This window comes from Cyprinus carpio, chromosome A2, assembly GCF_018340385.1.
Source record: "Cyprinus carpio isolate SPL01 chromosome A2, ASM1834038v1, whole genome shotgun sequence".
NCBI lineage: Eukaryota > Metazoa > Chordata > Actinopteri > Cypriniformes > Cyprinidae > Cyprinus > Cyprinus carpio.
In genome coordinates, this window is record NC_056573.1 from 16,584,166 (window position 1) to 16,656,254 (window position 72,089).

The 72,089-nt window shown below is 35.7% G+C and overlaps 3 protein-coding genes across 3 annotated transcripts; 2 read left to right on the forward strand and 1 right to left on the reverse strand.

Annotated features, from left to right (window-relative positions):
- The first annotated feature begins 14,786 nt into the window (after window positions 1–14,786).
- LOC109104202 (kelch-like protein 20) lies at window positions 14,787–22,465 on the forward strand. Its single transcript, XM_042775880.1, is given in 12 exon segments — window positions 14,787–15,153; window positions 15,302–15,508; window positions 16,735–16,893; window positions 17,362–17,456; window positions 18,080–18,195; window positions 18,312–18,495; window positions 18,636–18,783; window positions 19,432–19,534; window positions 19,537–19,563; window positions 20,657–20,865; window positions 20,965–21,071; window positions 21,597–22,465. Coding segments are annotated over 12 exon segments (1,776 nt in total). The 5' UTR covers window positions 14,787–14,817; the 3' UTR covers window positions 21,682–22,465.
- A 1,507-nt stretch (window positions 22,466–23,972) lies between these two features.
- Window positions 23,973–26,098, reverse strand: LOC109104177 (centromere protein L-like). The gene is made up of 5 exons (XM_019117536.2): window positions 26,010–26,098; window positions 25,511–25,670; window positions 25,163–25,414; window positions 24,201–24,752; window positions 23,973–24,110 (listed from the first exon to the last, which is right to left on the reverse strand). The coding sequence occupies exons 1-5, from the start codon at window positions 26,093–26,095 to the stop codon at window positions 24,036–24,038; spliced, it is 1,125 nt and encodes a 374-aa protein (XP_018973081.2). The 5' UTR covers window positions 26,096–26,098; the 3' UTR covers window positions 23,973–24,035.
- A 797-nt stretch (window positions 26,099–26,895) lies between these two features.
- LOC109047477 (aspartate--tRNA ligase, mitochondrial-like) lies at window positions 26,896–45,913 on the forward strand (the record flags this gene model as incomplete). Its single annotated transcript, XM_042767859.1, is given in 15 exon segments — window positions 26,896–27,065; window positions 27,151–27,217; window positions 27,296–27,475; window positions 27,575–27,668; window positions 29,370–29,495; window positions 29,562–29,629; window positions 31,299–31,405; window positions 34,908–34,977; window positions 35,440–35,619; window positions 36,620–36,727; window positions 38,752–38,904; window positions 41,174–41,392; window positions 42,571–42,681; window positions 43,149–43,224; window positions 44,355–45,913. Coding segments are annotated over 15 exon segments (1,926 nt in total), but the record flags the coding sequence as incomplete, so codon positions are not given.
- Between the last annotated feature and the right edge of the window lie 26,176 nt (window positions 45,914–72,089).

Genomic DNA, 72,089 nt, shown 5'->3' on the forward strand with positions numbered 1-72,089 from the left:
CTGGCAACCATCATCTCTGAAATCCAGCAATAAGAGTTTAAATGATCTGTTCTAATACCTCTGATTCATCTTCATTTACAAGCTGTTCACTACATACATATGGCAATATTTTTGTAATTACAGCAGTGGGTTCTGGTTCAAGAAAAGATGGTAATAAAAGTCAGTCCAGGCCACTGACACTTCTTTAGTGATTATCTGCTCTTTTACAGCACTAACCTGTGACCATGACAAACTCTGGAGGGCTTAAGACTAAAGGCAGACATGATTGAGCTAATGATGGCATGGTGGGATGGGGCACAGAGAGGAAATGTGGCACAGGTGTTGCATATGGAAAACAGTCCTTGATGAGTGCTATATGAGATGAACATGCACAAAACGTTCATAAAACCTAGCAAAGATGTAATCTGGTTGAAAAAAAAAATCAGTAACACACAATTAAATTGAAAAAAAAAAAGGTCAAATAGTGAACTGTTGTGTTTGTGTGTGTGTTTGTGTGTGTGTGTGTGTTTTTTTTTTTTTGTGTATGTGTGTTTTAATGTATATGTTTTATTTAAATAATATTTTAAATGATGAAGGTAATATTTGAAAATATTGTATTTATATAGTAAAAACATGTAAATTATATATTTATATTAATTTAGCATTTTACACACACACACAAACACACACACACACACACACACACACACACACACACACACACACACACACACACACACACACAGTATATTCATTTTTATCAGTATGGGCTGCAGTTAATAAAACTGGATGATTTGTCTTACGTGATTATATGATTTCAATATGCATTCAGGTGTAAAACTGGAACATTTGTGACAAATCCACTGAGCCTTATGTTATCAAGACAACCAAGCTTGAGAATTTGCCATCAGAGCAGTCAATATAAAGACTTTACGGTGCAGGATAATGTGTCCAGATAGATAGAACCAAAGCAGAGTCATATGGCTACCACAGACTTGAAGCTCTGCCTTGATTTCCTCTGATTTCCTATTCCTGGCCATCGCAGCTCTTGTAAATCATTCTCAATTCTCTCAAACAAGCCAGTTGGATTAGGTTGGTTTAGATCATAAACATTTGCAGGGCTAGACCACCCAGGGAGTGAGACTCAGGCCTGACCGCTGCCTCACTGCGAGCCACGGCCAGGCCGAAAGCACAACATGCTCAGTGTGGTTTGTGTTTGCGCCACTTCCTGGACACAAAAAGAGAGCGACAGAAAGAGAGCGAGAGAGAGAGAGAGAGAGGGCCCCATCTGCCATGGAAACAAAAACACCCCCCCCCCACCCACCAACTTATTCACGGTCAGCCACCGATAGACTGTGACATAGATAAACACACTGGGCTCCACAGGCTCCATACTCCTCTGTCCTGTGTGTTTCAGAAAGCCCTTTTTCATTCACTGCTTCTGTGGAAAAAAAGAAATCTGCCATTCACAAAGCTTTACAGGATGGCTTCAAAATAATGCATGTGGAAACAGAAAAGGTTTCTTGTTATGACAAGTCAAGGAACAGAAAAACATTTTGTGTTGTTTACTTGAGAGATTAAGGATTACTATGATGTGGTCTCAAGTATGGTGTGCAAGTGCTCAATCGCGCTAAATGGGAACGAGGAAATACCAACGCCGCCACAAGTGAGGCATTGCTCCACTCAAAGTGTTGGGTTAAAAGACCTGAGGAATTAGCCTAGAGTCTGACAGAGTCTGGGCACATGGTTTTCATTAATGCACAATTGGACTCCACTGTAGCAGGTCTCCCAGTGAGTGCTAGTTGACATGGAGGTTGAACTGTGAGAATACACATTCACAGTCCCATTAGCAACTGATAATGGCTCATAAATCACGACCACACAACCGCTCGGTTAGTTCCACGCCAAACTGCAGCACTATCTAGTGGTGAAGGTATTTATGATTGCTCGCAGGACTTTCCTTTTTATTTATTTATTTATTTAATTTATTTATTTTTACTTGCAATTTGCATGCAATCAACTTGTCTACACCCTTCAAAATAAAAGTAATTTTTTGGAAGAACATCCATGGAATCTTTCCATTGCACAGCAGGTTCTTCATTGCCGAAAAGTGTTCTTTAGATATTTTTTGTTCACACTAAGAAACAATGATTATTTTAAGAACTGTTCTCTGAAAGGTTCTTTGGAGAACCAAAAATGGTTCTTCTATGGCGTCGTTGCGAAGCCCCCCTACTCTTTGGAACTTTTATTTTATATGCAAAAATGTGTGCATTATATTATTACTTGTTCATTGTAATTATTGGTGTTTGTGTGAGTATGTGTTTATGTTTCACATAGTAGTTTTTATGACCTTCCAGCTGCAAAAAGGAATAAGTAACGATTTTAAAAGGGATGATCTAATCTTTCATTGTTGGGAGCTTTTTAGTGTTGCCCGAAGATATCAACAGCATCTGTTAAATTCAAGCTGTTTTGATCACATTAGTGCAATATTTACGTATTTTACAATGTCTGATGGTGATAACAAGAGCTGAAAATGAATGGGTAGTGCTGTATATGGCAACTGTTTAATGGAAGTCCCACCTTCGATTCTATTTACGAAGCCTCACACATGACATGCATGGAGAAAAAAATAACAAATAAAATACTGTTGCAACAATTTAAGAATTTGTTCCCATGACTTATTCATTTGTTCCATTGTTTCAGTAAAATCGTGGCATCGGTTTATATAAAATGAGGGAACAAATTAGTACAATGTGAGGGAAAGAATTAATAAATGTGTTCACAAATTTGTGGGAACAAATACTTCCAGCACATATCTTTATCTCTGTAAGTTACTGAAACCACAGACGCGACAAACATGATGTTTCTCACGTTATATTAAGTGACAGAGAGCTTGTTCCATTCACACAGCAAAGGTTCCCAGAAAATAGGGTTGTTAGTCTTGAAAATGTTCAAGTGTGAGTGTAAAATTGTACTCCAGCATTTAAAATGGTTTTTATTTATTTGTTAAATTGTTAAACAGTGTGTCCAGTAGCTTTTTATAGGGGTTATATTGCTCTTAAATTACTTCATTAATGCTGGTATCACATGCTGATAGTCATCATTAACTCACTGGCTTTAAACACAGGATTGGCAGGGTGACACTTCATAAAACCCTTCAGAAAAGGGTTATGTAGACCATTCTCCAGTAAAGTAAAGCTTAGACCATTCTCCGCTCTGACACAGGTCTGTCTCTAGGGTGGCAGAGGTAAAACACATCCCAGTTGTCCCAAGCTTTAGGCCAGTCTGGAAGGTCGCTCCCTTCTGGAGCTGGGGCCCTTTGAGTACCAGGCTCCATGTGCAAGGTGAGTGTCTGTGGCAGGGTTTTGACTGTTTTACATGCTGTCTGGGATTGGCTTGCTTCATATACATGGTTAATGATTGCTGTAACTCCTAATTTTGGCCAGGGTCCAGGCAGAAAGTCATGGGCCAGGCCTGGATAATGAAAGGGAGTAGGGCATAGGGAGAGACGGAGGCAAAATGGTACAATAAAGACATGGATTATGGGTACAACAGATTAGTGTTGTGAATAATAAAAACTGGAATAATGTTGTGAGTTTTACTTTTGTAAAGACTAAATGTGTTGAAATCAAAAAATAGTTCCTATCACGCTCATTGTTCTGTTGTTTGTGGCCATTTATTTGGAAAGAATTAATCAAATGTTTTTGCCGAAAGAATGAGCTATGAATTTAATGTCACATAGGGATATTTACAGTATATAGGCCCCCTGTTTAATATAATATTATCAGATCTATATCATATATTTAACAGAAACAGAGAACATTGATAGAGGTAACATTAACTGTAGTTCTTTTTATTTTTTAATTTCAGAACTTTTAAGAGCTGTATATTCATCAATAAAAAGAATTGCTAATGAGGGGAAAAAATAAATATAATTTCAATTTACATCTTGATTGGATGTTTATTTTTAGCATTTATATTGCATTAGATTGTTTTAATATATTAATACTAATATTATATATGTTAATATATTAATTAAAATGATAAATGAATTGAAATCATTTAAATAAATAAATAAAATCATCCTGTCTTCCCCTTGTAAGCTTGCTGAGGCCCCCTAGTGGGTCCTGGCTCCCTGGTTGAGAATCGTTTGCATGGCTTTCATGTATTTGTATTTACTTATTTAATGTGTTAAAAATGATGAAAAAGAATTAAATTAAAAATATAATTAAAAAAAATATATATATTTAAAATGTACAAAATATATATATATAATTTTACATAATTGTAAATAATAAAGTATTTTTTAAATAATTGTTCTTTATTTTAAATTGTTTAATATTACAATATCATGTCTTCTGTCTTCTTGTTGTCTAAAAACTATTGAAAACATCACACAAATACTCATGAGGCAAAAACTAGAATTTTATACTGAATAATACAGAGTTTTGTCCCACACATTATGTACTTAATTATTAATACACAAAGAAGATCTTTTTATTTTTTCTACATTATTTACTTGATCTAAGAACTATCTTTTACTGCACACATCAGTCCACCCGGTTCCTGTGATCTCTGTGTGTGTCTGCTCTGCCTGTGTCCACCCCAAACCCATCGGTCTGGGAGGTCTGTGACCACACATGCTCCCCATGCTGCTTCAAACATCCCTGCCGTCTCCAGCACCGTGCCCACACTATCTCTCTGCACTTGGGAAGCCTGCCTTCAGGCACCAAACACCGGGACTTTCTTGAGAAAAAGGAGTCTTATATATCTCGCTGTGGCCCATTACAGTTGGGGAATTTTCTGTTAATTATGATCGAGGCACATCTAAGCAGTGTTTAATCATTTTATGGCCAACTTGTCATAGTTGAGGCATCCTGTGATATCTTCTTCCCACAGTGGCTGATGAGGCAGTTGCTGTTCATTGGTGGTTGACTCTTTTATGCATAATTGTGCCCATTTTATCCAGCTGGACTCGGCCCATCTTTTAGACTGAGCTAAAAGAAAGCTTTGAGTAGATTTATAAGGGTTTGATTTATCCTTGGATGACAAGACAGGGAATAGCTTGCAGATTCCACGCCAAACACAACGGACTTAATACTAGTGTGGTTTTGTGATGAATTTTCAATCTGTGGTTTGAGTTTTGTTTGCATCTTTCACCTGTCTGAATAATACTCTAATGTGTCTGTAATTAATTACTCATCATGCTTGGATCTGAACATGAGAAGATGAATGGGGAAGACACTGTGTAATGATGACAGGTATAATGACGTCCCTCAACAACAAATAATTATAGATTTGCCATTCTGTATTTTTGAATGCTTCTGGGCAAAATGCTGGTATTTTGTCCCTTGGCTTTTGAATCTCTCGTCGTAATTAGATCAATGAGTGCCAGACAAGTCCTCTGTGTCTCATTGTGGTTTGATGGAGATTTCTTCTGCGGGCACTGTGAGCCGGTTGTCAGACTCAGACCGCCAGCTGGTTGTCCTGAGAAATTTACTCTGCGGCCTCTGGCCTGATATCTGGCAGCATCTCCTCCATTCTCAGAGAATTCCTCATTCTCCCTGCAGCGGCTGCCAGGCTCAGAACGCTGTCGGAAACGCTGCGGCTTTGGCTGAGCGCTGTGTGAGGTCCACCTTCACTGTGCGAGCAGTCTGCTGGCAGAACAAATATGGGTGGGACTTCTTGCCACACACACACACACACATATCCCACACACACGCAGAGGCTTTCTCAAATCACACTTTAGGATTTAATTTATTAGGCTAATGAGGCCAGGGCTCTGACTGAGCAGTGGCTAAACTGTCTACACTCTGCTGTGAACCAAACGCTTCTCTTCCTACTGTGGAACATGTGTTCAATCCTTTGTTTGGTTATGGATTATATATTTTAGAGGTTACATTTAGACAAAATTTCTTACATTTAAATCAAAATTAACAAAAAAATGTAGTTTCTTAAGTCAAGTTTATTACAGTGCATGCAAAATATATATTTGATCAATTTTAACATTCCCTGCATCAAACACACGACTATGGTTTTGTTATCAGTAAGCACCAAGATCTACAGTTTGAGCTTTTTTTTTTTTTTTTTTAAAAAAAACTTGCTCTTCCTCTGAAATGACTTTTCTGATCACATCACTCAGGCTGTGCAGGATGTGTTAAGGTTAACAAATAATAATGTTAACAAATAGCCAAATAACTAATGTTTATAATTAGCTTTCAGTTCTGGGTTTGTTCTGCTAAGTAACAGCCACTTTTCACAATCCAATCAATTCTAATGTCCCACTGTACATTATTTTCTATTGATAAAACTATTGGTTATTTTCCAATTAGTCAATTAATTCAACAATTATTTCCCCGGAATTATTTCCCCGAATTATTTCCCCGGAAATCTATTGATCATTTTATTTTTTTATAGTTAATCCTTCTAAAGTAGGCCATTAACATTTTCTTCAAACATTTTTCTTTTTTTCAATAAAAACACTACACCGAACGATGCAAGATTCATGAATGAATCACTTATTTGGTTTAATAATAAATTAAGTATATAGCTTTACTAAAAGGTCCAATTAAGTTTGATTCATTCGAACAGTTCACTCATGCACTGGATGTTTTGCAGTGGTTTCTCGCACAGACATAGTAACGGAATATTGTATAAGACAGAGAACAAAAAGAGCTCTGGATGAGTTGGATATTACCCACAATCCATTGTTAGCATTGTAGTCTTCTATGGTTTGTCAATGTGAAGCTCTTTATTGCTCGTACAGCATGAACTACGCGTAAAGACTATTTCTATCCATTTATATTCAAAAGAGTATGAAAAAGTGTATCAAAATATGGACACACTTTTTTAATGGGAGGCTTGTGGCCCAGTAATGATGAAAGGCTAGAAACAAATGCCCCAGTTCTGTTGAGTTTACCCTGAAATGCATCTTATTATGGAAGTAAAATGAGTTACGAATGAGGTTTCACGTCAGCTTTAAGCAAAATAGTGCATTCCAAAGAGCAATGCAGTCCATAAAATTATATTTGAACCCATGTTTAACTTCAGATCTCTTTGTTATACATATACCTCAGCAAATATTAGATTCAGAATCTATTTTTATTAGACTTCATCAGTGTAAATACACAGGGTGATGTTTGAAAAGCATCTCAGGATGATGCGCGTCTTAAAATAATCATACCCAAACTGTAGCAAAGCCACCCAAGCAATGTTTTCATGTTTTCACTGTGGTCGTTCAGGTGCAGTAAGATGTCCCCGGAAGACTATTTGAGATGGAACCATTTAAGTTTCTGTTGAAATAAATGTTTACAGCATTCCAAACGTTTTGTGTGAGACATTATGTGTGGTCCTGTCGGCACCTTGTGAGAGGTGATGTCTTGTAAAGGTGTGTTTCTGTGCGCCTGCTTGTTTTACCTGTGTCTGGTTACGAGTGTGTATTTGGGAGAGAGAGAACTATGTCTGAGTCTATGTGTGTGGGAGGACGTCTGCACATGTGTGAGACCCATAACTTTTTAACCAAAGTTTACACACACACACACACACACACACACACACACACACACACACACACACACACACACACACACACACATACACACACACACACACACACACAATTAAAAAAAAGGGGGACAAAACATCTGTTTTAGCACTTACTGTACAATTGTGCATTCTTGCATTCTTTTATTTTATGTTATGTTTTATTTTAGTAGCTAAGAAAACATTTTCAACATTGTGGCTATTTATTTGTATAAACAGATTGCTTGCATGTATGGAAAAGTAAGAAGGTTCCACTGAGACCGTAAAAGCAGCACCATAAAATGTGTGGAAGCAATTGTGTGAATTAGGAGACTTTTATTATACAAAAAAGAAAAATTGCCAAGTTCCAAAGCATCTTGAACAACTCTGCTTCTGTAGCAATCCTGATGATTTTCTGTTTGCACAGCGCCACTTGGTGGTCAGTTTGCATGAGAAGCAAACCGTTTGTGATTTCAACCAGGTTCAAAGGTCTGCTCGCACAGGGGCCGAGGGTCCTGGGGTGGGGGAAGGGGTCCATGGTTGAAAATTCCTGCTTGCTATGGCTGGTAGCAGCTTCCGCTCACTCTGGGAAATCGGTTGAACTGGAGCCATCCTGTGAATCCCCAAGCAGAAATAAATCATTCTTAACTAGCCCCCTCACACACTATACTGCAGCACAGAATCAGGCATGTGTTTCAGCCCTCTCGGTGTGTGTGAATGTGCACATATGTGCCGGGTCTAGCAGTGTCTGTAAGTGTAGGTGTGTGTACGCAGCTGGATCTGTCTTTTATTCCACTCCCTGGAATAATGCTCCTCTCCTACGCATGGGGTGCTTTATGCTGTCTCTGAATAAAGACTCTGCACAAACGATAGCCTACTCTATGTCTTACAATTTCAACCCCATACTGTCTTTTTCCATCTGTCTTGGTATTAAAAAAAGGTAGTGCATCATATTTATAAATAACACATGCATGACAGTGGTGAGGACACTTTTAGTAGCTTTCATAAGCATGCGGTCATTCGCAAAGTTCCTACCGAGTAGTATTTAAAAGTCATTCAGTCATTGACAAGCTCATCAACACTCTGGACCAGAGAATAATACAAACCCAAAGGATTAAACGTTTCTTGAGCACCAAATCACCAAATTTCTATTAGAATGATTTATGAAGGATCATACGAGACTGAAGACTGGAGTCAATTCTAAACTGAAAATTCAGCTTTGCCATTACAGCAATAAATTACATTATAAAATACAATGAAATAGAAAAAAAAAAAACATACAATTATAAATTATAATATTTTACACTATTAGTATTTTTTTATCTATAATGCAGTCTTTGTAAGCATTAGACTTTAAAAAAATGTGTATATGTGTAAAATAATATAATTTATTAATATAATATATTAATACATTAAATAATATATGTGTGTCAAATTAATACTTTATGTCTGTTATTTGTTAAGTGTAAATGTAATAAGTAATATAACATTCAGTTAATTTGTCATTATTGTTAAATAAACTATGACTAAGTGTTCAGGACCTTGTATTATCCTTAAGGTTCATTTTACAATAATGATTTTGAACATTTTCTGGCATAATAAATAGGTTTTTACCAAGTACATGTAAATGGAAAATATGATCTAAACTGAAATTACTGTAGATACAGGTCATGTGAAATGGAAATAATTTATTATAACAGCAAAAAGAAAACAGAAACTGGGATGAGCATTTATTGTGATCATAGTTTGTTAATAAGTGAAATAGTGACCTTATTACTTTTCATCATTATATTAGTTGATTCATTGTGCTTCAGTTTACTCATTATTTAATAAGATACAGACCCCAAGACTTTTATTTGAATATTTGCTCAGCTGAGAAATGCCAAGTTTTGGGCAGTATAAACACCAGAGCAAGTCTGTAAAATATATTATTTTCTTTAACTGACCACATTTACGATTCACAAATCGTCCCCAAGAGAGAGATAAGAGGTATCATATATGCCTGTTATTGTCCACCTAGGACTGTTTATATTTTTGTACAAGTTCAATATACTTTTTTTGTGGTTTACTAAATGGTTCCTGAAAATCAAATGAATCATGAACAGTTTCCCTTTTCAAGCTGATGCAACAGATAGAGCTTTTGCTGCTTAGGTTCAGACTGAAGGCTGTCATTAGTGGAAATGGTCAACCAATCAATGGCTCAAATGTGGTCAGGAAGGTGGATTTGCTCAGATTGAGTGAAGTGGCCAGGACTTTCCAGACATGACTGTACAACGCACTTTGCAGACCTGACCATATCTTTGGCTTATAAAAAGTAATTTTGCTATATACAGAATTAAACGTTTTTAAAGTTATTTTGTTGTAACAACCTGGTTGTTCATATAAGGCCATACTACACATTATTATGTTTTAAAATATGTGCATATGTGAAATATGTGTCTTTATTTGACAGTGATAAGTGACAGTGATTGCTTTTCCTTGTGTATGTATGTATTTGTATATATAAAATATACATACAAACATACACTACTGTGCAAAAGTATTTTTAAATATTTTTTTTTATTTGAATGTGAGTTTACATTTCCAAACATTTATTTTGCCATTAATTGTAATTATCCAGAGTCTGACAACAGAGATCTGATCTCAGCATCATCCAGTCCATCTGGAATGACATGAGAAAAAAAGAAAAAAGAAAGAAAGAAAAAAGTGCCTAAAGCTTTTCACAGCTTTGCAAGGTTTCTTCAAGTGTTTTTGAGACGTTGCCACAGTTCTTTTAGATTTATTCTGTCTCATTTTTTTCTGTTTCTTCATGCAATCTCAGATGGACTGGATGATGGTGAGATCAGAACTCTGTGTGTGGAGCACTGGCTGTTGACGGACTACTTGCGCATACAAAAATCTCACTGGATTATAATATAATAATAATATGTTTTGATTCATGGCTTCTGTTGATACTAAAAGCAACTCATTTGCCATTCAGCATTTCACTCGTTCAGAACCACAGTACAGTGATTTCTCCATTTAACGCAGTGACTCCTGATAAATGAATGCCCTCTGGTGGGAGCCTCCAGTAGCTCCACTCATATGGTGCCTTGTCTAGAAATGAGAATCACGTCTCTGTTATTATCTTTCTCTGAATATTACTCTTCAGCTCTTGGTCTGTGCTGCTTTGTTAGTCAGCCTTGCAAACTTGGTAAAGAGACCTCAGGTTTTAGATTTTTTTTCAATTTCAATTTCAATTATTACTATTATAATTTTAAACCAGGGTCCAAAAACTGCACACGGTCCTTACAGAACAATTATAAATACAGATTTTAAATAATTTATTTGTATTTATCTTTTAAATTATCTATTCATTTATACTGATTTTAACTGTGACTCTGATGAACAACCTAGCCAGCAGCAGAAGTGTAAAGTTCTCCAGACAGCCTTGTTTGATTGAAATATGTTTTAGCTTATCAAACTATTATTAAAATAAATAATTTATACACACTTATCAAAAAGTTTGGGGTCTGAAAGATATTTTTATGTTTTTGGAAAGAAGTCTCTTATGCTCACCTGGGCTGAATTTACTTTATCAAAATATAATTAAAAACGGTAAAATTATTTCAACTGTTTTCTATTTTAAAATTGATTCCTGTGATGGTAAAGCTGAATTTTCATCAGTCATTACTCCAGTCTTCAATGTCACATGACTCTTCAGAACTCATTCTAATATGCCGATTTAGTGCTCAAGAAATATTTCTTATTATCATCAATGTTGAAAATAGTTGTGCTGCTTAATATTTCTCAGGAACTGTAATGCATTTTTTTTTTTGGATTATGCTGAATAGAAAGTAAAAAAGAACAGCATTTTTTTCAAAATTGAAATAGTTTGTAACATTATAAAAGTCTGTATTACAACTTTAGAAAAATTTAACACATCTTCCCAGAATAAAAGTATTCATTTCTTTAAAAAAAACACCAAACTATTGAATAGTAAATCTCTTATTTCTTTGATATCTCTTTCGCTCCACTTATTATAATGTAGTTAGGGCCAGAGCATAGTGGAACAACCTGGTAAGAATAAGTACTTTGCCTAATTACAACACACCCGTTACGTCCCCTCCAGTCCTCTCCTCAAGAGTGGGCCCTCCAGGTCCAGTACCCCCCCCCCCCCCCCCAACTCAGCTGCCCCACCTCCTCCTCCCTCTCACCCTCATGATCTTTTCTCCTGGTTGCCTGGGTGATGCCTAACAAAGCCATCATTTCACCAATTTCCACAGAAACAGGTGCTGGCACAATGGCCGCTTCCTTCTGCACTGAAAGAGAAGGTTAGTGAGGTTCATGGGAACTCGGGCAGACAATCTCAGGGCTGTCCAAGTGTCGTCCTTAGGCTCTGACATAAAAGAAGGCTAATTTGTTGTCGCTGTTTTCCCAGGAGGGGGGGAAAGGAGGTGGGGGGACGCATTTAGGGAGAAACAGACCCTGTGATATCAATCTCAGAGTAGCCGAGAGCTATTTTTCTGATGTGCTTGACGTCCAATGTTTTGCCTATGTGGAATGACGTTTTATGTGTGTGTTTGTGAGACAAAAAAATCCAGGACAAAAGCACAAGCAATGTCATTGCTCTCAAATGTTTCATTGGCTATTTGATGTTGGTGTTCACCTGGCTTTTCTTGGTCCTTTCTGCCTAGCTCACTCCTCAGAACTAACATACAGGGATTGCCTGCTGGCAACAAAATAAGTTTGGATTTTTGAGGAGTGGGAGGTTCCCTTTTGCATGATCCAAAATGAAGTTTTGTGTCAACATAATGACAATGACAATGACAATGATTGAAATGCTTCTCTTAGTACTATTTTTTTCAGCAGTTGAAAGGCCCTTTTAGATCAAATTAGAATGTCTTTTGCAATACAAATATTTAAAACATATATAATAATATGTTATTAAAAATTATTACATTAAAGATACTATATTATACTATACTATTGTACTAAATATAGCTATATATATATATATATATATATATATATATATATATATATATATATATATATATATATATATATACTCTTCTGGTCATTTATGGTATTTGAGGAGTTCAGTCTGATTAATCAGTGTCTATTGAGAAGGTTTTGTTTACCTCTATTAGTGGCGTTGTTTCCCCTCCACATCAGGCTCCAAAGCACTGCCTCCTATGGTTCAATTTGGGGGCCACCAATGCACAAAGTAAAACACTCTACAAAAGAGTATAATAAAACATGCCACAGAACACAAATAAGGGAGAGAAAGAGAGAGACTGCAGGAGAGAGGGACAGGGGAGGGGAGGGGGAGAAGCTGAGCAAGCAAATGAGAGATAGAGAGACACTTGTAAACCTGTCTGAAAGCATTCCAGTAAACAGTGGAAGAATGTAGGCTTATTTGAATCTCATCTAGAAAGTCTTTGTCACAAACCTACACACCTTTAAAGACAGACACGCACACACAAACAAAAGGCATACAGATACATAAGGATTAAGTGCGAGCTGAAAAAACAACAATAAAACACTAGGCCTATATTATAATAATGCCTGAATTCCACAACAAAGTAAAAAAAAAAAAAGTTCTGGGAAAAAGTGTTTTATTTATGTATATTTTATTTCCGTTTTAGCTTTAATATTTTAAGTAATAATTATTAACAATTATTCTTTTTTTTTTTTTTTTTTTTTACATTTTTTAAGCTTAGGCTTTTCATAATTTTTTTTTTTATTGAATTCACGTTTATTTAACTTTTATTTCATTTAACAAAACTATTTTAATAATTTCAGTTGCTTTAACCATTATTTACAGCAACTTTTATATTTGATGCTGGTTTGATCATAAAGATGATCATACAAATTTGTCATACCAAATTCAATTTCTCAATTTTCTGGCACCGTAATGCTTAAATAGATGCGGGACTTTTATTTTAAAACGCCCATTTCCTGTGACTTTCAGGAAACTCATCGTGAAAGTAAAAAATAAAAGTGGACGGTGTTCCGTAAACTCAGCGGTTGTCTTGATATTATCTGGCCAAATCTCGACGACGTAAAATTCAATCTGGACCGATTTAATGGACAAATAAGGTGAGGGAATCACGCCTATTTTGTCATAGTCCTTTCAGTGCGTAACGCCTCTGTTGAAAAACTGATAAAACAGTACAAATCCGATACTTCGATCAAGCTAAGCTAGAGCTAATTGACACTCCGCTAGCCAGTGTGTAAACAGTAAGTCTCGCTCACAGATATACTTTAAACATTGACCTTATGTGTATCAAAACCATACAATTATTTTAATAGTTCTGCCTCAAGGATATCGCATCTGCTAGCACGTGGGGTTTGCATTAGGAATACTCTGGGCCCTGACAAATTGATTACAAACATCACACGACCAATCCTCAATACGTTAAAAGTGCCTTTTCAGCGTCCATAACATAATTAAGCTGATTTGTGTATATATTTGCCTCACATTTCTATTTTACTGCATTGTCACATTTCAACATTTAAATCTCCAGAGCAACCAGTTACCCCACACGAGTAAGTTAAAAGTTATATCACTAAACTTGACTAAATAGATCTTAAAAAGAAAGCACTAGAGTTTAATGTCCACATGCAAGACGTCTGATGTGTTTTTTATTTGTTAAGAAACGTGCATCACATTCTGATTCGGTCAGTGAATTGATTTGTGATGTTTACTAGAGGCGTGCGTCTCGTTCATATAGTCATGCTGTTTTCAAGCTTGTTTGCATAGAGTTTAAACTGCTTGATCTCTAGATAATAATTTAAGATAACACCCTTTTTGGTGCAACGTTCAGATTGCTCATGCATACACAAGAGAGGGGTTAGAAATCATGTAGGCGTGCTTTGAATGTGTTTTAAGTGTGATTTTTCATTTTTAATCTCTTCTTCCTTGTAGTAGGGAAGTATTTAAATAATATTCCATTTAGCAGATACTTCTGTCTAAATTGACTTCTCACAGTCAAGTCACCTTTTTTTATGTAGCGCTTAATACAATACCATTTCACAGTAATAAACAGATAAATAACAGAATTAGTGTTGCAAACATCTTCAGTTATGAGACAAAGTCAGATTTTGCTTTAAAGCAGCTCTAAAAAAGACAGTAGTGTCGTTATTCTGCTTAAGTTTATTGATTCAGTTCAGTGCATTAACTGTAAAGTTAATCAATTATAAAACATGTTCAGTTCATCTCTAAGCACTCTACAGAAGGCAGATGAGATCACACTAGAATCAAACCAGCATAAACTAAGACCATTTCTTTTGTTCCTAAGGGGTACCAGTGCACGCCCAGATACCACAGGAATGGATATCACAAGTCGCTGCACTCTTGGTGACCCCAACAAGCTCCCAGAGGGAGTTCCTCAGCCTGCCAGGATGCCCTATGTCTCCGACAAGCACCCTCGGCAGACTCTGGAGGTCATCAGCCTGCTCCGTAAGCACAGAGAATTGTGCGATGTGGTGTTGGTGGTTGGAGCCAAGAAGATTTATGCACACCGTGTGATCCTGTCTGCCTGCAGCCCCTATTTCAGAGCCATGTTCACGGGGGAACTGGCCGAGAGCCGGCAGACCGAAGTCGTCATCCGGGATATCGATGAACGTGCCATGGAACTGCTCATCGACTTCGCTTATACCTCACAGGTATGAATTCCTATTGCTGTATGTTGAATATTAAAGTTGCATTGAATGTCCAGTTACTGTAAATTTTGATATTAAACTGAAATGCTGTGTATTGAAGTTCAATATTAAACTTTAAACCAGCTGACGTAAGTTGTGTGGTGGCATGCAGGTGACTGTGGAGGAGGGAAATGTGCAGACATTGCTGCCTGCTGCCTGCTTGTTGCAGCTGGCAGAGATTCAGGAAGCCTGCTGTGAATTCCTCAAGCGGCAGTTGGACCCCTCAAACTGCTTAGGCATCAGGGCCTTCGCCGACACTCACTCCTGCAGAGAGCTGTTGCGTATTGCTGATAAGTTCACCCAACATAACTTTCAAGAGGTAATGGCTGACTTCCACACACCCTCTATTGTGTTGACTCTGAATGTACCATGACTTTGAACTTGAACCTTTTTGTTTCCATTTCTTGCTTGTTTTTGCTGTCTTTGTATAGCACAGGTCTAAATATGTTCTCTTTGCTAATCATAAGTCATGTTGCAAATTAGGTAACAGCATCATTTTTTACAGCATTTATTAATTTTATTCAATGATAATTTATAAATGTATTGTTCATAATACACTAACATTCAAAAGTTTGGGGTTATTAAGATTTGTTTTGAAAAACATTCAATTCATACTTTTATTCAGCAATACAGCATTATCTAAAATGACAGTAAAGACATTTATAAGATTATTTGAAACCAATGCTTTTCTTCTGAACTCCAGAAAAAATGTATCACAGTTTCCACAAAGATATTAAGCAGCACAACTGTTTTCAACTGAGATAATAATAATAATAGTAATAATAATAAATGTTTCTTGAGCACCCAATCAGCATATGAAACGATTCTGAATGAGTCAGACCAATGGTTACTGAAAATCAAGCTTTGCCACCACAAGAATAAATTACATTTTAAAATATATTAAAAAAGAAAGTCGTAATAGAAAACCTGTAAATTTTAGATATTTTTAAAAAGTTGTTTTCCAGGCTTGGAGGAGTCATTGAAATGTCAATATAAATTTATATTTATGCATTTAGCAGACGTTTAAAAGCGACTTACAGTGCATTCAGGCTAACATTTATTTTTAATTTTTTTACCTAACGTGTTCCCCTGGGAATCGAACCCACAACCTTTGCGCTGCTAACGGAATGCTCTACCACTGAGCCACAGGAACATAAATGTTTCTAGATATGTAAAAACATTTCTACGGTTAGAATTTACACTGGTCAGAAAGTTTGGGCACCCTACATAAGCCTCAGTTGTGACTTCCCTGTATCTAATTTTAGCCTTACACTCAACCTTTCCATCAGCTAGTTTAGGGTTTCCCTGATGACCGTGCAGCCCTGTTATTTTTGACTCATGGGACGAACCCCCATTGCTGGTATCAAATTAACACCCCTGCATTTCTTCATTTAGTTTAAAAGGGTCATATACAATACCATGGGTTTGATTCCCAGGGAATATATAAACTGTATTTTTACAAAATACTGAGCTGTTTGGTGAAGCAAAAAAAAAAAATGCATGTCACCTTGATGTTTTTTTTGTGTGATAATTTCTGCTTTTTAGGTGATGGAGAGTGAAGAGTTCATGCTGCTCCCAGCCAACCAGCTGATAGACATCATCTCCAGTGATGAGCTCAATGTTCGGAGTGAGGAGCAGGTGTTTAACGCTGTTATGGCCTGGGTTAAATACAGCATCCAGGAGCGCAGGCCTCAGCTGCCACAGGTCAGATATAAGCATATGAAACACTATAGACATGCTGCTTATGGTAGATGGTCATAATTTGGAATAAAACACAATGCAGTATATCAGGGTTTAAAACAGGTGTTCTGTTTAGCATTATTCTGTAAACCGTGCTACATAATGTTTTAGGTTTCTTTGATGAAAAGAAAGTTCAAAAGAGCAGCATTTATTTGAAATAGAAATCTTTTATAACATTGTATATGGCTGTACTGTCACTTTTGATCAATTTATAGCATTCCTGCTAAATAAAAGTAATAATTTCTATATTATATTTCTATAATATATCTCTTTAATAATGCACATTTGACAGGATTTTAAATGGAACTGTATATCAATAGGATTTAAAAAAGGGTTTTGTGTAAATTACATGTAAATTATGTTATTATTTAGACTTGCATCAAAGAGATGAATAATTCATGAGACCTCTCATCTGTTTTGTCATGGCAACAGGTTCTGCAACATGTGCGTCTTCCCCTTTTGAGCCCGAAGTTTCTGGTTGGGACGGTGGGTTCAGATCCTCTAATCAAGAGTGATGAGGAGTGTAGGTGTGTGTGTACCTTTTAAACTAAATGAAGTTTTTGTTAATGGGTGAAGATCATCCTCTATGCCCCTTTTGCACGAGTCCAATATCTCTGAAGCATATTCTAATGGACTGTGATGGGTTTAACTAATAAAGATTTCTTTACTTTTTTCAATGTTTTCAATGAAGTGAGACCAGACTTAGTATAATTAAATTTTTTTCTTAATTTTTTTTAAACTTTAAAAACCTTTTAAAAGTTTGTTTATTTATTTTATTTATTTATTTCTATTTTTTATTTGTCTCTCACCATGAATCTTCTGTGTTCAATTCTAAGCAAACAGTGCTGTATTTTGAGGAATTTGTACTTTAATCATACTATTCAAACTGAATATAACATTCAGTAAATATATAAAACCTGTTCAGGTGCCCTTGGGAAATTTATATTTTTTAGGTCACTTTGATGTAAATCTTTCCTCTTGTTAAAAATAAGTTGTCTGTCTTAGCTTACAGCCATTTGCAATCAATCTGTATCAATAAAATACTTGTTATTCATTCACAATTTAAATTTAAATGTAAAATTTCCATTCCAGTGTCTAAACGGTGACAGCATAGATCAACACTTTCTTTCTTTTTTTTTTCTCCCTGTAGGGACTTGGTTGATGAAGCCAAGAACTACCTCCTGCTACCCCAAGAGCGCCCCCTAATGCAGGGACCTCGGACCCGACCCAGAAAGCCTATTCGTTGTGGAGAAGTTCTGTTTGCTGGTGGGTGTTTTAGCAAGCAGATCTTAGTTCTTATTCCGCTAATTGATTTTTTTTTTCCGCTTTCCAAGATTTCCCCCGGCAGGTCGTGTGATCTGACTTCTGTTTGTGTGTTTCAGTCGGAGGTTGGTGCAGTGGTGATGCCATCTCAAGCGTTGAGCGATACGACCCTCAGACCAATGAATGGAGGATGGTGGCGTCCATGAGCAAACGGCGCTGTGGAGTTGGTGTCAGTGTTCTGGATGATCTGTTGTATGCAGTTGGCGGACACGACGGCTCATCTTATCTCAATAGTGTGGAGAGGTGCTGCTTGATTGACACAAATTAATCAGTTGTGTTTATCACAATTCTAGAATCCAATGAATGAATCCTCAAAGAATGAAATGCATGAAATTATTATGGATGGAAAAATTAAATTCAGCATTTCTGCCCTCTGTTGACAGGTACGATCCTAAGACTAACCAGTGGAGCAGTGACGTTGCCCCTACTAGCACCTGCAGGACCAGTGTGGGTGTTGCTGTTTTAGGAGGGTATCTGTATGCCGTGGGAGGCCAGGATGGTGTTTCCTGTCTCAACATTGTAGAAAGGTTAGTGTTTAAGGGATACTCCACCCCAAAATGAAAATTGTGTCATTAATCACTTACCTCCATGTTGTTTCAAACCCATAAAAGATCAGTTCGTCTTCGGAACATAATTTAAGATATTTTAGATGAAAACCGGGAGGCCTGTGACTGTCCCATAGACTGCCAAATAAATAACAGTGTCAAGGTCCATAAAAGGTATGAAAGTCGTCGTCAGAATACTCCATCTGCCATCAGACGTGCAATCTGGGTTATATGAAGCGATGGGAACACTTTTTGTAATTGTTCATTAAAGTTGTTATTTTTGTTTTCTTTGCTTACAAAAAGTGTTCCCGTCACTTCATATAACCCAGATTGCACATCTGATGGCAGATGGAGTATTCTGACGATGACTATCATACTTTTGCAGTCTATGGGACAATCACAGGCCTCCTGGTTTTCATCCAAAATATCTTAAATTGTGTTCTGAAGACGAACAGAGCTTTTTCGGGTTTGAAACGACAATGGGGGTAAGTGATTAATGACAAAATTTTCATTTTGGGGTGGAGTATCCCTTTAAGATAATTATCCAGTTATCATCTAAATATCTAAATGGACATTGCTTGAAGTTTCCTTTAGGAGGGGATTTAATTAGATATTTGCTGTTTTTTTTTTTAAGTATGATCCGAAAGAGAATAAGTGGACTCGTGTTGCCTCAATGAGTACCAGGCGGTTGGGTGTAGCTGTAGCTGTATTAGGAGGTTTTCTTTACGCAGTAGGTGGTTCGACGGCACATCTCCACTAAACACAGGTACATACTGGAAGATGTAGACGCAGAACTAAGTAATATTGGAGTCAGTTGAAAGTGATCTGATATTGCTATATGTGTAGTTAATAGGGCTGGGAAAATAACTCGATGCATCGCGAATCGAGAAATGATACAGCATCGATTCTGAGATTTCCCAAATGCATCGTGATTTTTTCGTGAAATTACAGACTCAGCTGAACGCACAAGCGCTCTTCTTCATGAGCATTTGAGTGTGCGGATAAAAACTAGATTAGTGCGCCATCTGCTGTTAAAATATAAGCTCAGAATCAATTCCAGAGAGAATAGCGATGCGTCCGGAAATCTCAGAATCAAGCTACGAATCGATTCTGCATCGATTTATCGTCGCAGCCCTAGTAGTTAATATTTGATGTGTCTTATGTATTTTTAATAATAAATGCAGCTGAGGAGTGTTTTGACAGTTTTATGATTAAAGTATTATATATTATCATTCAATAAAAGAACATTACTAGTAATGTTTAAGTAGCAAATTTAATAAAAGTTGGAACTTTTTGTGAAATTTCTCAGTACCACAGCAAAAAAAAAGCTATTGAATTCTTTGTCAAATTGATATCAAAGTGCTGGTATTTTTAACATCCTTAATGCTTTATTCAAAACAGGTACAGGTTTTTTTTTTAATTTTTATTTTTTTTATATGTTACAAAATATTTCTATTTCAAATAAATGTTGTTCTTTTGAACTTTGTTCATCAAAGATTCCTGTGAAATGTATGACAATTTCCACTAAAATATTGATAAGACATCAAACATTGAAAATAAGAAATGTTTCTTGAGAGGCAGATCAGCATGATTTCTGATGGATCTTGTGACACTAAAGACTGCTGAAAATTCAGCTTTTGCTATCACAGCAATAAATTACAAAACAATTAAATAGTAATAACATTTCACTGTTACTGTTTTATATTTTTCATCAAATAAATGCAGCCTTGTTGAGCATAAAAACATAAAAAAAAAATCTTACTGACTCCAAATGTTTGCATAGTTTGACAGTGTTGATTGCTGATTGTCATATTATTAAGAAGATGCAGAATGTTTATTAACAGTGATTTTGTTGGCAGTGGAGCGGTATAACCCTCAAGAGAACCGCTGGCATACAGTGGCACCCATGGGTACCCGTCGGAAACACCTGGGCTGTGCCGTATACCAGGACATGATCTACTCTGTGGGTGGCAGAGATGATACCACGGAACTGAGCAGCGCAGAACGATACAATCCCAGAACCAATCAGTGGTCGCCTGTGGTTGCGATGACGTCCAGAAGGAGCGGGGTATGTGTATCATTGATGCTGTTTCAGCCTCTTTAAAAAAAAATAAAAAATAAAAAAATAAAAATAATAATTGGCCAACAATTCTCTCTGCTGTTCTAGGTTGGTTTAGCAGTAGTAAATGGCCAGTTGATGGCAGTTGGAGGATTTGACGGTACCACATACCTAAAAACTATAGAAGTCTATGATCCTGATGCTAACACATGGAGGTATGTACACTTTTTTTTTTTCTTTCAAAGAAAGTAATACATTTATTCAGCAAGGATGCATTACATTGATCAAAAGTGAAAGGAAAGACTTTTATATTGTTCCAAAAAAAAAAAAAAAAAAAAAAATATATATATATATATATATATATATATATATATTGTTCTTTTAAACTTTCTATTCATCAAATCCTAGAAAAAATGCATACGTTTCCACAAAAATATTAAGTAGCACAATATTGATAGTAATAATAGGAATGTTTTTTGAGCGCCAAATCATATTAGAATGATTTCTGAAGGATCATGTGACACTGAAGACTTGAGTAATGGCTGCTGAAAATTCTGGTGTGCTATCGCAGGAATAAATTACATTTTAAAATATTTGATCAAGTAAATGCAGTTATAAGAGACAAAACATTTTAAAAAATCTTAAAACCCCAAACGTTTAAAAGTTATTTATATTGAATCATGTTATTATACATTATTTTCCAGTTGCTAATGTTTTTTTTTTTTTTTTTTTTTTTTTAAGCTATATGGTGGAATGAACTACAGGAGATTGGGAGGTGGTGTTGGTGTGATAAAAATGACTCACTGTGAATCACATATATGGTAACACCTACAGTATCCATCTCACAGATGCCTCACCATAGCTTGTGCCTCATAGAGACATTGCGCATCATGCAGAGTACTGTCTCCAGTTACTGAGATGGCAAAGCAAAGGTATACCATCTCCTGAAGCTGATCTGAGGAGCTGCACCTGGCCATAGAGCATCACTCCATTTTGTTTTTACATTTGGTTTCTCTTTCATACTTGAGAATTGCCAAAGGCAGTGTTTCGAAGAGAGAAACAGCAGCTGGAAAAGCACCAGCCAGAGTGTTTGTTTTTCTGGAAGGAACTAGACTTCTGTTGGTCTGTTTGACTGCATTGAAGAATAACTACATTAACCTGAAACACACGTCGCTGGGGATTGGTGTGAATGATGCTCGTTCTTTTGAGCAAATGTTTCCCTGATTGATGTTCTAGTCTGAATTGGATGCACTGTGATATCTTAACCATTTCTTGAAGTTTAGGTTTGTGTACACTCTACAGCTGTACACTGAGCATTAACAGTTCTTCTGCATTTTTACCAGATGTAAGCAGATTAGTTGATGTTTTTTCTCTCTTTGTTTGGTGTACTGAAAATGCAGTTCCTCCTGAAACATTGCAATCTAATGAAGCAGTCAAAAAGAGGTTTGACATTATCAGTTTGTTTACTTTTTTAATACAACCAAATGCATCAATGAATCAGCCCATGCACTTTAATCCACTCAGATTTTTTCTATTAAAGTTGTATTTTTTTTTTTTATCTTGTTGGATGTATTATTTTATGCAAGTATGAGGACCCAAGGTAAAAATAGATTTTTCATAATCTGGATTTAATAACAGGTTTGCAGTAGTAGCCTGCATGTAGGGTCAGAAACTAAATGTTAAGCTTGTTACTAAATATGGGATGAATCTCTTTGAAATGTTACAACTGCCCTTACATTTTTTTTTGTTTCATTTTTTTTGTTTTTTTTTTTCACTTTTTTTTTATATGTCAGTTGGGTGTTTTGGTTTTTTTGTTTTGGTGTTGTTATATGGTTTATTTATTTATTTATCTTATTTTATTTAATTTTAAAGATGTTCCACTGTCAATACATTTCAAAACTTTGAAAGTGTAAATAAAATATCCAAAGAAAAGTAATCCAGATGTTTGCAGTCAATATTGAAATTGTGTTGTTTATAGATGATCAACCTTTTCCATTAGGTTTAGATCAGTGGTTCTCAACCTTCTTGACTTTGAGGCCCCCCATTTTTCAAGACAATATTTTCTCTGGTACTTCTGCTGTAATGACAAAGCAGCTTGTTTTTAAACATTTTATGAATGAAACTAGGAGTGTCAATAGATACAATAGGAATAACAGTGATTTTTGTAATTAAATCAACATCAAGAACTCTGTTCTTCACATTTAACATGTTTTATAGTAATATTTAGCATTTAACTTAAGCATATAACTTATTTTAAGTAATCTTGCAGCCTCCTGCTTGAGACCCACTGATTTAGACTCAAATTTAAATGTCCAATTTTTCCTTGAACAAAATTGGAGATCTGTTAAAATATACTGTAAATAAAAAAACACTACTTAAATTTGTGCTTTATTGAGACACAAAAGGTAACTCGATTCAAATACATTTTGTTATGCACATCTTAGGTCCTTTTCTGTTGGAAATGTTTTAATGAAGAATGTTTAGAGTGCAAATTAAAGAAAGTAATCTGCAACAACACAAACAGTCGATTTAAATCGATTACAAAATAAGAAGCCAATCTTTTAAAATCCAAACTAACTTTAGAACACAGACTTCTGTTTGCCAGTTCTACCTACATGCTTTATAAAATGTTATAAATTTAGATTGTTAGATTCTGACATGTTGGTACTGCTAGTAAAACCTAATCAGAACATTTCAGAAGCCCTGAATCAAAACACATCGAAACGACCAAAATCAAGCCACTATTCATTGTGTAAAGATAACACATATCCCTAAGTGATTTACATACTTTAAACTGTTCAAAATGTTTGTATAAAATATAAACATATGTTACAATACACTTATAGACATACTAACTCTAATTTGTGTGAACTAAATAAGAACCTATACATGTAGTTGGGATACATTTACAGATTTATTTGTGATAAATGAGTTATATCACATTAATATAAGCCTTATGGACTGATATGTTATTTGTCTTGATAAAACTCTAGAGAGTTAAAGAAAAGAAAACAGGCATCTGAAAACAATAAAAAGTTACATTTTTTAGATGTGGAAAAAGAATAGAAATTTTTATTTTAAAGTAAAATAAATTGGATAGGAGATTTGATTTATATGATATTTTAGATGGTATAGAAAGAAAAAAAATGTATTTACAAATCTAAAGTAGGAAGCAGATTTTAGGCTGGCATTTTCAAAAGAGCACATTCTGTCAGCAGGGTAAGTAAGGTGGTGATGTAGTCACTGTTTCCAATCTGAAAGAGAGAGAAATCAAGTTGTAACAATTCTAGATGCAATGCAACACACGCTGTATAAACAATAAATAGATATCACATAACAATTACCTTGATTTTTCCATCAACATGTGCTGATCCCAGAGCGGTAGATACTTTTACAAGTGTGCCAGCAGACAGGAAGATCTTAAAGTGTCTGAAAAAATGAGCCTCCAGCCCGTTGATGAAAGACTGGACCTCTTGAATGTCGATCCGGTCATCTGTACTCTCCTCCGGGTGAATGCTGTTCCAGAGTTCCCATGCATCCTGTGGGTTAACTGTATACGAGACATCCAAGGGTGGCTGTGTTGGAAGGCTCCAGGCCAGTTTCAGATGCCTGATATTGCAGGTGGGATGGCAACCAGTCCACAGAGCAGTCAGCCAATTGAGAGTGGTCGAGTTTAAAGCCAAACATCCAAAGTTGCAATCAAAAGCCCTCTCGAACCAAGATTTAACCAGTGTTGTAAGAGACTCAGGTCCACTCGTGCAAAACAGAGGTAAGCTGACAAAATCCGGAGGCAGTGACCTTAGGTACTCCAGATCACCATTGACACACGTCAGCCAACCGCGCCAGACAACTTTTGGTGCATCTGCCACTGCAGCAAATACTGGTTTGGACTGGATCTGAGGGAATAAGACAGAAATTAATATAAATGTGGCATATTTATAAACTACCGTTCAAAAGCTGAATCTTCAGCAGATGTTACTCCAGTCTTCAATGTCACATCATCTCTCAGAAATCATTCCAATATGCTGATTTGGTGCTCAATAATTATTTTTAATTATTATAAAACTTGTTTTGCTGCATAATATTTGTATTTTTGTATATTTGCATTTATTTAAAACAGTAATCATTTCTAAAATTAGAATTATAAATTATATTTACTTTAAAAAATAAAAAAAAAAAAAATAATATATATATATATATATATATATATATATTTTTTAATATATTTACTTGAAGATCTTACTGAATGAAAGTATATTTCTTAAAAAAAAAAAGAAAAAAAAATACTTAACCTATTCAGGCTTACCTGAATGAAAACAGTCTCAGCATCCTCATCGTTCTCAGCCAATCCAAGAACTGCACTAAAGGTGACCTTAAATCCCGCTTCTAGCCCGACTTCAACTGCAACTCCTTGCTGTTTCTCTGCTACAATGAAGGCTGAGAGATGTTTGGAATATGATTTCAGCCGTGTATGTCTGAAGTGATGCAAAGGGGTGATGTAGGACAGCTTCCACTCATTTTTTACCAGAAGAGCGATATGCTCAGGGTCAACCTTATTCTGTAGAAAGAATAAAGACATTTGACACTCAAGTTAGTCTATGTCAGTACCAACAGACTGAGGTATACTGAACGAGTCATTTCCGTGATCCCTTACAGTGATTGTTTGTGATTTGGCAGTCCCTCTACTGTTTGGGATCTTCAAGACTGCTAAATGTCCTGGTGTTTGCCAGAAATATGAGGGAGCTTCTACACAACTCCGACCATAACTTTTGCTTCTACGAGTAACAGGTCTGCTGGCGGGAGTATTGACGGCACTGCATGGGTAATACAAGCAACAGAAAGGGTTAATTATTAACGACTCTTACTACTAATGACACCAACAGTAATCAATAACTTCTGTGTTAATGAATAAACTATGTTAACGTTACATGCTTAAATACACTAAATGTGGAAGTTTTAAAGCGTTTAATCAAACCACTTGATCAGAAAACAAAAGACAACAATTCAGACAACCGCTACTATTAGTTTTCTAAACCACTGCATGATCCATTCTTCGTTGTGTTAAGTGAGACGCGCAACGTGTTGTGTTCCAAATAAGAATTCTACGCGACATAATGTTTTAAAATAAGTTTAAAATATTAAATCTTTCGTACCTGCCTCTCCTCTCCATAATGATCAAAAACACACCGAGCAAAAAAAAATAAAGCAGGAAGATGATTTGAACATCCCGCTTTCCCATCGTGCAACGGGGCGGGGCAGGAATACTAATCGAGTGCTGCTACCAAGAGAAATATGTATCATATATTTCTACATTTAGTCGACTGACTCTACATCATATTTACCAGGATAAATAAATGATGTTGACAGATTTAAAATGATGGTACATAAATATAATAAAAGTTATTTATTGTCATGTTACAAATGGTTACAAAAAATTAAATCGATTAGTTCTTGTTCGATTAGTCATGTTAAAGCTGCAGCGCATGGATGCAGTTTACAACTTTCACGTTTCAGAATGTCATTGAAAATTCATCTGGATTAAGACTTTTAATTTAGTCCAGTTATTTTTATATGACATGTGAGGCAAATTTTATAGGTCTCTGACCGAATTAGGCAAGGAAAGGAAAGAAAAACAAAGTTGACCGTCAGTGTCACATTCACTGCAATAATGTAACTGGATTTATAGATATAGACCTGCGTACACAAAGGAGACATAAACAAAACATAAACAAGTGTGTGAAGTAACAGCTCTGAGAAGTATCTTTTCATTTGTTAAAGACAAGAAAGAATAATTTTTCCCAGATACACCATGACCCCGCCATCATGATAATGGCAAGCAAATACAGATTATTTTTGCTCAGAATCAGATTAACCCAGCAGGTGTCTAGGTGTCTGAATAGCAGAAGATCAGTACCTTCTATCAATCATATTTATTCCACAAAACCATCTCTACCTCCAAATTCGTTAGCATGGGCTTATAACTTATACAGAAGCTGCTCTAATTACTCATCAGGTAATGTGTCCTTCAATTAAACTTGACAGTGCATTGTAATAGCCTTTGTCTGTAGTTTCAGTGTGATATCTTTATGTGTCGACTCTTGTACAGTAGGTCAAAGCAGTTTTTCATCGAGAAGCCACACGTGTGGAGAATTGTGCTCCAGTCATATAGATGAAGAGGTTACTTTATGTGGCTGGATTCAGTACTTGAGGTTTGAGGCACAATGCTTATTCTTTCAAAATCCACTTGAGCCACATCACTATATCAGATAAACATATATGTGCTTGGCTGTTTAGGCAAGATCTTTTTGTGATCTTGAGAGACTTCAGTGGATTGGTGCAAATCCTTATCCCACAGGATGAGGTAGCAACATGCTTTTATTGCTTACCTAATCTGTGTCTGATCATTTAATTCTGGTGCCTACCCACTTATGTTGGTTCATTTGTTGCAGTAACATGTTTTCACCATTACTGTATATTTTTCTTTGGCACTGTATATCTTTCTTTGACACTTCTTAAGTCCAAATCAGAACTGAAGAATGCTTTTCTTGGTCTCACTTTGGAGTCGGTCAGTATGGTTAAAGGAAGGGTCAGGCGTAGACCAGAGGGACAGGAGAATAAGGTTGCTTTGTCTGTTCATATGCACAATAAAGAGAAAGGTTTGACAGTGTACAGTTCAGTGTGAAATATGTGATAATTTGTCATTTTTATTCAATATTAGAAAATGTCCACAGGAGAAATCGAGGTCTGTGCTGAGAGCTTGGAAGTGCTGAATACCTGTCGAAAGCTGCCGTTTGAAATTAAAGATTTTGTCAAAGTAAGTAAAAATAATTAGACTATATAAAAAATGTTGCATGCATTAAATTTGCATAATGTTGTACCTAGTTTTGTCTGCAGTAGTTCTAGAGTGAATCTCACAAAGAACATAACAAGGTCATATTTCACTGCAAAATTAAAAGGAAAAAAAATTATACCATTCAAAAGTTATTAAAAATTTATTTTAAAGTTTTTTTTAATCAAAAACAATAATATTGTGAAATATCATTCCAAATTAAAATGACTGTTCTCTATTTTAATATACTTTGAAATGTAAATTATTCTTTTGATGAAAGATGAATATTTATCAGCTATTACACTTCAGTGTCACATGATTCTTCATAAAACATTCTAAAATGATAATTTAGTGCTCAAGAAACATTTCTTCATGAACATTTTTTTTCAGGATTCTTGGATGAATAGATAGTTCAATATGACAGTATTTATTTATGTATGCATGCATTTATTTATTTATTGTAAAAATATAAAACTATTTAACTATTTGTTATTACTTTTTATCAATTATCTTGCAGGGACAAGGACAGGACCTTCACTGTAAAAAAATGAAGCATGGGTCTTGTAATTTTCATTAAAGAAATTAAGGTGATAATTAAAAATAATGTGTGGATTTCATTAAAGAAATTGTGATTCAGTGTTGCATAGAAAATAATGAGGACATTTTACTAATAAAACCAAGAGATAAGTTTTCCTCATTTTTTTAAGGAGACTTTTTCATTTGGTGCTTGAATTGGGGAACTGATTAAACTAAAATAATTAAGGAAAGAAGGCTGCCTATTTATTTTAAGAGAATTAGCTCAATTTTGCAGTTTTATTTTAGAGGTTATTGTTAGTTCCCAGCATGCTTTGCATGTAGCTGGAAATGGAGAGTAAATTTTGAAATTAAATGCTACTTTATGTTTTTGAGTGAAGGGAACCATCTATTAATGTTTAATGTTCAGATACGTTTGACATTTGTAAGAGTTTCTGTTAAATTGAAGTTTCCATTGCACAGTGCAATCATTACCACTGTGCAGAAGAGTAGAGCTTGTGGTTATGGATACCACTCCTCTAAGTCATTATTCCTTGTTTAATGAGCAGTAGCTTTGCTAGTGCTAGTGCCATACTTTCCAGCATTTCTCAAGTAGTTTCCTACTTGAGCTGATTGGCTGTATACAGTCTTGTAAATGTATAAAATAACAGAATACAAACAGATCTCATTTAAAATCACAGACTTTTGAGAATAAACTTAAAATAAATGAGCAAATTTCCCTAATTATATTAAATTTGTTGTGTCATAAGTTAATTAATTTAGGAGATTTCACATGATTTATTCAGGTAGATTCCATTATAAAATCAAGCCTGAAAAACTACTTAAAAAATTATGTGTAATATTGTTACCTTAATTTTTTTAAGTAGATAGCTCATTAGATTTTTTACAGTGTTTGATTCAGTGTCATGGAAATTATGTCACAATTAAAAAATTCTTAATTGGCTTAAAAATATGAATTATGTCCTTGGAGTGTTTCTTGACAGTGTTTGTGATATGTTATTTGCTGTGTAATAGCCAATGAATTTCACTGCAGATGGATGTGAACCTCATTTTATTATTTATATGAGGTTCACAGAGTAACACTTGTTGTCCAAGTAGGATTTAAAAAAAATCTCTTATATGTTTAATTTTAATTCTTATGTTTGCCTTGAAAAATCCGAAGCCCTCCGGATGCAGTATCGCTATCTTGATCTTCGGTCACCCAGGATGCAGTACAATTTAAGACTGAGATCACAAATGGTGATGAAAATGAGGGAGTACCTTTGCAATTTGCATGGTGAGGATTTACAGTGGTATAGTAATGCTTGTACATACATCTCTTCATGTACTACAATACTCACAGAACATTACCTGTCTTTCCCCGGATTTGTGGATGTGGAAACACCAACACTGTTTAAGAGAACACCAGGGGTAAATATTTTTTCTGTATAAATCAAGTGTCATTCTTAAAATCGAAAAATGATGCTAATTCAGATACACACTATATTTTGTTTTATAGGAATCTATCCCATGTTGCTCTGCACATTTAATCAATATGGAATTGGTAAGAAAAATATATTCACATATAATATGTGCTTGCGATTCCTATGTACTCCAAATCTTCAGGAATTCAGAAACATGGCCATGAGTGTTTATTTATTTGTTAACGTTATTAAACTTCCAATCATTGCACTCATAAAAACAACAACAAAAAATATAATACTTACTGAGCCAAATCCAAAGAATGTAGAGAGTGTATTGTGCCGAATGTAGCTTGACACACTAAGCATAAAAACATTTTGTAATTGCTGAAAGGTTGAATTTATGAGAGCTTATTTTACGCTACACAATTCTTCAATGGTGACTCATACTTCTGTCTATTGTCTCCTGCAAGACACCCCTGTAAGGCTTGCCCAAACATCAACAAAATACAGCTGCTGCAAAATATTGCCAGATCATTACCCACAAATTTCTGAGCAATCACATCACTCTGGTTTCTTCCCTCTGGCTTTGTTGTTCTAAGAACTTTTACATCTGCTTTCACGAATGGACTTTTAAAACTGTTAAAGCTTTGATACATATGTATGAGCATCTGAATGCTACTCAATTTATCTTGGTAACCCTGTGTTACTGGACACTTCAGTCTGCAGAATAAATTAATCAAGGCTCAGTATGAATAGTGAATTTATACAATGGTATCGGTAATTGAAAGTATTTTTGCATTTTTTTTTTTTTTACATTCATGCACAATGTTAGAATGACACACTTAAAAACAGCTGAATTTTCCACCATTGACATATACATAACTGCATTGTTTTTTTCTATACTGTCTTTTAATTTAAACAATATTTAAAAAATGGTTTGAGCCTATATGTTTTTGTAAAGTCACACAAATTGAAGTTAGTGAAATCACTTCAGAATTATACTATAATTAGACTTGTTAGTTATTTCTAAAAAAAATCAGTACATCGGGCTTAATAAATTAATTTTGGTGCATCATTAAAAACTGCCTTCCAAATAGAGCAAGAACAGCTGTGGAAAAGTCTATGGCACAACAAGGTGGTCAGTAGGGGGCAGATGATCATCTGAAATGTTACAATGTCTGCTAAATGACTTCAGTATAGAAACCCAGAGGATTTTTACAGTTGTAGGCATTGAATAACCATCTATCTTATGTAGGAGGACTTCTCTGTTTACAAAACCCATCTATTTTTTAATGGATGGGTGAATAGATAGAAGGATGTGTGGGTGGGTGGGTGGGTGGATGGATGGATGGATAGATAGATAGATAGATAGATAGATAGATAGATAGATAGATAGATAGATAGATAGATAGATAGATAGATTGATATATAGGTATGACGTTGCACTGATATATAGACAAATCATTGGAAGTCATTGAGGTGTTTTAAATTTTTTTATATTTTGCATGTTTTTTTTTTCTCCCCCTGAACTGTGCTAATTTATTTTTGCTTCTCTCTTTTGTATTTCATAATGTGACTTTCATTTATCAGATTGGCTTGAGATATGCTGGCTGATTCAGTTCTCTGTGAGAGACAAGAATACACAGAGTTTATTCAAGTGTAACTGTGTTTCTCAGGGTGCCAAAGAGTTTGTGGTGCCATCTGGAGACCCTGGGAAGTTCTACTGTCTTCCACAGAGCCCACAGCAGTTCAAACAGCTTCTAATGGTGGCTGGCATAGACCGGTAAAAATCATATTTTCTTCCTTCCTTTTCTTCATATTCACAGATTGTTGTCAGATGCTTGGCATGTTCACTAAAGTCTGCCTTCACTGACTGACAGCACCTTGAAAACAAAGCTAAACCCTGTTGGCCAACACAGTCTTGGAATCAGTATTATTCTTAGATGTTAGCAGCTCTGGATTGTGCAGAACTGCATTTATTCCAATGCTGTGCAAAATGCCAAAACAGTGACATGTATGTGGAGTTTACTGCCTGATATGGATTGGAATGCTGCTTTGAATTCTAGACACTTTTTGAAGATTTTTTCTAATTTGGAATTCAAAGCAAAGAATTGTGAGGTGGTATTAGCACATCAGTCACTGTGTGGGTTGCTGCTGACATGTTTAGCTTTGTTTCCAATGTTTGTGTATTAGATCATTTTAAACTCAACTTTTTAAGTGAGTGTGAGATGATGGCAGATATAATATAAATGTAAACGTAGAGGAAATGAACATGTACAATAAAATATCCAAGGTCAGCTGATAAATAGAAAATCGACCAATAATATAAATACGGGTTCCCCTGTATAGATTTCCCATTTTATTTGTACTGCAACATTTTTTTATGATTATAAAAACATTCTATAAAAATACTGTATAAATATAGGTTTGGGGCAGTAAGATTTTTTTTTTTCATTTGACACTGAAGATCAGAGTAATGGCTTCTGAAAATTCAGACTTGCCATCACTTGCCATCGTATTAATATTTCACAGTATTACTGGTTAAAGTTTTTTTTTTTTTTTTTTTTTTTTTTTTTTTTTAAGCCTACCTGAGCATAAACTTCTTTCAGAATCATTGAAGAATCTTACTGACCCCAAATGTTTGAATGGTAGTGTATATTATTAGGGGCCAAGCACCGAAGGTGCGTAGGCACCTATTGTATCCATTGCCGTTCTTATTCTTCTTCTGTTTCCGTTTCTTCTACTCATGAGTCTATGGCAGCCCATAGAACCACTTGCGGGAAAGTTGTGAAATTTAGCACACTAGTAGAGAATAGTCTCAACATTACCCATAGCAAATTTGGGGTCTCTATCTCTAACTCTGTAACACCACCACTTGTCCAAAGTTTTACTCATGTTTATGTTAATAAACCGTAAGGCATAGAAGGAAAGTTCTTTTTTCCTCTGAATCCTTGGCTCATGTTGAGTCAAATGAACTCCAAAATGTAAAAATCATACAGTTTAGTTTTTTTTGCTATTTTTAATTGTTTGAAAAACCTACTTTTTCGTACTTGTCCTAGACGGTTTGTCTGATTCTCACCAAAATTGGCACAGAGCATCTTCAGACCATGCTGGCAAAAAAATTATGGAATTCAAGTTGATTCTTCAAACCGTTCTTGAATAAGGCTTGATCGAATTCTATGAAAAGCACACAAAAATGGATCTGAGGCTATATCTCTGCAACGGTTTGGCGTATTGAGACCAAACTTAGTGTGTGTTATGACAAGCATGACCTGAGACTACCTGCAGTGTTTCGGCGCTGTGCCACCTTGTGGTCAGGAGATATGAAACATGCATATTTTTGCTTATAACTTCTGAATGGTTTGGCCAAAAATCAAAAACTGGTCTCTTTAGATTAAGTGCAGTATGCCGAGTCGAACCATACCTAATTTTCCCATGTCAGCCATTTTGGGCATTGGCCATTCTGAATTTTGTAGTAATATTATATATTTTGCGAATCTCGTTACAAAGCTTGGTATGCTTCTTCGGCACCATGCCCGGATGGTACTCAAAAAGTTTGGGGGCAGCGCTACCCGGTGGTCAAAAGTTATGGATTTCGTGTTGATACGGCTTTTTGTTTTTTGTTTATAAATATTACAAGTTTATGTTTGTGTCTGAGATTTGCATATCTTTGAGATATTGACACCAAACTTTGTGTGTGCCATTGCTACCTCACACAGAACACACCACATTGATTTGATAACAGCACCACCTATTGGTCAAAAGTGATAAGCCATTAAATCATGTTACGAGAAGTTGTGTTTAAGATTTTTCAGCCATTTTGCTTCAAAGCAACCTAAACTTGCTTTAATTGCTCATTGATGCAGCTGGTCTGATGCTCCATGCCATGCTTAGCTCCTCATTTTGCCTTTGGAATGGTAGGCCCTTTAAAGGGATAGTTCACCCAAAAATGAAAATTTGTTGTTTATCTGCTTACCCCCAGGGCATTCAAGATGTAGGTGACTTTGTTTTTTCAGTAGAACACAAACAAAGATTTTTAAATCAAACCGTTGCAGTCTGTCAGTCATATAATGTAAGTGGATGGGAATCACGGCTTTGAGAGTCAAAAAAACATACACGAATGAAACCAAATTAAACCCTGTGGCTCGTGACGATACATTGATGTGTAAAGACACAAAACGATTGGTCTGTGCAAGAAACTGAACAGAATTTATATAGGTTTTTTACCTCTGATTTTCACCGCAATGTCTGAACTGACCTGAGCGCGTTCTCAACAGCCAGCGCCTGACACGTCTTCTTTTTCTTCTTGCTTAATGGCAGATCGCAGACTTATAAGGGCATTACCGCCACCTATCTCTCAAATGGACCATTGATACTCTGTCTACAATCTCAATTAGGAGTGTTAATGGTCCACTTGAGAGATACGAGTGGCGGTAATGCACTTTTAAGTCTGCGATCCGCCGTAAAGCAAGAAGAAGGTGCGTCAGGTGCCGGCTGTTGAGAATGTGCTCAGGACAGTTCAGACATTGTGGTGAAAATCAAGGTAAAAACTATATAAATTCTGTTCAGTTTCTTGCACAGACCAATCGTTTTGTGTCTTTACATATCAATGTATCGTCACGAGCTGAGGGGTTTAATTTGGTTTTGTTTGTGTATGTTTTTTTGACTCTCAAAGCTGTGATTCCTATCCACTTACATTATATGACTGACAGACTGCAACGGTTTGAGTTTAAAACTTTTGTTTGTGTTCTACTGAAGAAACAGAGTCACCTGCATCTTGGATGCCCTGGGGGTAAGCAGATAAACATCAAATTTTCATTTTTGGGTGAACTATCCCTTTAATTGTTGCTTGCAGCAATATTTTATTTATTTATTATAAATATTATAGTATTATTCTGAGTGCACCTTTAAATACTTAAAAAGAGATTTCTTTTGTCAAATAAAGTTGGTGAACAAAAGTGTGAGAGAGGGTGGGCAACCACCCAGAACACACTAGTATTGCGTTGACATTTTTGCACAGGTAAGCTTCTCTCTCATTTTGTTCAGAAAATGCTAAAGTCTAGTTTCTATTAGAGTTTGAAAAATGATAATGGCCACAATAGTCCCATTTTAATTTCAATTTTGGCAGCACATTTCTTTGAATTAGTAGTTGCGCTAAGCCAGGACTGCAGGCTATTTTTATGAAAAATCTGTCAAAGGAAAATGACATGCTATGCATGATTTAAAAATGTCAGTCAGTATTGGTCCAAAGTCACTCATGTGCTGGTTATCTCCAGCAATCTCAGGTACTTTCAGCTCGCTCGCTGCTACAGAGACGAGGGCTCCAAGCCTGACAGACAGCCTGAATTCACACAGGTAATGATGCCGCAGCATGTCTGACAATATCTGCGAAAGTGGGGCTCGATTTTGATGCAGATGAATATTGATTGTGTTAATGATGTGGCTCGCTCTAACTTCTACTCGTGAGAGTGAGAGCTGCTAACAGGCTTTGCAGGATTCTCACTCAGACTAAAAATCATGAACCCCAAAATACCATTTCACTTCTGTTCACACAGGCAGCAAAAATCTGATTTTTTTTTTTTTTTTGGTGCTTTTGTGTCAAATCTGATTAGTTGTCAATGTTTTGAATTGCAAAAAAACACAACATCTTAAACCTGATCCAAACTGCATTCAAAAGTAATTTGAAATCCAATTAAAATCACATTTTATACATCCTCTGAGCAAAAGGATCAAATTTGAAAAACAAATCATATTCATGTGCAGTGTGAACAAAGCATTTTCGCTTATTTCTCTCTTTTTTGTTGACACATCTCCTAGGTGGATATTGAAATATCCTTTGTAGACCAAGCAGGAGTCAAGAGTTTGATTGAAGGCTTGGTCCATTACTCTTGGCCGTAGGACAAAGGACAGATTAATGTTCCTTTTCCCTCCATGACTTATGAGGAAGCCATGAGAGACTACGGAGTTGACAAACCAGACACTAGATTTGGGATGAAGGTGACCGCATGTTCTTTCTTTGTACACATCATCCTAGATTGGACATAAGACATCAATGAGGTTGTTTGCATGCTGACCGTCCTTGGCGTCATGCTGTGCTGGCATCCTGTTTCCCCACACATCACAGATTTTCATGCGGTGCTCAACAATTAAAAATGAATCTCTCATGATATGTTTTCTTGCACTTTTGTGTGTCCTGAATAAGTTCAGTTCTGCTCATAGATTTACAGAGCCTTTTGCTGAATCTGTGTTAATTAGCATTTCGATAAATAAGAGATGAATGTTAAAAAAGTTTGGGGTTAGTACATAAAAAAAAAAGAAATTCATAATTTATTAAATTATATGAATAAATTAAATTGATCAGAAGTGACAGTAAAAGCATTTATAATGTTGCAAAAGAATTAGATTTCAAATAAATGCTGTTCTTTTGAAATTTCTATTCATCGAATAATCCTGATAAAAAGTATTACAGTTTATGAAAGAATATTAAGCAGCACAACTGTTTTCAGCATTGCTAATAATAAAAAGTGTCTTGAACACCAAATCAGAATATTAGAATGATTTTCGATGGATCATGTGACACTGAAGGCTGGAGTAATGGCTGCTGAAAATTCAGCTTTGACAGCACAGGAATAAATTACAGTTTAAAATATATGAAAAAGTAGGAAATTTATTTAAAATTGTAATATTTCACAATATTGTTGTTTTTACTGTATTTTGATCAAATAAATGCATGCTTGGTGAGCATAAGAATCTTTTATTACTCCAAACCTTTGAATGGCAGTGTATGCATTTGTTTTAATTATGTTTTTTTAATTGTTTAAGTTTTGTTATTTTTAATTTGTAAAATATATTTACATATATTCCACAAGACACAACAACATTTACACAAATTGTCTTAATACATTTATATTCCCTTTGTGTCCTGGTGTGTTGGTTGTCGACTGAGTGGCAAAACTCTTAATTCTTAAGTTAATTCTGAAGTGTTTTCTTTTTTCAGCTTGTGGATGTCACCACAGCATTCCAGGGAACGCAAATCGAGTTCATCAAAGATGCACTTCTTAAACCAAGTGGCTGCATTCAGGCCATCTGCGTCCCAGAAGGAACAGTAAGGACAGAATCTGGAGATTCTGATTCTTGTCCCAACACCGCAACTGAACCTACAGCATAGTCACTGTAGTCTGATTTCCAAACAAATTAATCTTTTCAAGCAGCTCTTTCTGGTGATTTAAAACTGACAACACAATCAGTGTAGCCTGGTTGTCAGGCTAATAATTATTATGGGCTGAATGAATGTATCAATCAATGAGATAATTTGCCACATTAGTAAACTCAGTATTAAATGAATTTCATTTGCAGTTCAAAAGAATGGAATTGATCACTAACAAATTAGTATTGATGAGATTAAAATTATTTTTATATTCCTTAGAATTCATATTCTTGCCCTTCAAGGAGTCACCAAACCAGAAATGTGCTCCTTTTAACTTGTTTTATATTGGAAATCAATGAGCAGCATAATCAATTATGAAATTCACATGGTCTTTATTCTGTTTAGTCACTTTTATTAAAAAGTAACTCCACGTGTTGAGTATTACAGTTTCTCCCATTCATACGGTATATCTAAGAGTGGTCCATCATCTCCCCCTTATACTATCTCTGAAGCAGTTGAAGCTAACTGTGTGTGGCATCTCTTCCACAGAAATACTTGAAGGGCAAGACTTAGAGTTCCTGAAGCAAGCAGCCAAGACACAGTATGGTCAGGTGAGTTGTGAGTCTTTCTTCCTTTGTTTGCTGATGAAACGCTACCAGCATTCAGTGTGCGCACATCACTGGAAGTCTCCTGAAATATTTATCTGAAAAGTAATCAATAAGTCAGGATGATTTGGTGGTAAAACAGTCAAATGTAACACACAGCATACTTACCCTGAGGCAAGATCAACCTCACTAGAGGGACAGAGCTTCCTATTTGTGTTGTAGGCCGCTCATGGAGTCTTACAAAGGGAATGTTATATGTGTACATATGGTGTGGTGGTCTCCACACCATATGTAGTACTACATATCTAATGTATAGCTTGTAATGATTCATATCATATAAAATAGTCTGATCCATTTTTTCATGTTAATTCCTATTAGATGCTTTGTAGGGAGTTAAAAAAACGAATACTAATTTGCCTCTTGTCTCAGTCTATTCTTGTTAGTGGTGCTGCAAAGGCAAAAATCTCTATATAATGAGGGAACTCTCCCTAAATATTGGGACAGTTCACCAAAAAGTTGTCATAATTTTGTCACCCTCATGTCATTCCAAGCTTGCATACATTGGAAGCCAAAGGGGTCCAGTCCTGTTTTGGTCCCCATTGAATTTCCTTGTGTAGACAAAAAATTCAGAGTATCTGTCTTTGTGTTTTACATATTACAGTGAATCAAAAAGGTTTGGAACAACATGAAGGTGATAAAATGATACATATGAAATGTATAGTGTGACCCAGTGTAGTTCAGTTCCCAAAATGAATGGACCTTTTAAGTTATTTGTTTTTTTGTAAATCAACTGATTCCCAAACAAATGCTTTTATATGTGTTTTAATGTCCTGAAAGGTATGGCTTGTTCGCATGTTTTTACTGAAAAAACTAAAATCTAATTGCTGTTAAAAGGGGAATGTTGTGGCGAATAGCCTTGTGGTTGCACTTTGGGCGATCCAAATTTAAGTTCTGGCTCGTTTAACTTTCCAATGCCGTCCACCTCTCACATTCCACCCTGTCAAATCTCTACTATCTATAAAAAAAAAAAAAAGAAAAATAAATTCTTTAATACTTTTGATAGCCGACTGTTCTGCTTAGTTTTCCCACTCCAAACACTCTAGTCTATATTGTCTTCTGTCTGTATTTAGAAATGGAAAGTGAACTTTGAGCTAGTGTTTTTGGCTTGAACTAAATGCTACCGTCAAAGGTGATTCTCCATTGCTATCCATTTTAGTCCAGGTCTTGGCTTCATTTGTGTCTGGGAAACCAGCCCGCAGCGTTCTCGAGACTGATGATTGCTCAAGAGTTTGTGCCCTATGCTGTCAATGGAAATTGAATATGGGCCGGTGGAGGAAATGGATGATCATTGCTGTGTTTGCACTGTGTGTCGTACAGGAGGTGAGTGTGGCTCCAGTAAGGGCAGATGGTTCACTGAAATCCCCTCTCAGCCGGCTGCTTTCGGACACGGCCAAACAGCAGCTGCTCCAGATGGCCCAGGCCAATGCTGGAGACCTGATCTTCATCACAGCCGGACCCCGGGAGAACGCGGTGCGTATCTGCCTCCATTTTGTTCCGCATCCTCACAGATTCATATAACCATGCTGATTCAATCTCATAAACACATCATGAGAGCCCATTTTGCAAATATCTACATAAAACTACAGGTGGACCACAAGTACATGAAGATATTTTGAGTTAGAGTAAATAATTCAATGCTCAGTGGCCCCGTTTAATGTCCTCAAGTACCTTCCCATCAGTTTTTATGCCCTACAGAGATTGATAACTAAGGGTTTTTTGGAAAATATGGCTTCTGAAGAATGCTGACATGATCTAATCTCTTTTAAAAGAATATTCATCTTTTCCGTGCCTCAGCTCTCGCTCGGGGCTGGTGCAGATGGTGAGCTTGGCACAAAGTGAGACGGCTGTTTAGTCACAAAGCAGAGATGTGGGAGATGGCTAAGGATAACTGGCGAGCTTTGTGAGCTGAGGTTGTGGGATGAATGGTGATGCTGCTAGTGCAGAAAGTGGGAGAAATGAGAACTGGGAGAGGTCTTTCTCCACAAATATAGTTTTAGAGATTTGGGATTTAATTTGCATGTTCCTGCCTTCAAATACGTGCATTGTAAAAGCCTCATGTGGGGTCATTTCTGGCTGTTTCATGAATTAATAAAAATCAGAGTTGTGGTCAAAAATGTAAAATGACTAATCCAAGGTTACAAGTTATTCCCAAATGATCTGTAGCTCCTCAGAACATGTCCTTTCTAGACAATCCTGAATGTCCTGTTTCTTATTCTGAAACTTTCATAACCTTTTATGTATGTTAAAGGGATAGTTCAAACAAAAAAGTTCAAACTTTCATCATTTCCTTACCTTTCATCATTTTCTCACGTTGTTCCAAACCTGTATGTCCTTTTTTCTTACATCAAACAAAATAGAAGATATTTAGAAGAATCTGTGAACAGTTTTTGTACTTACAATGAAAGTCAGCAGGGTCTAAAATAACTAGCAACTAGTTAATAGTGAGAACTGGTCCCTAAACTAAAGTGTTGTCCAAAAAACTGTTGTCATTAACTAAAACTGTTAATAATTATTTTCAGTAATTGAAATAAAACTGTAATATAAATATAAATGTTACATGAAATACTTTAATAAAAATAAAAAATGTTGCTCTGGCATCTAACTGAAATAAGTATAAGTAAACTGAATATAGTATATATAATAAACTGAAATTAAAAAAATAAGTTTATGCTGTATAAAACTCAGTGTTGTGTCCAGTCGTCATACTTCAGTAAAAGTACAGATACCTTTAAGGAAATTGACTCAAGTAAAAGATAAAGTTGCTCATAAGAAAAACACTTAAGTAAAAGCTTTAAAGTAAATGATATTAAATCAACTTAAGTAACAAAAGTACAAGTAAATTTTATACATAATGTCACAGCTGATTGTATCAATGGCAACCTAACTGAGAGTCTGGAAATATATTATATAATATGTAAAGGATAATGTACATCCAGCCGCTTCACGTCGGGGTCCTGATCACCCTGTCGGGGTTTATTATGAGAAAACAACCGGCTGGATGTACATTATCCTGATTATTACACAGTTAAAAATATTTGTTTTTACCATATATGTTGAAATTAATGCTGAAGTCTTCCATTGTAACACACGGTGGTTAAGTGTTTTCAGTCACAAGATGGCACCACACAGTCAACAATAGCGGAGATGCATAGGATATAAGAGTTACAGGGATTGTGATTTTTTTTTGTTTAGTTTTTTTTTATAAGCGAATGAGCCAATTTTGATACGATTGCCAAGTTTTAAAAACATTTATTTCGTTTTAAGCAGGAGAATTAAGAAAGAATTACAATATGATTTGAATCTAAAGATTCATTCACAAACTTGATATCGCTATGACCGATCAGAAAGATTGCTTTCTGTTTTTTGCACTCTGCAGTCGCAAATATAACGAAAGGGTCAGGAGAAATGTATCGGAGTAAAAGTATAATTTTTTCCTTTAATAAATAGTAAAGTAAATGTCAGCAAAAATATTTATTCTCTAGTAAAGTACAGATACCTAAAAACTTTACTAAAGTACCGTAACAAAGTATTTATACTTACTTTTTTTCACTCATTAAAAATATATATATAAAAAAATACAAAATCACATAAAACTCTCTTCAAAAGATAGAGGTTAAGTTAAACCTATTGTGGTGTTGCAAGTTTGAGTTCGAACCCATTCCCTCTTTCTGTCCTAATGATTTCGATTTCTTGCAACGCTTCACTATTTAGCTATATAACAGAATGCGTCATGTTTTAGTGCCCTCTGCTGGGAAAGCTGAGACTGCAGTGCGCGGAGCTGCTTGAGAGCTATGGTGTGCCTGTTCGTGACCCATCTGTCTTTCACTACTTGTGGGTGGTGGACTTTCCCCTCTTCTTACCCAAAGAGGATAATCCAGAGATGCTCAAGGCTGCCCACCATCCCTTCACTGCTCCAGTCCCCGAGGATGCCCATCTGCTGTACACCCAACCCCGCAAGGTATGTACCACACATCTCAGGCAGTACATCACAGACTGTCTTTTTTAACCTTACAGGATCATAGCTTTGCATTTTGATGGAAACACTTAAAGGATAGGAAATCTAAACAATCCAAGAAAGAAAGCTCTTACATTCACCAAGGCTGCATTTATTTCATGAAAAGGTAAAAACTGTAATATTGTGAAATATTATTCCAATTTAAAATAAATGTTTTCTATTATAATATATTTTAAAGTGTAATTTATTCTTGGGGTGGCAAAGCTGAATTTTCAGCAGCCATTACTTCAGACTTCAGTGTGACATGATCCTTTATAAATTATACTACTGATTTAGTGATGTATATTTTTCTACATAGTTGTGCGTTGCTCTAATATTTGCTCATAAGTCATAATGATTTATGAGAAAATCTTTCTTTGGAGTCATTTTATTATAAGAGTCAAATTGGTCTGAATGATTAAATAGTGACTTGGTCTAAATCAAAACCATTTAAAAAAAACATTTTTCAGTCATCACAATTGACTGGAAATATAATGTAAATGTCACAAAAAAATTAATAGTTTTCATACCTACCAAACCAACCTACTTCTGACATCCAATAATCAATGTCAAGGACAAAAGTGACATTTCAGATTATTATATCATGGTTCATTGCAATTTATTGAATCGTGACATACTGTATAGTGGGGTCCAAAAGTCTGGGACATCATTTAAAATGTTTATTTTTTTTATTTTATTTTTTTATTTTTTTGTAATTTATACCTTTAAAAAGTAGTACATATAGTACGCTATATGCACAGGATATATAAAACAGTATATTAACTACACCTAGATGGCAAATGCTAACACTCTACTCTGCTCTTCAAACAAAAAAAAACATGAACCTTTATAGACATGCTGTTTCTTGAGTAAAGAAAATGCTGTACTTATTCAAGCATCAGTTCTTTATTTACACTTGCATTGCAAGTGATCTGTCTCCAGACTATTTTTCCACGACACAACTGACAACCTGTCACGCGGCACGGTGGTTGGGAAACACTGAGATAGTTGGTGATATCCAGAAATAGTATGTTGTATAGTTTTATCACTTTGTATGTCTACAGTCATGAGCCGAGTATTTCATAGAGGAAATTTATGATCTCGCTCTGAATTACCCCCCATCGGTTTATCTGTTCACTCAGGTGCGTGGCCAGCATTATGACTTGGTGCTGAATGGCTGTGAGGTCGGAGGAGGTTCAATACGCATCCACATTGCCTCTCAGCAGCTGTACGTCCTGGACACGATTCTCAAGGTAATGGAACAAGAGTGAAAAATTACACAGTGAGCAAAGAGCATGATTTAATGCTACTCTGACAGCGAGTTAAAGCACTTGTAATGGACGTGTCCAGATACCTGACTGCACCATTTTCTTATTTGTGACTCTTACTTAACACCCCCGCACCACCGACTACCCGTTCAGTCGCTGTAGCAACCCATTAAGCTATATTTAACTGCCTTTAAAGAAAACAAATGCTTTGGATCTTAAGAGCCAGGGCGAAGAAACACCACATTAGGGTGTTTTTGCTCAAGTCGATCTTAAGAATTGTGTCTACAAAGGAAATCTTTTTGAAGGTCTATTTACTCTCTTGACACTGAAACAATTGTATGGATCTGTATAATTTAGACATGCCGAGACTATGAACAATTCCCTTTCAAGCTGAAAAGGATGTGAATTAAGATCCACTTTGTCCTTTTTTCTCTGTCTTGCTTGTGTTATAGGAGGACCCATCACTCCTTTCACATTTATTGGAGGCTCTGGACTCCGGGGCCCCTCCGCATGGTGGAATCGTATTAGGTGAGTGAGCATTCAACACATGCTACCTTGGACTTTCGCAAGGTTGTTGGGGTACTGCTGTGACGAAAGGCCTTGTTGATTACATTCTCCTGTTGGTTAAAGTGGAACGGTCATGCTCAAAAACTCAAATTGCTTGCCCAGCCAGGAATTTTGTGGCAGCTTTGTTTCAGTTTAAGACTGTGAACTGAAGCATGAAGTGCCTTTGATCATTCGAGAACCTCTGTTTGGGTTTATTTGTGTGTATGGCAGCAATACTCGCATATACTGTTATACACAAATTTGCCATGTTCTTGTTTACATGATAAAATTTGGTTTGTTTGTGTGTATGGAGGAAACTGATTGTGTGTAATTATCAGAGATAATTTAAAGAAGTAATTTAAAATTCAATAACTAAAAACTCAAATCAGGTGTTTTAAATGCTACAAGTGAATTCAGGCATCACAACATTATATAGTATGAAAAGTAATTTAAAATCCAATAACTAAAAACTCAAATCAGGTGTTTTAAATGCTACAAGTATATATATACATTTTTTATTCAGGCATCACAGCATTATATAGTATGAAAAACATTAATTTTGAGAATTAAGATTAATAGCATTTGATGATGAATAGGGTCATTCAGATCTAAAAAAAATAAAAAAAAATGGAAATGAGCATGCATGATTAAATGTATTGAATGTATATTTATAAAAAATATTTAAATATAAATACACTACAGTTCAAACGTTTGGTTGGTTTTTAAATTAATGAATCTAAAGCAATTAATAATTTTATACAGCAACTATGCATTAAATTGATCTAAAGTGACAAAGACATTGATAATGTAACAAAAGACTTTCTATTCATCAAAGAATTCTGGAAATTACCACAGTTTCCAAAAAATAAAATAAAAAATAATAATAATTCAGCAGCACAGTGTTTGCAGCATTGATAATAATAAGAAATGAGCACCAAATCAGCAAATTAGAATGATTTCTGAAGGATCTCAGACTTGTATTTGTAATAAATAAATTGTAATAACATTGCATTAATAAATTACAGTTAGTAAATCATAATACATAATAAATATGGAAACTATATATTATGCATTCCTAATAAATATAAAATTGCTGTTTTTCTTTTGAACAGGACTGGATCGACTGGTGTCCATCATTGTAGGAGCTCCCAGTATCAGAGATGTCATAGCCTTTCCAAAATCCTTCAGAGGTCACGACCTCATGAGTCCTGCTCCAGACTTCGTCTCTGAAGAAGACCTGAAGCTGTACCATATTTCTGTAGTCTGGCCTAGCGCAGATATAGAAGGTCAGCAAGACAACTCAATGTAAACTCTAAAATGTGTGTTAATATGCTTATGATGTTACATTTGCATGAGGATGCAAGATGGTTCGCAATTTCCATCGGCACCATGCGGTCGCCATCTGTGTCCATGCCTTGTGATGGACTTCAGAGCAGAAGCAGCAGGATCACTTCCTGTCCTGGGAGAATTGAACACTATCTTCTGAGCGAAGGTGACATGTGTGTCCCCCTCATCACAAAACCCTTCCTTCTGCTGCTTCAACAGATCAGTTATGTACATTCCCAACATATGCATGATCTGTAATTAGTGTTCTCAACTGTAAATTTTTAATTACATTCGTTTCAGTGAAAAACTGGTGGATTGTGAGTGTAATTGAATATTCCAATAGGGGGCAGCATTGTTCCATTGCAACTGTTTACATTGCCCCCCCCCCATTCACATGCCCTGTGGCGAAGTCAGCATGCACTATATCCTACATTTTTTCTCCACCACCAGACGTACCAAATAAAGCTACATTTCAGTTTTTCTCAGCGATGCCTTATCTGCAAAAGCAGATGCTCATTTTTCATGCCCAGGTACAGCTTCTCATTATAGCTAGTGTTGTTTTAAAGCAGACCTGTGAGTTGGCCACCATGCTGTGAACATAGTTTTGTGTAAGACATGCTGTTTTTGCTGTTCTTCCATTGACTTTTCTTTAAGTACCCACTTATTGCCTATTTACATGACTATGTTTACTTGGAAGTACCTGCCTTCATTTGGTAGATATTTCCATTAGTGCTTTAAAATTCTGGTCTGGGCTTTTATCCTGTAGTCCTCTTAAAAAGGGATAGTTCACGCAAACATAAAAATTCTGTTCCAGACCAGCTTGATTTTCTTTCTTATGTGGAACACAAAAGAAGATATTTTCAAAAACATCTCCATGCTTTTTTTTTTGTCCATATATGTTCTTTTGTGTTCTCCAGAAAAAAGAAATACAGTCAGTGATGCATCAAAAATACTCAGCTGGAAAAGCACAAGAAAAATAATTTTTCAGTTTCACAGGGCTGAAATCATCGACCGAAACCATAACATTTAAATTTGTGCTTCTCCGACCATGTCAGCTACAACAGGTAAATACTTCAGCTGTGCCTATAAATATGATGCTAGGGACAAAAATTTGTTCGGCTGAAATAACATTTAGCAAATATTATGGGAAAGTTACATTTGAATGTTGTGTAAACCATCTAAATCATCAACATTTTTTTGCCGTCTGAAATAAAATGATATACAAATATGTGTTCACGGTGTATTTTAATCCTTTTATGTTTAAATACCTTCTGAGCGTTACATCAGAGCAAGCGTGATATTTCTGATCTCTTAATGGAGATGCTACCTGCATGATCGGCAAGAAGAAAACTGTAGTTCTCAAGGAATACAATCTTATGCGTCATTACTCCACTCAGCATGCAGCGCAGTCTGTTAGGTATGAGGTTGAGATGAGCTGCTCACCTCCGAAAAAGGTCTAACCATGCATCATTAAGTGTATAGAGTTAAAATCCATAGTCATAAAAGCCCATTTTTGTTTTTAAGTCTTCAACTGTCCACCACCTGGTTAGTGGCCACCAGGTATTTTGAGTTTAAGACCTCTGATCTAAGAAGATAGTGCTGCTTCTGCTGTTGTTCAGTGTTCCCATCAGCATCCTCTTGGGTTTTAGCAGACTGTTACTTCTGCTATACTGTTTTGGTGGCCGACCTGAGCAATGCTGCAGGGAATTTAATGTCTAAGAAAGCTGCCTGATCACTATCAACAGAATTTACTGGGTATCTCCGGTCACCTCCATTCTCATCATTCTTTCTGGTGTGTAACACATCCACTTGTCTGGTTTGTCTCTAATTGGCCTACATAAGCAAAATGGCCCATGGTTTTTTACAGCAAACATAAAAGTCACATAAAGGACAATGAAAATTTCCTCTGGATAAACCACGTTGTTTTGCAGTACATGACTTTCAGTGACGGAAAGGTAATTATAATGTATTCCACCATGAGACACTTTTAGGCCTCCCTAATTTGCTTCTATTTAATTCTCCCTATTTTGTAATCTCGAGGGACCACGCACTGTGGAGAATAAACCATGCGATTTGACGGAAAGACCCTTTAGGTAACTTGCCAACATTGTGGGGGATAATGAGCTCACCGGCTTTATACCTTTTGCTTCAAATGGCTTTTTTTTTTTTTTAAAGCACTCAGAAATAATTGCCTAGTTCTGGTTTCTGTTCATCAATAAATTAATATAGGTTACCTTGCCAGTGAGATTCACATTTATTTTATTTCTTCAAATGTGTGACTCACGATCTGATTGGTGTTTTTAGTTGTTTTTGTTTTTAACCAAAAGCAGTTCATGATTGTTCATGTTTTGATTTGTACTATAAAGGGAATTACAATATTAGGGGGTTATAAAACTAGACTTTTGACACAACCAGTAATGTATAAGTAGACATACATGTGACTAATGAATCTGAGGTGGTCAGGTGGTAGTGGTTCAAGTTGTAGCTCTCAGAAAACTCCCAGTTCACAAGTTGTAATTACAAGTTCTATGAGAACGTGACGCTTTTTACAAGTTGGAATCTCATAATCACGGTGGTTATGATATGATGTGATCGCACCTTATATTCTAGTACAGTGGTTCCCAACCACGTTCCTGGAGGCCCCCCAACACTGTAGGTTTTCTATTTCTCCTTAATCAGACAGACCTGATTCAGATCATCATCTCATTAGTAGAGACTCCAAGACATGAAATGGGTGTGTCAGACAAAGGAGAGATGCAATATGTGCAGTGTTGGGGGGCTTCCAGGAACGAGGTTGGGAACCACTGTTCTAGTACACTGCTGCATACAAAACTTGTTTTTAGTAAACAAATAACATGCATAACAAATAGCCTAAGCATTTTTTTTTTTATTAAATTTTTTTTTAATAAAGCGCATTCAAAATACATTAATAACAAGTGCAAAAGTGGCAAAACAATTAATTTAAGTGTCAGCAATAGAGGTCTACCGACAAGGGTTTTTCTCTGGACGATGCAGATATTTAGAAATTGGGGCAGCTGATGTCTTTGAGTGAAGAAGGGCCTGCTAGCGGTTAGCAAGTGATTTGCGGTAGGAGTTGAATACACCCGTGTTTTTTTGTGTTCACACTCAGTTTTTGTTTCATTTGTTCAAACGAACATGAAACACCGTGGATGCTGCTTTTGTCTTTGAATTGTTTTCACAATTTGCTTCCATCAGCTGTTGCTGTGGCCTCTTCAAGTTGCCGGGTTCGTTGTCAGGATCATGGGGACAATTGCAGCAAATTACCCTGCCATTGGACTTCATTTAGCGCCTCATCTACGAGTAGTGATGTAGAGGGTGACACGGGAGTGGATTTTCAAAGTTCTTCCATCCCACTCCTGCAAAAAAAAAAAAATCCCGTCCTGTCCCAATCCCAATTTTTCATTTGAAAGTAGACATTTCACTCTCTATAGATTTATTTTTCATACACAGAGTTTCGAAGTTTCTCGCTCAAGTTCACATGACTGAGACGACAGAAAGCGCATCTTGTTTGCTTTAATTATTTTACAGAAGCGCAACATATCGTTGTTATTTTGAGTGCACACAAATAAACGTAGAGTTTTTACGGATTCGAAAGATTTATTACTTTTATCTGTATGACCAAAAATTACGGAGTATTTTAAGAGCAAGTGAGAGCACTGTCCTGCTGTGAGCGCGCTGCTGTTCAGTTTCCACACACACTTTAATAGCGCTCATTTCTGTAGGTTAACATTAGATTGAGCAGCCATGTTACTACATACTGTACATCTTTTAGATGAAAAGCTATATTTGAGGTCAATGAATGATAGGTGGGCTTTTGGATGTCCTGCCCGATGTAGGCTACTGTATTACCACATAGACAAGCCATTAACAATCTGTCCGTCATGCGTACATCATTCACTTAACCAGCCACAGCAAAGCAAAGAGGAGGAGAGCATAAAGAGACAGGGCAATTAGAATTGAGTTCCAAATTAAAATATAGGCCTACAGTTTATTTATTTAAAAGTTAGGCTATATTTGTGTATAAAGTTGGGGATCAAAGTGTTATTATGATTGCCGGTCCCGCCCACTCCTGCTGACATTGTTTCCTGTCCCGTCCCAATCCCGTGATTAATAGTGATTTTGAGATTTTTTCTCGAAAAAATGTCAGCCTCTATAGCAATGTACACTGTTTTCCTCTTTTCCCACTTGAACACTGGTAAGCAAACTGTTGTTTTCTTTTAGTGAGTGAGCTGAACTGAACCGTTGAATTGTAAAATTCATGGAACTGTGAATAGTGAACTTTCCTGAAAAGGGATTCATAGATTGATCCTGTGTGCATTCGTGAATTTTTATTTTTTTTCCCTGGATTTTTGAATTGGATTTTTAACGAATTGAAGTGAACCTTATTTGAAATTTCTAGTTAATTTTACTGTATATGTTAAACTTTTCAGTGTGGTTAAATGGGGCACATGACACAAATTTGTTGATTGGCACTCTTTATCTTTTCACTTTATTTCTTTTGAGTTGACTGAACTTGAAATAATTGACTGAACTTAGATTAGCTTGATTCTCTCCTTCTGTAAAAGAACAACAAAGCAATTACAATTCATTTCGTTTACATAAATGCTTTGTTTTTGTTAGTTAAGCCGAAAGTGTTTTTTTACTTTTGAGTCACTTATATTAAGGATCCGGGGAGGGCGGGTTTTGTAGTCAGCTAGGTTTACTTCCTATCTTTTCTTACTTCACATATACAGGTGGCTGCCGTGAACTGAGTAAATCCTGAAGCAGACCTCACCACCTCTTGGGCATTTTATACATTGCAACAGAATAGGCACAACAAACAACTAACAGGTGTACGAAGTAGGGCTCTGTTTTGGCACAAATTTTAAAAATTCTATTTGATTATCCTTCACAAGCTTGTGACTCGATTCGATTCAATATTGATTATTTTGGTAGGTACAGGACATGGCAAACTTTCTCAAGGAAAAAAAAAAAAAAAAATAATGCTGTAGAATATAACTCTTCAGAGAGTCAATAATATGGAAGGTTGAAATTTGCTGATTTGTATACAAACACTAAAAATATACTCAAAGTTTGTGAAATATTAAAGTTATAATACTAACTTTAACTTTAAATTACATAATTATATTTCAACTCTAAATAGTTTTTTTGAAATATTCAATATTCAAACATTAAATATTGAAGAACAGTAAAAAAACAAAACACACACACACACTGATTGAGCGATTACATGAGCCAGGATATGGATTTCTGTAAGCTGTGCTCTTTCTTTCAAAATACCTTCAGATGTTCTTTCATGTTTATTTCATGCTGTAACCAGTATTAAAGCGGAGGAGATGATCAGTCGCTCTGCTGCTTCTAAGGCGCTGAAGTGATCTGTCACTCCACATTAAATAGCGCCAAAACGGCATTTAGCTAATATTTGAATATTGCATTAAAATGGACAGAATTTGAAATCTGAGACCTTGTTTCATATCAAAAGTAACAAATCACAAAGCTTATTGCAATTTATTGGATGGGAGCTGCACTAAAATGTTCCATTCATTATCTGACAGGCTAGACTAATCGATTCTTGGGATTTATGAACCAATATCATTTAATAAAAATGAGAATCGATTAAAATCGAGAAATCTATGTTTTTTACTCAGCCCTTGTACAAATTGGGAACCCCTTGGGGGGACTAGGATCCTGCTGCTCACTCGGCCTTCCTTAATTAAGTGTTAAATCTTTTCCCCTACTAGGCGGTGGCATATTCTCTGCCACTGCAAAGGTAAGTCTGTTCACTCTGTGACCATATTTGCCTCCGGGCAGCTGTTTCAGCCATCCAAGATCAAATCCTATAAATGAATGGGGGAATCCTAAAATCTCAAAAACTGCTTGCTGAACTCACAATTAAATTACATATTTCAAATCAGCAACAAAATCTGAAATGAACTACCCCATAAATGTTGTTCCTTATGTTTAAATAGGATTTAAAAAAAAGCTTATTTCTCAGGCTAGACCAGACAGGCTCTTTCATTTAGAAAGCTGGGCATATTGCGCATTGCAATTTCTCTCATTCATAAGTAATAGGAGTGAACCATCTTTGTGTATCTTTAGTCTTTGCCACAACGCACCTGAAATGTAGTTCAGCCTCTAGGACTGTGTCTGAAATCACCACTTATGCTCTTATATAGTAAACACTTTGAGGAGACAGCCATCTGTAGTGGTGTCAGCAACCATAGTGAATATTATTGATTGCATTTGTTTGATCTTGATGCACCGCAAAAACAAGCGTACAACCAATGTACACTCAGCATCTCAAACTATGGTATCTGCAGCATTTCTAGCGCACTCATTGTACAAATTCGCTGGCTTATTTTCGAGTTTCGGATACAGTTTAGCTAATAGATATGGAGGGAGAGGGCATATTCAACAGTAACGAAAAAAATTACAAAACCTGATTTTTAACGTAAAAAATAGCCAACTTATCAAGAGTGGGTGTAACCATTTTTAACTTAAATATGCAAGGCTTCTGGTGTCATTCTTCCAGTTATTTTAGCTGTACAAAAACAGTTATGCTACTTGGTGTTTCAGACTGGTGTTTGTTATTGTAGTATTTTAATGTAATATCGTAATCATAAACATACCGGGTTTTGGCAAAACTTTTTTTTGTTGTTGTTTTTTGACCGTTTACTGCATTTTGCTATTCTTCTAGGTATTTACCAGTAAATTGGAAGTCTTGCACATTCCCAGAAGGATATCAGTTATGACTCTTAATACACTGATCTTGCTGACACTAAAAGTGATATTATAATTTGCGACATGTTATCATGTCACAGGAAATTCAGTCCTCAATATCATCAAACTTGTTTTTGTATTACTGATATACTGATTTATGGCATTGTAAACCAGGGAGCGAAATGAAACGTCATATTTTTAAACTCAAAATCTGATCTTTATTCATTCTCACTAGTTGACCATTGTGACTCCTCCCTACTTCAAAGCAGCATCCCTATGGGTTTTTATATATACATTAAGAGCTGAGGAGATGAGATGAATTTATATTTCTCAGAGGCTCTGAAGATTGATTCAGGGGTTTTATAGTATAGTGACTCATAGCCGAAATCACTTTAGTCCTCCGAGCAGGAGAAGTGTACTACTGATATATCAGGCTGCAATAAAGTGCCTGACAATCACAGAAAATCACAGGATTTAATCTCCAAAATCATAAAAAGCTTTCTAGTGCTATGTTACATTATATAAGTACAGGGGATATTCAGTAAGGCTTAGCAATGAATGGTATGCTTCGTGATGCTGCAGAATTATGGAAGATCTTGTGCCGTTCATATGCTTTGGGAGAGAAACAGAATCAGGAGGGTTCAAAAAAGCAATAGGAGAGAATAATTTAAAGGTACATCACAGTGTCAGGCCATCCAGTATGTTTTATAACCCATGAAAGGATTAGTTCACTTTCAGAATAAACATTTCCTGATCATTTACTCACCCCCATGTCATCCAAGATGTTCATGTCTTTCTTTCTTCAGATGCAAAGAAATTGAGGTTTTTGAGAAAAACATTCATTGGTGGCCAATGGGCTGAAGGTCCAAATTGCAGGTTCAATGCAGCTTCAATTTAAGGTTCTCACTGGTAAATTCCCCAAGGTTTGAAGAAGATTGCTTTAATGATGTCTCAGGAAGCAAACTAGTCTGTACAGTCTTGCACAACCAAATTAGCTTTTGTCCACTGTTATTTTGAGGTGAACCATACAATTGGTTGATTAAGATGCAGATATTGAAATATACCCCTAGGAATACAGACATGAAAGTCTGCAGTTATAATAGTGTGTTTCCCAAGTGATACTTGACTCTGTAACAAGTCTAGCCGCCCTGCGTTGACATGGAGTCCAGGATGCCAGCTGCGTTTCTTTTCGGCAAAAGAGATTGAGTATTTGTCCTCTGTGCTTAAATCCATCAAATTGCATTGTGACTTGAATAATAGATTGTCTGTCAAGCCTCCTGATGTCATTTTTGTCAATATTGAAGTAGCTTGTGTTGTGGAACGCTGTGAGAGTTGCTGCTCTGTACATGCCTGCTGAATTATTCTGAGCACAAAGATAAACACATTCAAAATGTCTGATTTGGAGGCATGCTGCTGACTGGTATGGTAAGGAAACATGAATGTTGAGCAATGGGAGCTGTTACTAAAATAGAAAAAGGATCAATAAAACAAGCAATGCTTGCTTCCAGAAGCCGCACATTTTCCCAGTACAGTTCGAATATTTCAGAAAGAGACAAATGGACGTATTCCATTTCATGATGATTTTTGTACGATTGATGTGTGTTGTGAAGGTCATAAGACCTTGCATGCCATGTGAACAAGTACTCTAGCTTGATAGTGCTTGTTCTCTACCTAGGCGAGAGCAGAAACCAGCCATTTTCCTTTTTAATGTATGAAGAAAGAAAAAAATGAGCGAGAGGGACTGAAAACATAACCTCATGGGCAACATCCATTTCAAGTGTATGTTAAGTTTATTCCCTCCTGCTATATATGAAATTTTGCTTGTAAATTTAAACTGATAACACCTACAGCTGTTTTGTCATTTTTCTCAGTCTCAGTCCCAAAAGTCTAGTGCTCTGAAACTAGCAAGGAGGAACATTTTTTTGTACAGTACACATATGGCTAAAATATATTTTTAAAAACAGAGTAAATGCAAGATTTAACTAAATGAATCAATTTTGTATTTATTTGAACTTTCATTTAAAAAATTTAATGTAATTAAATATTAAAAATATATTTTTAGATTGTCTTTTTAGTAGGGCTGTCAAATGATTAATCACATCCAAAATAAAAGTTTTGTTTACATAATATATGTGTGTATACTGTGTATATTTATTATGTATATATAAATACACACACATGCATGTATATATTTTAAGAAGAATATGTTATGTTTATATATTTAAATATATTTATATATAATATAAAATATAAGAATATAAATATATAAATGTATATACATGTAAATATTTTCTAAATATATAATTTATGTGTGTGTGTATTTATATATACTAATAATAAATATACCCTGTACACATACACATATATTATGTAAACAAAACTTTTATTTTGGATGTGATTAATCGTGATTAATCATTTGACAGCCCTACTTTTTAGATTATCTTAGAGATGTTTAGACAAACTGTGGAGCATGTCATTTTATAAGCTCAATTTAATAATAATGAAATGCTAAAGGTTTGAATTTAGTAAGTCTCCTATTATGGGCCAAATATAACTGGGACAGAAAGGAACTATGAAAGGTCTCAGAAAAAAGTGAAATATGAAACTGAGTAAAGGCCATTCCAAACTGTGAAAAATGAGAGCGCATAACATTTAATAGTCCTCCGGTGTGTCATTCATTTCAGTGCGAGACCTGGTGACAAAAGACATTTGAGTTATTTGTTAAAAGCTCTAGGGACTGCAGTGTCCCCACCCACCCGCAATAGTTCCCAAGCTTCTGAGAACAAGCTTGCTGGAATCAGTTACTCCATTCACAGCTGGTGGTCTTGTCACAGTATGTTTAATTTTAGAAAGACATTTTTTTTTTTTTGGTGGGGGGGGGGTGTCGAGTTGTATATGCAGTCATCGGAATGGGACTATCCAATCGTTGGACCAATGGAAGATGAAGGAAGTATTTGAAAAAATCAGCTGAATTGAAAATTTGTTGCGAAATTCTATTTGGTAACAGAGCCACTAACATTTAGTTGGCTCCTCAGAAATGACACACCTCAGCTTTATGATACAGGATGTCTTTCTTTTAGTTTACTGTTTAACATTGATTATCATCATATCACTCAGTGAAAACAGTTTTAATGTGTGAAATATACAGGCACCAATATGTCATCCCATAATACTACAAACATGTCAATTTCTGGCAATCACAGCTGCTCTTTTTTATTCTTTTAGCAGTGAAATTTGTTTATAGACATCAATAATTTTTCTTCCTCTGGTTAAACTCAGTAAGACATGGTCAGTAAAAGGAGAGATTTCAGCATGATGATCAGTGAAATATGTACTTTGTGCTTTGGAGGTCAGAGTATTTTTAAATCTAAGTATCTCTCAAAATATGTGACTTACCCTCTTTCATTGATGAAATTAATCCATGGTCCATACTGCTTTTATGTCACCATAACTGACATATCAAATGCATCTTCAGTCACTATAGTCCTCTACTAACACTTAATGAACCCCTGAGAGAATCAGACACTGTCAATCACACCACCACAACAACATGCATGTCTCATAATGCAGCACATGACAAAATGATCAAACGCTATTTACAGTAAATTCAGCTCAGTTGGGTTATCCAGCATTAAATATGTGAGAGTCTTTTCAGGCTAAGGTAACAAAAGCTTATCATGGACATCTACTGATTATTTGATTAGGGGCTATAAGCTCTGGCTTATATGGTTTTGCATGCACAATTATGCCTAGAGCAAAACCGCTTTAATTTGTGTCAAGAGTCTGACCAGGTGATTAAATCAAAAAGGGTGACTTTGTTCTAAAATTCATGTAGCATCAGATACATGTTCATTTGTTGATGGTGAAAGCTTGTTTAAATTTTAAAGCTTTTTTAAGATATACATGAGGTTGGTGACCTTTTTTTGTGTATGTGTGTGTGCAAGCTTAGTGGCTACTTTTGCTACATCCACCTGGCATTTTGAGAATTTATCTTTAGTGCTAATTGCGTATTATGTCTATTTACATTATTTGTCTATGTACACATATTGAGTCTATTTACAATTTGTCCAACTTAGTGTAAACAAGATGCTATTTGCTATTCTTAGTGCTACATTATGTATGAAAAGCTATGTTTTTCATAGGCCTACTTCACATTTAGAACACTGAACCTAAAGCCAGTGTATATTTTACAAACCTAGTCCTGAACATCCAAAACAGTGCTGTGTGCTGGGCTAAATGCACTTGTTGTATGTGTGTACATATGATGATATTTTTACCAGTTTACCAGAATTCACGAAGAGCTTATAAAATGTGTAAAGGAGTCATTGCACACGGAGATGAGAAGAGCCAGGTATGCTTAGGCATTCTGTCCTTTATAGCGTCACATCTTGTGACATCATGTCGTGTTTTTGATTTTTTTTTTCAGATGTCTTTGGGTTGTGCTGCATTCATATGTCAGTCGAACCACACCAGAATTCGTATCTCGGTCTGCTTGTTGGTGCGCACCAAGGTTCAGATGCATTCAAATAAACCGCACTAACAGCAACTGCACCAGAGTTTGCTTTAATTGAACCAAACATGGCAAGTGTAAAAACAGCTATATAGCAACCATGTGAGGTCTTTTGAAACCCATTTAAAATTAAATGCTTTCTAAGGATTTTAACATGTTGCTTTGATGTTGAGGAGAGTTTCCAAATGTAGTGAAGATCAGTCTGCGAAGGGCAGAGGCAATGGCGTTTCGGATGTTTTCTTTTTTTTTCTACCCTTAATAATTCCATGTTCCACAATGCATGCCCTCACAAATACATTATAAATATGATGGACTTCATAGAGGTAAAGCAGGTTGAGGTAATATAATTAGTCTTTTGCATGATTGCTTGCTCACGAACAGAATGAGCAAGTAAATCGCTCCAGGGACGAGACGGAGATTGTGAAGGGTTCCTGCACTGAAGTGGGCCCCGCTTTAGAATCCCGATGACTATTCATCGATAGCCGCCACTGAGCAGTGAAGGGTAAGAGCAGTGCACTCTGGGAAGGAAAACCATCCACACCAGAATTGGAATATTATTCCGCTGCATGCCTCCAATAGACTGCAGTTTCCTTTCTGAAGTACGTTAAGCCTCACAGCCTCTCTGAATTCAATCAGTCATCAGGGCTGGTGGCAGGTTAGTGCTTCTCTCTATTGATTTCAACCTAGGGAAGCCAGCAGCTGACAACATGCATTTTCAATCTCGACGGCTCTTGTGCTACTGTGAGAAGTTGCATAAATAATACATCCAATGCATTTTCATCAGCCTCTGTATTTCTCTGTGCATGTCGCATGGTGTGACGAGGCCAAAAGATGTGCATCTAGAAGCGCTGAATAGCTCCACTGCTCTGCCACCATCAAGATCGTGTCCTGCAGCGATGTTTTTGTTTTAAGATACATTGATACTTCATTTCTGAGGTGTGAAGATGAATAGTTAATATTTCTGCCTCTCACTGACAGTGATTAACTAGAATTATTAATAGAGTCCTTTACCACCACATGCAACACTCTCCATCTCCGGATGATTGATGACTGATTCATCCACAGACTTGAAAACACCCCAGACATTCGTTATATAGAGTTCAATGAGATTCCATCTGCCAAAGGCATCCTCTTCTATTTCTCTGTAATAAGTGGACATTTTTCATATTCGTCTGATTCGTCTGTGGAAGATGCATGCATTCATTGAGATTTACAGTGGACTGACAATCTATAAAATAAATAAATAAATAAAAACAGTAAGAGCGATGACCCCAGGGACATGCTGGATTTCTATTCGCACTATAAACCAGGTGGTGAGAAAAGTGTGGCAGACAATATTAAAACACTGCTGAAGCTGTCACACCTTATCTGGGTTAACCTTGAGCATGTGCCGTCTTTTTCGCCGTTTCGGTTGCTGTTAATGAAAACTGTTCAACAGCGAGCTAAATTGTGAACGTGCATTTGTCACATTGTTTTTGTTTCTAATTTACATGTGCTTCTTTATCACTCCTTTAACAGTTTCTGTAAGAAATGTTGACATGCAAATATATATATATACACACATACACACTAGTGTTAAGTTTGTCAGCTATTTTTATTTTAGTCTTAGTCCTTTGTCCCAATGTAACTTTTAATTTTTATCATATTTAGTCAACTTGTCCTGTTTTAGTTTTAAACAGATTTAGTCGCATAAATGTCTGACTATTTTAGTCTAGTTTTAGTCAGTGGAAACTTATACATTCATATTTTTTGTCTTACTGTATAATGGTTAAAAATAAAAATAAAATAAAGCTCAATTTTAATTGCAATGATTGTTGTCATTTGGGAAATGTATTTTTACATTACATCAGAAGTTGCTCTTACACCAATGTGCAAAAATCGACTCGTATGTTTTATTTTACCTTATTTAGTGTACAGATTTATAACAGGTTATCAATTAGAGGCTAAATAAACACCAAAGACTTTATACACTCGCTCTGTCTTTTATGAAAACTGGCGTAACAAAAACCTTGTTTCAAATATTATAACAGAGAAATTAATAATTCCAATAATTCCAAATTGCATTAAGGTTTCTCTTTTAAAACAACGGCAAACAAACAAACAAACAAACAAAAACAGAGGTTATGTAAGTAACGCTACAATCAGCAACCATGACAGAACACAGACTGGCTGAATGACACTTTCATTTAGGCAGAATACCTCAAATAAAGATTGCTGAACTCCAGCTTACTTGTTGTGTTTTCAGATCATTGCGCATCTTCTGAGAGAGCATGTGTGAATGGTTGCCAGATTGCATAAAGCAAAAAGGCGGGCAGAGTAACATACGTATCTGTTTAACAGAAAAGCTGATTGTGGGATTTGTTTTCTGCAAATATGATCCCTCTCATAATAATCTTGTACAGCATTCTGAGAAGTTTTGGCTCCACTTTTTTAAAAGGTTTTGGTAAATTTTGTTCTTTTAAATACATTTTAGTATTATATTTTTTTGTCAAGGATGTTGCATGTTCATTTAGTCTGTTATTGTTTCATGACCTTATTATCGTCTCGTCATTGTCTTGTTTTCGTCAGGGGAAAAAGCGTAATGTAATTAACACTAATAAACACATACATAAATATTAAGATGAAAGAATATTTGTATATATATATATATATATATATAATATATATATATGCAGTGCTTCCCACAGGTTTAAAATATAATTGCGGTGGTAGCCAGGTGGAAAATCCTCCTATTACCCACAGCACAAAAATGGTCTTCTAGATGTGACAAATAATGTGTAATTTTTAACAATATTTACATTTATTTAAATGAATTTTAATTACATAGGCTACTATTACATTTAATTGCATACTAATATTATGCATTATAATATGGATTGTAAATTATGCAAAATTACAGCATTTAAATGGTAGAGTTCTCCTTACTTTGTCATAAGTGTCTCTCTCAGTGAATGGGACACAGATTTTACTAGTAAAATCTATATATTGAATAATATATGTCAAATAATGTTCTTAGGCTTTTCTTCCTGTGGGTAAGCATTCCAGCCAGAAATAGTTTACTATGAATGAAATTGAAATTAAATTAAATACAATAAACTGTGTAACCAAAATGTCAATAATGTCCAGAAAAAAAGACCTTTCCGTGTGACTTTTAATTATAAACAAATACCCCCCCTCGCAAAAAACACTGGGACTATTATTTTGAAATGTATACGTTATACCGTTGCGGGTTGATCCTTCAGATGAGAGAGAAAATATGCATTCTTACAACCCTCTAAAACATATTATATAAAGGCCATAAAGTAGACATTGTCATAATTCATCACTTCGAGTACATAAGCAATCGCTTGTGCGCTATTCATTTATTGAGGGTATATATGTAGTATTTTGATTGGTTGTTTTGCGAGTCTGTTTGAAGTAGTATGGATCGGTGTTGCGTGAGACAGATCGCAGCGCACATCTATTTTTATTTGCGACTGAAGTGCCCACACTGTCGAGCCCTGTCTTTGTGAAATATCCGCCGTGTCTCTGCAACGCACGTGGGGACGTCAGCGGAGGCAAAGACTATAGAATACCCAAGACATGTCACTCGTATAGTTTGAGGAAAAGTGTGGAAAAATGCAACGCTCAATATGGCCGCTCAATCGCATGAAGCCCCGCCTTCTGAATGAAGGAGCCAATCGCTAATCGGTAAAGTCAGCGCGTCACTTCAGCTGCCGTTAGAAGCGTTCCGGTTGCTATAGAAACAGTCAGCGTTCTGAGACGTGCAGATCTAGCCTGAATAATAAGCTTTTTATAACGTTATTTGAGCAAAATAAACAACATTTATGACACATTTGTTATCAGATTTATTTGGTGATTTCAAATATGAAATTTAAATGTAAGCCTATGTGAACAGTTTTGTAGAATTTGTTGTTTCCCCATTCAAAGCTATAGGAGTTGCACTTGCCCAAGAGTCGTTTCAAAGATAGCCGCCGAGTGACATGACTTTCTCCATATATACTTTGGCGGCCATTAATATACCTGGGCCTAAGTAAAGTCTATGTGTGGGAAGCACTCATATGTGTGTGTGTGTGTGTGTGTGTGTGTGTGTGTGTGTGTGTGTGTGTGTGTGTGAAATATATGTGAAATATTATTACTTTTTTTTTTTTTTTCTATTTTAATGCAGTTTTGCCATTACTCCTGTCTTCAGTGTCACATGATCCTTCAGAAATCATTCTTATATGCTGATTCGCAGCTCAGGAATCATTTTATTATTATAGTCAATGTTCAAAACAAGTTGTGCTGCTTAAAGGAAAGGTTTACCCAAAAATGAAAATTACCCCATAATTTACTAACCCTCAAGCCATCCTAGGTGTATATGACGTTCTTCTTTCAGATGAATCCAACGCTATCATCCGCTGGAATGAATGCACGTACGACAGTTAGCGGAAGATAGAGATTACATTATATCATGGGGTAATTTTCATCTTTGGGTGAACTATCCCTTTAAATATTTTTATACTGTATATAATATTTTATACTGTTTTTCAGGATTCTTTGATGAATATGAAATAAAATAAATAAATAAATAAATAAATTAAAACATTCACTTAAAGTCTTTACTGTCACATTTGATCAATTTAAAAGCAATCCTGACACCAAACGGTTTAATATATATAATATATATTTTTTATTTATAAATTAGGGATATATAAAATATTTATTATTATTATTATTTTTACACTATTTGGATGTTTTTCTTTTTTATCACTTTTTTTTTTACTGTAGGTATAGAATATGGCTACATTTGCAATTTGCCTTTATTCTCTATAGTATAAGTAGCTTAATAATGATTTATTCCTTTCTTTAGAGCTCTAAATTGTGGTCATTTCTTTTTTAGAGTTAACAGAACAATTTTTGCAATTATGTGCTGGCCACAGTCGATTATTATTTTTTTTACCTTATATTGTTTAACAGGGATTTTGCATATGCATAATTTTTTTTCACCCAATGAGCTGCAATTACTAGACAGCCTAATCCCCATATCTAATCCTCCTAACATTTTCTCTGGTACGGTTGACCTCTATCACAGATAAAGGGACCACCTGCTTTTCCTTTCCTCATTAATAGTCCTGAGCCCAGCCTGATAAACTCTTTCTTTTAACTTCATTTTGTCAGACAGTGAACCCTGACCTGTGGAACACCGTATTCAAGTGTTCACATTTACCAGATGAACCAGAGATGGAGATCTCAGGGGAGCGAAGCCTTATCTATAGAGGGCAGTATTGACCTGGTGACAACTATTGAAAGAGGGATTGTAAGTGGCAAAATGAGCAAGGAATTTTTTTACTCTGCATTTTCAGCAATGAAAGGACTTAAAATAATGGTATCAGATGGTAATGGACGCAGGATTGATTCCACATATAATGACGTTCAATTGGTCATACAGGCTTGGACTAACCAGGCTTTTTACCTGAAGCTTTCAGATCTTAAGGGAGAATCTGCTTTCAATAATGCATAGGCTTGCATCATAATGCAGAATGACCACAACTCCAGTGACAATGTCTGAAAGTGCATATTCCAGGTTAGAGACCCCAGTGAGTCGATGTATAGAAAAATAATGTAGGAAGTCGATTTTCTTTAAACTATACTTTAGAATACGCTATTAAGGCTTCTGGAGTCGTTTTTGTGAGAGAATTTTACTTCTGCATATGAAAACTGCCAAAAACAGAAGTGACGCAACGAGAGGGAGTGCGGTCCATAGTAAAAAAACTAATTTTAAGTGTTTATTTACACTTATGACGGACCACAGATACAATTATGAGCCTCCTATGTGGCCAAGAGAGCAGGGACAGGCCAGGATTAGACAGAACAGCGGTCAAAGGAGACAAATTGATAAATAAACGTGCGGTGACTGGAGTACTGGAGGACTTTACTGGAGTACTGAACTGCAGAGCTCGTGCAAACATCCACATCGCTGATGTGTTTTAAACTGCCGCATTCTCACTGTTGTTAGTTTTTTTATGTGTTTATTTTGTTATTGTGAAGAAAGCACGCAGTATATATTTACATGTTCATCCAAACGCTGCTCAGCAGACTCAGGTTCGGCTGCATTTGCTCTGAACTAGTCTCGCGTAGCCAGACCTTCAGACTGACAGCTGAAGGTCTGGAACTCATGGCAGCTTTCATTGGCTAAGGCCCGCCCATGAGGCCATTTGACAAACATGTAAAACAACCAATCACAGTTCGTTTCGTTCAGCGGCACGTTTCGGGGCATGAAAATGTTGCCACAATAACTGACCGGTGTGTAAATCTCTCGGACGTATTTTAAAGATTCTATGGCGCAAACTTTAAATATTACACATACTTTTAAAAACTCCAGTGTTTAGTTGACCCTAATAAGCGCTCATCATCACAGTTGTAAACACTACAGCTTTCTTCTTTTGTGAGGGGGTTTGGCATCATGGCATCTTTGTTTCCAGGTGGAACGTTAAAGAACACTTGTCTCCCGGAAATCCTGTATAATTCAACCTATCCGATAACGACTCCGACACTCCTGAAGTGTTTTCATTTTTTGTCCCATATGCATCAGACATTTAGCCAACGGTCCGTGGGTGTGACTTCTGAGGCTGAGACTAGCTCTGAACTGAAGCACTGTGTCTTCTCTTGAGCTGCATCAGGAGAGCTGAATTAGTCTTGTGATACAGCGCCACACGGGTCAAACTGCGTTATTGCAGGCTCTTACATTAAGTCATATGAGATCAAACGACTACTCGACAATAAAAATATTTGTTGACAGTTTTTTATTGTCGACGTTGTCGATAATGTCGACTAATAGTTTCAGCCCTAATCTGGAGTAACATTCAGTTGCTGCTGTGTTCACACTGCACGATGGATCGGTGAAAGGAGGTTACACCCTGCATGACTTTACAATAGAAAAATTGCAGATAACTCTGTCTGGTCCGCAAACTACGTTTCACAACCAAACGCACGTGAGAAGTGATACTAACACAAGATCAAACAAACTCCTCCCCAAACTTCCTGCTGCTTGGTTTCTTGCTCTCTCAATTGGCTGTAGGTTATCGCCAATGTATTTTTCAGTCAAAACTCATTTCACACAGCAGGATTTTGAATCGCAGACAGGTCCAGATATTTAGCATGCCAAATATTTCACAGGCGTCGACAATTCTCCCAGATCACGTCTTTGATAATTCACACTGTGTGATTGTCACTCGCGTAACCTATCACTGATTTGCCTCCCATTTCTGGCATTTGTCTGCGATTTCGCATAACTTGTCAGCGAGTGAAAATCGGGGCTAAAATGGAGCAGTGTGAGCTCGGCATAAGTGAAGAGTAATGGCTGCTAAAAATTCTACTTTGCCATCAACAGAATAAATTACATTTTAAAATATATTAAAATGCAAAACAGTTATTTTAAATTGTAATAATATTTCACAATATTACTGTAATTTTTGATCAAATAAATACAGCATTAATTAAAGGCATCTTTCAAAAACATTAAACAATCTAACAGATCCAAAGTTTTGAACAGTAATGTATATTTAATTAAGATATATATATTCTCTCAAAACAAGTATTTTTTTTATTTTATTTTTACACAATTTTGCTTCTCAAAATGTGTCTTATTTTAAAGATATTTATATACTTTAAATGGAAAACAAGTAAAAAATATTGATCAAAATAAAGCTTTTATTTATTCTTTTTTTGCAGTGTGCACAGACGCAGCAATGCTGCAGATAACAATGCAGAGGAGAGCTTTTCTTGTTTGTGATGACAAGTGCTTGGACTGCTAATAGAGAGCTTGGGTACGGTCAGACACATTTCAAGGTCATGTGGTCCACTGATGTTATCTTGGGAGCTTTCAGTGACTTCTAACAAAGCCCTACACCATCTAAAGCACCCACACATCCACATCCTGTTAGTGGTCATTGACAGCTAAAAATCACTGGTTTCCTGTTGTAAACAGCACATTGGTTATAGTGTAATGTAGTAGATTTTCAGCATGGCTCTGAATGTGATGTCAAGTTTTCAGATGAGACACAACATACTTTCCCCCTATATTCTGTCATTCCAAAAGAATTAAAGCTGGATTTATCGTTGCAGATACAAGGAAGACTGATATGGGAATAAAGTCTAGAGAGTAAAAGGGCAAACGTTAAGAGCAGAGAGAGTAATGAGGTCCAAAGGCCTTATATATTCTCATGACTGAGATAATTATCTGGCTGCATGGACAAATCTCTCATTAAGGGATTCCTAATAGGTTAATTCTGCTTGCATTAAAACTATATCAATACTGTAAATAATTCTCTGACATGACTGCATTAATTGGATGGGGTAAAGGTGAGGTTACTCATTTTAAATAGGCTGCGGCTTAAAGAAAGCATTCATTAGAGCTTTGGCAATTTCAGATTTAGAGGAAACCCTGTAATACAAAAATCTATTTAATGTAATAGACTGCAAGCATTTTCTAAGCAGATTATGAACACATCAAAATCACGAAAGCAGAGTCATTTGATATCTGTCCGGTTGCAATAGCAGCAATTGTGCAATAGTTTTGTAGCCAATTAAATCTCCTTTTTTTTAATTCTTTTCACTCAGAGTCCTTTTCTACAATCACTCAAGCATCGCTAAGCTGTTCAAACACATTTCATGACAACTGTTTCAATATTTAGATGTGTACCGATAAGCTTAATCAACCTTTCCCACTGCAGTGCTTTCAATGACATCTAACAAATCTTACAAACAATGTCCCTCTCTTCTCTTGACAGTTTTTCAGGGACGCGGTTTATTGGAAGGCTTATAACGAACTCATTATCATTATCTTTTATAATCGCAAATGTTTATTCTGCTCGGTTGAGTCACATTCCTCGGGTGAAGCTGTTATTTATGCAGGAGTCCGTTGCAGAGCGACTGCGATTCCCGCTGGCATCTGTTAGTGAGGCTTTTAAAAGCAGAAAAAAATGCACTACAAAGTGAGCTTTAAACTCATTAGGCATTTACTTCAGAGCTCGCTTCCCCTCCCATCAACTTCACATCCCCTCAATCCAACCCAAGACAGACAGGTATATGAGCGAGGGGAATAGAAGCCTTCCAAGACTGAATATCAAAGACGACGTCTGCTTTTTCATCGACTGCTTAGGGATCAGATTGGAGAGTGTTTAGAGATCTCAATGGGCCTTGAATCCTCAGAGGGGTGGGGATTGGTTAGGCGTGAAGGCTTGTGCTATTGTTGACAAACTTGGTTTCAGAAGGATTGCTGTTTTTTTTGTTTGTTTGTTTTTTACCTTCTGTCTCAACATGAGATGGAGCCATCCATCATGGCTGTTCTCTTGTATTGAGGTCCGGCTAGTGTTTGATGGAGCAAAAATATGTGGTCTGTTTGTGAAAATTAGTCACGAAGTATTTTCGTTGATGATGAAAACATGAGGTGGGCTAAAATTCTTTCTTTTCTCCTCATTTCTCTTTCCATTAGAGTTTGAGCATTTTAATTGGCTCTGTGGGGTATATAATGGAGAGTCGGAGTACAGCTCATTCTAAGCAGACTGCATTTTATAAATTTAGTAAAGTGTAAAACGGCCTTGTCAGACCTTAGAAGAAGACCTTTTTTCCTGGAACTGCAGCTGGAGTCCTAACCAGATGCAACAAGGACATTTTGGCAGTCGCTAGTTTCTTGGTACCCTTGCCTAAGGCTGGGCGATAAATCAATACTGATATTTTAAAAAATATATAAATCCATATTTACATAGATTTTTTTTATTCACATTTTAATTTATACAGTTTATAAATAAAAATAAAATGCAGTATTTAGTTGTAAATTAATTATTATATTTTAATTTGATTACATTTTAAAAGAATGCTACATTTTTATGAATGCATTTCATTAGACACCATTTTAAATTCTAAAATTATAATGGTTAAAATAATAAAACACAGAATCCAGAAAATAAAAATAGAAAACAGATTAATTAAAACTTGTTTCATCAGACCCTAAAAGGTCTAAATGTGCAGAATGCATTTCCTGCCATAATAATGGTATGAAATTATTATTGTGATAAAAATCAATATAGAATAATATCATAAAGCCCTACCCCCACTTACTGTGAAATCTCATTGGTCCAAAATCCTACTAGCTGAACATCAAAAATCTTCTGATTGATTATTTGTCATGTTGCACAGCACATTGCACTTGAAATAAGAGTTCACCTTAGACCTGTTTTTGTTACACTGAATTTAGAGTTCATGAAATACTTCTGAAGATTTGGACTAGAAGAATGATACTTTTGACTGCAATGCATTATTTGGCCATCATTATGTTGGGAACATGTCTATTCACCATCAAATGTTGCATAATTCAGATTCTCGGTAATTCTGGGTGCCAGGATTCTGAATTTTTCTGTACCACAGAGCGGATAGGATGCAATTTCTAGGTAAAAAGCTTCGAAGCAAACTGTCCCCTGACTTTGAGGCTGCCTTCATTCAGAGGACTCTGCTCTCATCTCACATAGTGTTTGAACAGTATGAACATCTTTCCATGCCATTTCATTCCAATCACTTGCTGACTGGGAGACTATTTCAAACCGACTCTCAGCATATTTCACCCTGTTACAATCTCTGCTGGATAATTTGTACTGGTGTGGTGAATTATTATAGATATTATGGCTTGATTTAAACCTTATTTAGCCCGTGCTATCGATTTTCACTTAGTGCCCCCAGTAGCGTGCTGCCACAGAGAGTGGAGAGCAGAAAATGGCAAGTCAAATTCAATCCGCATGCAGCAGGTAAAAATGACCTTTATTAGAGGGCTGTAAGTAAGCCAGAGGAGATCTATCCATGTTGTGTTAAACAGCAGGCCACTGTGGAGCCTAGGCTGAATAAATTAGGAAGGAGGGATATCATTTATTGTGCACTGCTGCACCAGGGGTAAACTGACATCATTAATAATCTTGCTGGTTGCATTTGGTTCCAATTCTCTGAATTTAAATAGAGGTCCTGCTATTGAAATGTTGGACATTAGACTCTAGACCTTAGCAAATATGATATGGCACTTTCTTTATTATCTATGTAATGGATTACATGCACATTCTACAGATTGACTAGTATTTAGGTTTCACTAATAGACTGACTGGGCTTATCTATGCTCTGTTTCTGAATTTCAGTGTGTAAGGAATGTGCAAACGATGCTGACGAGCAAACATATACAGTAGCCAAATACTTCCTCGAAAATAAATCTTGTATAAACAATGTGTTTATTGGATGGAGGACAATTGATGACTGGATATAATTTTGTGGACATTTCAATAACGTTGACTGTTTTTCATGTACTAGTACTGTATGAAATAATAATGTGTGTTTATTTATTTAGAAAGCAAGCAAACATCAATATAATGAACTGGATAATATACAGTAGGCTACAGTCAGCTGATCATTATAATGGCCTTTATACATTCATGTATTTATATTTATTTACACTCTGTCATATAGACAATAATTCATTCATTCAAAAGAACCACCCCCAATGGGTCATTTGTTCATGAACTGGACTACACTGATTGTGTTGTTTGTTGTTTTGTGAGCAGCCCACATGGCCAGCTCAACAGAAAGATGTTTCTTACCATAAATTTGCAGTACACAGTACTACATTCCTAGGTGAAGTAAAATTGGATTTCTTTTGCCGTGGCACTGAAGATTCTGCAGCGTCGCTGATGAAAATCAGTGCAGGAATAACTGATGTGAGAAGAAAGACTTTGCAACAGTAGACACATAACTAGAGTTTAGCATCATTATTCAGTATTAATCACAGAATGCAGAGATTGACAAATCAGAATTCAAGAGCGCTGTGTAATAATGAGTTTTATTTTTTATTTTTTTTAAGCTTGTGTTGTTTAAATAATTAGGAGGAAAACTTGCAATGAAAATATATCTTTCAAATGCTTTTGGTAAAGGGAAGAGGATTTTTTCTTGCTTACATCGACAGCTGGTAAAAAGAAGAAATGCTAAAAAAGTGTGGCATCAGCATATATATTTAAATGCAGCATCTAGAATACATTTCTGCCTTATGTGGATACATCCTCAAGCTTATTCGTAAATTTTTATCTCAATGCTGTTGGAAAGTAATAATAAAAAAATAAAAAATAAAAGTAGGGAAAACTTGGGCTGATAAGAAAGAGTTACATCACTCAGACAGGAACTGCAGTCAAGAAATGCTAGAACTTTTTTTCTTCACTATGACTGAGCTTCATGAGAATAGCCTCCAGCAATGCTGATTTTCATGCCGAGCTAAATAATGAGGGCAGAGATAGTTCTAGATTAATTTGTTTTGTCATTTTAGACTATAAAGAAATACAGAGTAGGCCTTATTGATATTCTTCTGTGCTCATAAACACCTCAGATTGTGTGTTTTCCTTTTGTTGTAATACAAAAATGTAATTTATTTCTGCACACAGAAGAGGAAATTATAGTGATAATATTTTTATATTGCCCAACCATGCCCTTGCCCAAAGTGAAATCTCATTGGTCAGTTCTGCTCATTAAACATCAGGTACTCTTGATTGATATTCTTTAATGCTGCTCAGACACCTCAACTTACGTATTTTCCTTTTCCTGAAATACAAATAATAATAATAAATAATAATAATAATAATAATCAATCTCTGCATCTTCTTTAACTATAGTTAGTCAATATGTAACACATTAACGTTCGATTAAGAACACTGCAGTGTGGTGAATCAGTCCAATAAAGTAAGTCTACAACCTGGGAAAATTTATATTATTTAACTATTGCAGATAAATGTATAATTAATATCACACTCATTTGACATTCTGGTTTTTGCATATTGTGCAGGGAGGAACACATCTGTGATGCAAGTGCTATGTATGATGACTCTTAGTTTAAAATGACATCCAAATATATTTGTCTCAGGCACTACTATAGACCATCATCAGGATCACTAAGGGTGTAATTGTTTTTTAACCATATAAAACCCTTGAGTGTTCACATAAACCTATCAACTCTGTGTGACGTTTTTTTCATTTTATCTCAAATAATGTGCATCAAGTTGCTTTTATTATCTCAATTCACCTGCATTCCAGTCAGGCAACAGTTATACTTGTTGGATGTTTTGAGTGCTCAATTTCTGTTTTATGTACTGATTTAAAGGAAAATATAACAGCAGTCTTCAAAACTTTACGGTGGCTTTATCCTGGTGTAATCCGTCTTTATGGTTTGTGGATACAATATTATTGCAGTGAGGAAGTTTATTGCTGTTTGCAAATGGTGTTACCACATTTCTCTGGAAGGATGTAATTCCTCTGAGCTCACACAATTAATTTTGAATTGAAAAGCCAAGGAGCAACAACAAAGGCAGAGGATAAATTCCGTCATATGAACTGTACATTTGGATAGAGTTCAAAAAGAGTAAGTTTTAGATCGAAAGCCACTGAGTAAACAAATGACACAATCTGTGTCCAGGAAAGGATGACAAAGCTAAAATTGTATTAGGGGGAAAAAAGAAAATGATTGCAACCCGCTTTGGTTGCATTGTACTGTTATTATTAGGGGTATCCACGTTTGGGCATTAAAATTCAGGAGCATTCAATCACTCGAATTGACCCAGGTACTTTTAATTGCTTTTTATATCTGATGAGATTCCCTCCATTGATTGACTGTGTCTTCTCATTTATGGCCGCTGATAGAGTTTATCTGAAGCTGATAGAAGTAGTTCCTGTGACACTACTCATATGCTCATGGTTGGAACTAAGGATACCTGCAGTCCTTGTGGTTTACTGCAAATTATGAAATTATATAATTAAATATTTAATTTTAGTTTTCCAATTTTTTTTTTTTATTGAATAATTACTATTTATCAATGTGATCAATAGAATAGCATTACATGTAAAATTTTAATGGAGGGGAAAAAAACAAGGTGTTAGAGTAAAAAAAAAAAAAAAAAAAAAAAAAAAAAAAAAAAATATATATATATATATATATATATATATATATATATATAGTGTTAGAAATAGAATAATTATAATAAATAATTATAATAATTAGATATAAATAGAATTAAATGTTACAAATAATTAGAATTCTGTAGTATTTCTAGATTACTATCAAGTTTAAGCAATTATGTGGCACTGAGCAATTCTGAAAATCATGTTAGTTTTTTATATTGTTGTATGTATATTTTTATATTATGCTGATAATGTAATCCTTGATTAATTGTATTATATAAAAAACAAGTTTTTTTTCTGACTCTGCTTTATGAACTTTTTAGCACATTACTTTCATGAGATTAACAAGCTACCTTTTTATTTTATTGCTGAAATAGAGTATGCAACATATGTACATGATATTATGAAAATCATGAAGGCAAGTGTTAGCCAGATGTTTAACGTCACATTGCCATCTGCCTTGGATTGCGTTTGGTGTCTTACTTCTGTTTAAAGCTGTAAGTTTACCAACTCTCCAAACACTGGCTGTATTTGCAGTGTCAAAATGGAGATATCTGAGATGAAATAAGGCTTAGACAGAGGTAATGAAGCAAGGACCGATGGACCAGTGGCTGGAAGATGTGTGCTATTATGAGAGAGCTGGGTCACAGATGGCCTACATGAATTAAAGTTACTGCTTTAAACCCCCGTGGAGAGAGGGTGAAGAGATGCTTCTTACTGAGACAAGAAAGAGCCATGAACAGCTCACTCTGACTTTCTATGCTTTAAGTGCTTTTTCTTTTTTTTAGATCCAGTTCTTGCTGAATTAAGTAATTTTGTTTTAACAAAATGCAAATACTTAATTCTGTTGTCTGACAGAATATCACTATAAATTTAGATTTTCAAAACAATTTTTTTATGCATTTCATCATGGACTAAATCGATATGGTACTTTTGGTATGGTACTGAAAATAAAATACATGTAAAATATATATTAAAATAGAAAAATATTACACAATATTAGTGTTTTACAGTATTATTGATCAAAGAAATGCAGCCTTGGTGAGCATAAGACTTCTTTCAAAAACATAAAAAAAATATTACCAACCCCAAACATTTGATTATTATTTTTATTATTATTATTAAATATATAAAACCATATAGAAACCTTTTTTTTATATATAATGCTATGGTGCAGAGAGTTTGGTGTGACCTTTAGCATTGATGTTGTTGAAGTATGGATTAATTAGTCTTTTTTGTTCTGTGTTGGGACTCTGCTTGCCATCATTTACAAATGACGAGTGATACTTCAGTGACATCATTTCAGCTTGTGAAGTTGCCATTTTACTAAGGCCTCTGAGGATGAGGAAGGAGCCAAGGAGAAGGTTAACGCTTTGTATGCACACACAGAGAACATTTGTAACCGTTTGGTCAATGCAAATTCAGGATGATGAATGGCCGTATAATGGTTAATGACTGCCCCGGGTTCACCGCTTTTGAATGTCATGAATGTAAAATGAGGGAGATAATGTGATTGGTATTGCTACGACACTTCATGCCGTAATTTGGCAGATTTATCATCAAATCACCACGTGATATGACATTCCACAGAAAACGAGAAAAACATGGTTATCTCATAATCCTAATTTACATGTCTTTAAAGTCTCGTTTTGCCTCGGAGCACTTCACCACAATGCCATTAGAACATGACTAATTCAGAGATTTGTGCTTTAACTCACATAAAGTGACATTTACCAGATTTAATTTAATGACTACCATTTGAAGCGATTCTGTAATGACTACCTTATGAGCTGGTGTTTTAATTGGATGCCATTTACTGTATCTTTAAAGTGGTAACTCTGTAGGTCTTGAGGGAAATTTTACTGCACACAGAGTTACAAAAATTGCAATTAGCACTAGGAAATGAAAAACACCTAAAATACTGATGACAACGTGTTTTCCTCAGAGGCTTCACTTTTACATGTCATGTTACAAAAGTTTGACGTTAGCACCTTGATTACCATCTCCAACAAGGGAAGTGTGTTTCTCACACAGAGACTGTTAACGGGGCTAAATCAATTACATGTACAGTCAGTCTTGAACCCAGATTCCTGTGATACTTCAGAGAAGTTAAGAGATTTGATTGCATATGGTTTAGAGGTGTAACAGTACACAAAAATGATGGTTTGGTAAACATGGTTAACATGCGTTTTAAAATAAATTAATAAATGAGACTTTTTAATGAGATCATCTGACTAAAGGACAAGTCTCCTCTTTTATATAAGTTTAAAATGTACTTTAATATCATCTTCTCAAACATGCAACATTACCTGTTGCA

Bases quoted from the DNA above. Each gene is read 5' to 3' on its own strand.
- LOC109104177 (XM_019117536.2), bottom strand. From the start codon at position 26,095: ATGGGAAAGCGGGATGTTCAAATCATCTTCCTGCTTTATTTTTTTTTG. The intron at 25,415-25,510 runs GTAAGGGATCAC...TTCTTTCTACAG, and splicing joins CCAAATCACAAACAATCACT to AATAAGGTTGACCCTGAGCA. The intron at 24,111-24,200 runs GTAATTGTTATG...TCTCTCTTTCAG, and splicing joins ATGTTGATGGAAAAATCAAG to ATTGGAAACAGTGACTACAT.